General features: G+C 45.2%; 2 protein-coding genes and 2 pseudogenes across 2 annotated transcripts; all 4 read left to right on the top strand.

The window, feature by feature from the left end:
- The first annotated feature begins 24,703 nt into the window (after positions 1-24,703).
- LOC125555564 (sugar transport protein MST8) lies at positions 24,704-27,458 on the top strand. Its single transcript, XM_048718472.2, has 4 exons — positions 24,704-24,839; positions 24,930-25,252; positions 26,271-26,900; positions 26,997-27,458. Exons 1-4 carry the CDS (start codon positions 24,704-24,706, stop codon positions 27,456-27,458), a joined length of 1,551 nt encoding a protein of 516 aa, XP_048574429.2.
- Positions 27,459-41,144: 13,686 nt separating this feature from the next.
- LOC147967328 (uncharacterized) lies at positions 41,145-46,275 on the top strand. Its single transcript, XM_087525216.1, has 5 exons — positions 41,145-41,211; positions 42,214-42,464; positions 42,572-42,635; positions 43,989-44,104; positions 45,754-46,275. Exons 2-5 carry the CDS (start codon positions 42,237-42,239, stop codon positions 45,820-45,822), a joined length of 477 nt encoding a protein of 158 aa, XP_087381342.1. The 5' UTR covers positions 41,145-41,211; positions 42,214-42,236; the 3' UTR covers positions 45,823-46,275.
- On the top strand, positions 45,850-49,145 carry LOC147967327 (uncharacterized; annotated as a pseudogene).
- Positions 49,146-57,796: 8,651 nt separating this feature from the next.
- On the top strand, positions 57,797-63,325 carry LOC147967326 (uncharacterized; annotated as a pseudogene).
- Positions 63,326-71,849: the final 8,524 nt, after the last annotated feature.

Here is a 71,849-nt window from a genome sequence, read left to right as displayed (position 1 = left end):
CCTTGAGTATGTGGCAGGAGCCGGAGAGAACTTTGCTGACGGGGCGGCCGGAGACGCCAGGCTCCGACTCATCACCGCCGCCGAAGCACTCGAGGAGGACGCCGACGCGAGTGGCATGCATGACGTGGTCGTCGAAGAGGCTGGCGAGGCTTGGACGAAGGAGCCGATCAAGGAACGGCCGGGGCAGAGCACCTACAGCGGCGCGTGGACGAAGCTCGAGCCAGGCAGAACTTCCCAGCCATGGCGCTGCTCCCGGACGAGGAAGCCGAAAGGGAGGAGCATTGGTAGGCGCCCCCTAGCCAGCGGCAGAGAAGGAAGGACGGCTCGGTGGCAAGGGTGCGTCAGCACTTGCGCGCGGCGGTGCAAGAGGTCGCAATGCTCTCCAGGATCTGCATCACGACGATCTCCGGCAGCCTCACCAGCGAGAGTGCTGCGCTTGCTTGCATGCCACTACTATTTTTTCTCAAGAGTACGCCAATAGCGTATCATATTTTTATAGAAGGTAGAGAGTATAATTACAAGAGGCCATGCCACTACTATTACGCGTCTGTGTATGTCGTCGCTGGTACTAGCATCCGCACGCATGATTAGTTCCTTGCTAATTACCCTAAGCTACGTAGCCAATGGACCCTAGCTAAGAGATACATGCATATCATACAAAGTTAGCTACCAATCTAATTGGTATACTCAAGAAAAATATGTTAAATTCTTGCCTCCTAACCAAGAAATGTTAAGCAATCTAACTAGGACATGTTTCAATTTCTTTCGTCATTAATTTTCCTTCATTGGTTTATTTATATTTGTACTGAATTTTCTTTCTTCCTTGCAAAAATAAAAATTCTTTACTACTATCTATTTTTTGGTTATTACTACTATTAAATATTTGTACTACAATTTTATTGAATTTAACTTCTACCATTGTGTGCTAAAAAATTCCCGCAGCAACGCACGGGGTATCTAGTTTTGTATATTTTTAAACATTACAATGTTATGTAGAGCCGTAGAGAATGAGTATTCGATACCCACGTGACACCCCCTTCCCTCCCGGTCGCTCCCGCGAGCGGCCCGGGGGGCAACCCTAGCCTCCACCCAAACTCCCTCCCCTCCCCGTCACTCCTCCCCCGCCGCCGCCGGGCAAAGCCCGGCCGGCGTTGGTGGCAACGGGGCTCTCCTCTCCCATGCGCTCTTCCATGGTGGGTCGGAGCCTGACGGCTGGATCGGGCGCAGGCGCCGGCCTTGCGCGGGGGCGGCGGCGCGGCGGCGGGCGCGTCTTCTGGTGGTGCCCTGGCGGTCTGGGCGGTGGCTTGCGGCGTGGCGGCTGCGGGCTCTCGGGAGCTCGCGCTGGCCGACCCTTCAGGGGTGCGCGCGGGTGGGCTCCGGTCAGATCCGGCCGGATCTGCCTCCGGTGGCGCGGGCTGGGTGCAGCAGGGCCGCGGGCAGCTCGCGCCGCCGTGCATAGGGGTGGCGGTGGTGGTGGCGCGTGCGGGCTCCGAGGTACAGTTAGGCGACCTTCTCGGATGTGATCGGCAGCGCGCGGCGCAGGCGGGCTGTCCCTGATCCCTCCCTGGCAGCGGCGGCGGTGGATCTTCTCCCTCCTTCGTCGGACGAGCGGCCGTCGGTGGCCTCGCGTTGGGTTGTGCCAATAGCAGGGCCGGGGCGAAGCAGGTGCTTCAGGGGGGAAGCGTTGTTGGAGGGATGGGGCTTCAACGTGGTCGAGCCGCCGTCACTGGCACCGTGGGTGCCGGGAGTGGCCGAGTGGCGCACCTCCCCTTCCCCTTTCCCCAGCCTGATGCTTCATGGCTATTGTCCCATGCGATGTCCGAGGCGGGACGTTCATTGCCGGTTGTGGTGATGGTGGGAGTTGGCTCCGTCCAAAGCCATCTCCTTTGATGGTGCCGGGACGGTCTGGATGCTGGGCGGCGACCTTGGCGGTGGGAGGTGCGTGGATCTTGGGCAGATTGCGCAGTTCGGGTGTGGCCGAGCAGGCATGGCCGCGTGGGCAGCATGGATGTGGGTGGTTGGCGGAGCAGGGGATGCCAAAGGGTTGGTGCACCGGGGTACATCACTTGCCCAGTCCTCGTACTGGCCGACGGTGGCGGCGTCCGCGGTCGTCGTTTCCTCCCTGCAGGCTCTGTAATGGTGCTCCCTTTCCCTTCGGATTACTCCAGGTGAAAGCCTGATCTGCGTGATCGGACGGTGGCGGCAATGGCCGTGCCCTTGTTGGAGGCACCGTTTTGGAGTCCTTGCTCCTTCCTCGGTCGTCTCACCTCTCCTCGGTGGTTGCTCATGGTGATCTCCGTCGGCTCAAGGCGATGCCTCTTTGCTCATCTTTAGTGTGCTTTGTGGTTCGTTGGAGTGGTGTGTCGGTGCCCGGCACCCTTGTATCTCGCCCTGGGTGTGTGTTCTTGCCTTGGGTGCATGGCGTGTGTAGTGGTGGTGTGTGTTTGTATTGGCTCTCGGTTGTAATCGGTGATGGATGCTTTATAATATAGGGGGGAAACTCTTTTTCTTAATGAGTATTCAAGAGTTAAGAGGAAGTAAGAAGAGGTATCAACCTACACAAGTACCATGAAGCAAGACTTTTAGACACGTATATCAATGTTTAGCAATCTGACAATTACATTAATTTACATTGCAAACTAACTGGCTAATAGCATGCCAAGTAAGTGACACTAATCTGGCAAGTATCGACAATTATTTTGTCAAAACATGCAGAGAAGGGATATACCTTCTAAGATCTCACAATGAGAGAGTATAGTTGAAATTGAATCATCAATCAGGTTGACAGTTTAGGAAACAAATCTTTTTTAAAATTCAAATTTGAAAGAACCTTTAACCGATGTCATGTTTATGTGTCATTGTTGCATGCAAGAGAATGATGGAAGGGGGCCACTACATAGTGGTGTCCATCACTAAAAGGATTTTTCTGCCCCATCAACTTATGCAACATCTTATACAAGATTGCGTCCAAATTTCTTGTTAGCATGCAAAAGAACGTTTATTGATGAGATCATTTCTAAACATTAGAGAGCCTTTGTGTCTTCAGGTTGATAACCAATAATGCTTTGGTTGCTTATGATTTGCCTTCACGCTATCAGAAAGCAACAACCAAAAATACCTTAATTTGCTCCGATGATCGGCATGACCAAGGGCGTGTAACTCAGTAGAGTGTAGCTATCTTCACTGTTATCTTTCCAGACTTGCTTCTGCTGTTCCTTGCATTAATGATGATGTCATGACATGTGCGATGATGGTTAAGGAATCTCATAAAGAGGTCTGAGTGGTTTATAAAATTCCCATGTTTATCTCTATGAAATTCAAATCAAAGAAATAATTCCTCCATTTTATTTGTGACTCATTCCTTTGATTGAAATGACTGAATGATGTTACTATAGAAAAAAAATCTTATGTTTTTTCCTTCATCAAAATAGGCCCTAACGCTTTTGTGACGCCCGAATAATTAGGCTACAGTAATCCCACATTAATTATGCCATGACACCACGGTTAATGTTGTTAATCTTGCGTTAGTTCAAAAATAGATTCAAATTCAAATTTGAATTTAAGTCAAACACTAGAAGTTTTCAAACATTAAAACTAAAATGCACTAAGCGTGAAATATATCATAAGTAATTATGTTGGTGAAACCACACTTTTATAAAAGTGTTTAAATGCACTATAGTAAATAAAACAGCAGTAAAACTATTATTTAAATGATATTTACATAATGAACAATTACAAAACCGTTTTTAGTTTGGCAGTGGCATAGCTGGTAACATCAATTTAGGTGCCACTTTGGTATGTTAATGAAACTATTAGAAATAGGAATTAAAAGAAACAGAAATGAAATAAGATAAGGAAAATAAAAGTAAAAAAACAAAACAAACAAAGGAAACAAAAAAGAGCAGGACCCCCTGGCCTCTGGGTCGCTAGGCCAGCCCACGACCCACCCCACTCTCTCTGGCCTACAAGGCCACTCCCCCCGACCCCAAACCCTAACCGCACCCACTTCTCCCCCCTCCTGTTGGGGAACGTAGTAATTTCAAAAAAAATTCCTACGCACACGCAAGATCATGGTGATGCATAGCAACGAGAGGGGAGAGTGTTGTCCACGTACCCTCGTAGACCGAAAGCGGAAGCGTTAGCACAACACGGTTGATGTAGTCGTACGTCTTCACGATCCGACCGATCAAGTACCGAACGCACGACACCTCCAAGTTCAGCACACGTTCAACCCGATGACGTCCCTCGAACTCCGATCCAGCCGAGTGTTGAGGGAGAGTTTCGTCAGCACGACGGCATGGTGACGATGATGATGTTCTACCGATGCAATACTTCACCTAAGCACCACTACAGTATTATCGAGGTGGACTATGGTGGAGGGGGGCACCGCACACGGCGAAAAGATCAAACGATCAATTGTTGTGTCTCTAGGGTGCCCCCTGCCCCATATATAAAGGAGCAAGGGGGGAGGTGCGGCCGGCCTAGAGGGGGCGTGCCAGGAGGAGTCCTACTCCCACCGGGAGTAGGACTCCCCCCCTTTCCTAGTTGGATTAGGACTTGGGGGGAAAGAGGAGGGAGAGAGGAAGGAAGGGGGAGCCGCCTCCTCTCCTTGTCCTATTCGGACTAAGGGGGGAGGGGCGCGCGGCCCAGCCCTGTCCGCCTCTCCTCTTCTCCGCAAAGGCCCACTAAGGCCCATTAACCCCCGGTAAAATCCTGATTTCACCTGGAACACTTCCGATATCCAAACATAGGCTTCCAATATAAAATCCTGATATCAATCTTCATGTCTTGACCATTTCGAGACTCCTCGTCATGTCCGTGATCACATCCGGGACTCCGAACAACCTTCGATACATCAAAACATATAAACTCATAATATAACTGTCATCGAAACGTTAAGCGTGCGGACCCTACGGGTTCGAGAACTATGTAGACATGACCGAGACACGTCTCCGGTCAATAACCAATAGCGGAACCTGGATGCTCATATTGGCTCCCACATATTCTACGAAGATCTTTATCGGTCAGACCGCATAACAACATACGTTGTTCCCTTTGTCATCGGTATGTTACTTGCCCGAGATTCGATCGTAGGTATCTCAATACCTAGTTCAATCTCGTTACCGGCAAGTCTCTTTACTCGTTCCGTAATACATCATCCCGCAACTAACTCATTAGTTGCAATGCTTGCAAGGCTTAAGTGATGTGCATTACCGAGAGGGCCCACAGATACCTCTCCAACAATCGGAGTGACAAATCCTAATCTCGAAATACGCCAACCCAACAAATACCTTCGGAGACTCCTGTAGAGCACCTTTATAATCACCCAGTTACGTTGTGACGTTTGGTAGCACACAAAGTGTTCCTCCGGTAAACAGGAGTTGCATAATTTCATAGTCATAGGAACATGTATAAGTCATGATGAAAGCAATAGCAACATACTAAACAATCGTGTGCTAAGCTAACGGAATGGGTCATGTCAATCACATCATTCTCCTAATGATGTGATCCCGTTAATAAAATGACAACTCATGTCTATGGCTAGGAAACATAACCATCTTTGTTCAACGAGCTAGTCAAGTAGAGGCATACTAGTGACACTCTGTTTGTCTATGTATTCACACATGTATTATGTTTCCAGTTAATACAATTCTAGCATGAATAATAAACATTTATCATGATATAAGGAAATAAATAAGAACTTTATTATTGCCTCTAGGGCATATTTCCTTCAGTCTCCCACTTGCACTAGAGTCAATAATCTAGATTACATAGTAATGATCCTAACACCCATGGAGTCTTGGTGCTGATCATGTTTTGCTCGTGGAAGAGGCTTAGTCAACGGGTCTGCAACATTCAGATCCGTATGTATCTTGCAAATTTCTATGTCTCCAACCTGGACTAGATCCCGGATGGAATTGAAGCGTCTCTTGATGTGCTTGGTTCTCTTGTGAAATCTGGATTCCTTCGCCAAGGCAATTGCACCAGTGTTGTCACAAAAGATTTTCATCGGACCCGATGCACTAGGTATGACACCTAGATCGGATATGAATTTATTCATCCAGAATCCTTCATTTGCTGCTTCCGAAGCAGCTATGTACTCCGCTGCACACGTAGATCCCGCCACGACGCTTTGTTTAGAACTGCACCAACTGATAGCTCCACCGTTCAATGTAAACACGTATCCGGTTTGCGATTTAGAATTGTCCGGATCAGTGTCAAAGCTTACATCAACGTAACCGTTTACGATGATCTCTTTGTCACCTCCATAAACGAGAAACATATCCTTAGTCCTTTTTAGGTACTTCAGGATGTTCTTGACCGTTGTCCAGTGATCCACTCTTGGATTACTTTGGTACCTCCCTGCTAAACTTATAGCAAGGCACACATCAGGTCTGATACACAGCATTGCATACATGATAGAGCCTATGGCTGAAGCATAGGGAACATCTTTCATCTTCTCTCTATCTTCTGCAGTGGTCGGGCATTGAGTCTTACTCAAATTCACACCTTGTAACACAGGCAAGAACCCTTTATTTGGTTGATCCGTTTTGAACTTCTTCAAAACTTTTTCAAGGTATGTGCTTTGTGAAAGTCGAATTAAGCGCCTTGATCTATCTCTATAAATCTTGATGCCCAATATATAAGCAGCTTCACCGAGGTCTTTCACTGAAAAAATCTTATTCAAGTATCCCTTTATGCTATCCAGAAATTCTATATCATTTCCAATCAGCAATATGTCATCCACATATAATATCAGAAATGCTACAGAGCTCCCACTCACTTTCTTGTAAATACAGGCTTCTCCAAAAGTCTGTACAAAACAAAATGCTTTGATCACACTATCAAAGCGTTTATTCCAACTCCGAGAGGCTTGCACCAGTCCATAAATGGATCGCTGGAGCTTGCACACTTTGTTACCTCCCTTTCGATCGATAAAACCTTCTGGTTGCATCATATACAACTCTTCTTCCAGAAATCCATTCAGGAATGCAGTTTTGACATCCATCTGCCATATTTCATAATCATAAAATGCGGCAATTGCTAACATGATTCGGACAGACTTAAGCATCGCTACGGGTGAGAAAGTCTCATCGTAGTCAATCCCTTGAACTTGTCGAAAACCTTTCGCAACAAGTTGAGCTTTGTAGACAGTAACATTACCGTCAGCGTTGGTCTTCTTATTGAAGATCCATTTATTCTCAATTTCTTGCCGATCATCGGGCAAGTCAACCAAAGTCCACACTTTGTTCTCATACATGGATCCCATCTCAGATTTCATGGCCTCAAGCCATTTTGCGGAATCTGGGCTCACCATCGCTTCTTCATAGTTCGTAGGTTCACATGGTCTAGTAACATGACTTCCAGAACAGGATTACCGTACCACTCTAGTGCGGATCTTACTCTGGTTGATCTACGAGGTTCAGTAATAACTTGATCTGAAGTTTCAGGATCATCATCATTAACTTCCTCACTAGTTGGTATAGACGTCCCATGAACCGGTTTCTGTGATGAACTACTTTCCAATAAGGGAGCAGGTACAATTACCTCATCAAGTTCTACTTTCCTCCCACTCACTTCTTTCGAGAGAAACTCCTTCTCTAGAAAGGATCCATTCTTAGCAACGAATGTCTTGCCTTCGGATCTGTGATATAAGGTGTACCCAACAGTTTTCTTTGGGTATCCTATGAAGACACATTTCTCCGATTTGGGTTCGAGCTTATCAGGTTGAAGCTTTTTCACATAAGCATTGCAGCCCCAAACTTTAAGAAATGACAACTTTGGTTTCTTGCCAAACCATAGTTCATAAGGCGTTGACTCAACGGATTTTTGTGGTGCCCTATTTAACGTGAATGCGGTCGTCTCTAAATCATAACCCCAAAACAATAGCGGTAAATCAGTAAGAGACATCATAGATCGCACCATATCCAGTAAAGTACGATTACGATGTTTGGACACACCATTATGCTGTGGTGTTCCAGGTGGCGTGAGTTGCGAAACTATTCCTCATTGTTTCAAATGTAGACCAAACTTGTAACTCAAATATTCTCCTCCATGATTAGATCATAGAAACTTTATTTTCTTGTTACGATGATTTTCAACTTCACTCTGAAATTCTTTGAACTTTTCAAATGTTTCAGACTTATGTTTCATTAAGTAGATATACCCATATCTGATTAAATCATCTGTGAAGGTGAGAAAATAACGATATCCGCCGCGAGCCTCAACATTCATCGGACCACATACATCTGTATGTATGATCTCCAACAAATCTGTTGCTCTCTCCATAGTCCCGGAGAATGGCGTTTTAGTCATCTTGCCCATGAGGCACGATCCGCAAGTACCAAGTGATTCATAATCAAGAGGTTTCAAAAGTCCATCAGTATGGAGTTTCTTCATGCGCTTTATACCGATATGACCTAAATGGTAGTGCCACAAATAAGTTGCACTATCATTATCAACTCTGCATCTTTTGGCTTCAATATTATGAATATGTGTATCACTACTATCGAGGTTCATAAAAAATAGACCACTCTTCAAGGGTGCATGACCATAAAAGATATTACTCATATAAATAGAACAACCATTATTCTCTGATTTAAATGAATAACCATCTCGCATCAAACAAGATCCAGATATAATGTTCATGCTCAACGCTGGCACCAAATAACAATTATTTAGGTCTAATACTAATCCTGAAGGTAGATGTAGAGGTAGCATGCCGACGGCGATCACATCGACTTTGGAACCGTTTCCCACGCACATCGTCACCTCGTCCTTAGCCAGTGTCCGCTTAATCTGTAGTCCTTGTTTCGAGTTGCAAATATTAGCAACAGAACCAGTATCAAATACCCAGATGCTACTGCGAGCTCTGGTAAGGTACACATCAATAACATGTATATCACATATACCTTTGTTCACCTTGCCATCCTTCTTATCCGCCAAATACTTGGGGCAGTTCCGCTTTCAGTGACCAGTCTGCTTGCAGTAGAAGCACCCAGTTTCAGGCTTAGGTCCAGACTTGGGTTTCTTCTCGTGAGCAGCAACTTGTTTGCTGTTCTTTTTGAAGTTCCCCTTCTTCTTCCCTTTACCCCTTTTCTTGAAACTGGTGGTCTTATTGACCATCAACACTTGATGCTCCTTTTTGATTTCTACCTCCGTAGCCTTTAGCATTGCGAAGAGCTCGGGAATCGTCTTATCCATCCCTTGCATGTTATAGTTCATCACAAAGCTCTTGTAGCTTGGTGGCAGTGATTGGAGAATTCTGTCAATGACGCTATCATCTGGAAGATTAGCTCCCAATTGAATCAAGTGATTAGTATACCCAGACATTTTGAGTATATGCTCACTGACAGAACTATTCTCCTCCATCTTGCAGTTGTAGAACTTATTGGAGACTTCATATCTCTCAATCTGGGCATTTGCTTGAAATATTAACTTCAACTCCTGGAACATCTCATATGCTCCATGACGTTCAAAACGTCGTTGAAGTCCCGGTTCTAAGCCGTAAAGCATGGCACATTGAACTATCGAGTAGTCATCAGCTTTGCTCTGCCAGACGTTCTTAACATCGTCAGTTGCATCAGCAGCAGGCCTGGCACCCAGTGGTGCTTTCAGGACGTAATTCTTCTGTGCAGCAGTGAGGATAATCCTCAAGTTACGGACCCAGTGCATGTAATTGCTACCATAATCTTTCAACTTTGCTTTCTCAAGGAACGTATTAAAATTCAACGGAACAACAACACGTGCCATCTATCTACAATCAACATAGACAAGCAAGATACTATCGAGTACTAAGTTCATGATAAATTTAAGTTCAATTAATCATATTACTTAAGAACTCCCACTTAGATAGACATCCCTCTATTCTTCTAAATGATCACGTGATCCAAATCAACTAAACCATAACCGATCATCACGTGAAATGGAGTAGTTTTCAATGGTGAACATCAGTATGTTGATCATATCTACTATATGATTCACGCTCGACCTTTCGGTCTCAGTGTTCCGAGGCCATATCTGCATATGCTAGGCTCGTCAAGTTTAACCTAAGTATTCTGCGTGTGCAAAACTGGCTTGCACCCGTTGTAGATGGACGTAGAGCTTATCACACCCGATCATCACGTGGTGTCTGGGCACGACGAACTTTGGCAACGGTGCATACTCAAGGAGAACACTTTTATCTTGAAATTTAGTGAGAGATCTTCTTATAATGCTACCGTCAATCAAAGCAAGATAAGATGCATAAAAGATAAACGTCACATGCAATCAATATAAGTGATATGATATGGCCATCATCATCTTGTGCTTGTGATCTCCATCTCCGAAGCACCATCATGATCACCATCGTCACCGGTGCGACACCTTGATCTCCATCGTAGCATCGTTGTCGTCTCGCCAATCTTATGCTTCTACGACTATCGCTACCGCTTAGTGATAAAGTAAAGCATTACAGCGCGATTGCATTGCATACAATAAAGCGACAACCATATGGCTCCTGCCAGTTGCCGATAACTCGGTTACAAAACATGATCATCTCATACAATAAAATTTAGCATCATGTCTTGACCATATCACATCACAACATGCCCTGCAAAAACAAGTTAGACGTCCTCTACTTTGTTGTTGCAAATTTTACGTGGCTGCTACGGGCTTAGCAAGAACCGTTCTTACCTATGCATCAAAACCACAACGATAGTTTGTCAAGTTGATGCTTTTTTAACCTTCGCAAGGACCGGGCGTAGCCACACTTGGTTCAACTAAAGTTGGAGAAACTGACACCCGCCAGCCACCTATGTGCAAAGCACGTCAGTAGAACCAGTCTCGTGTAAGGGTACACATAATGTCGGTCCGGGCCGCTTCATCCAACAATAGTGCCGAACCAAAGTATGACATGCTGGTAAGCAGTATGACTTATATCGCCCACAACTCACTTGTGTTCTACTCGTGCATATGACATCTACGCATAAAACCTGGCTCGGATACCACTGTTGGGGAATGTAGTAATTTCAAAAAAATTCCTACGCACATGCAAGATCATGGTGATGCATAGCAACAAGAGGGGAGAGTGTTGTCCACGTACCCTCGTAGACCGAAAGCGGAAGCGTTAGCACAACGGGGTTGATGGAGTCGTACGTCTTCACGATCCGACCGATCAAGTACCGAACGTATGGCACCTCCGAGTTCAGCACACGTTCAGCCCGATGACGTCCCTCTAACTCCGATCCAGCTGAGTGTTGAGGGAGAGTTTCGTCAGCACAACGGCATGGTGACGATGATGATGTTCTACCGACGCAGGGCTTCGCCTCAGCACATCTACAGTATTATCGAGGTGGACTATGGCGGAGGGGGGGCACCGCACACGCCTAAAGGACCAAACGATCAATTATTGTGTCTCTAGGGTGCCCCCTGCCCCCGTATATAAAGGAGCAAGGGGGAGGTGCGGCTGGCCTAGAGGGGGCGCGCCAGGAGGAGTCCTACTCCCACCGGGAGTAGGACCCCCCCTTTCCTAGTTGGATTAGGACTTGGGGGGAAAGAGGAGGGAGAGAGGAAGGAAGGGGGCCGCCGCCCCCCTCTCCTTGTCCTATTCAGACTAGGGGGGAGGGGCACCGGCCCAGCCCTGGCCGCCTCTCCTCTTCTCCGCAAAGGCCCACTAAGGCCCATTAATCCCCGGGGGGTTTCGGTAACCCCTCCGGTACTCCGGTAAAATCCCGATTTCACCTGGAACACTTCCGATATCCAAACATAGGCTTCCAATATATCAATCGTCATGTCTCGACCATTTCGAGACTCCTCGTGATGTCCATGATCACATCCGGGTCTCCGAACAACCTTCGATACATCAAAACATATAAACTCATAATATAACTGTCATCGAAACGTTACGCGTGCGGACCCTACGGGTTCGAGAACTATGTAGACATGACCGAGACACGTCTCCGGTCAATAACCAATAGCGGAACCTGGATGCTCATATTGGCTCCCACATATTCTACGAAGATTGACGGTGTCCTGGACTAGGGGGTACTCACCACGTCGTCTCCCGATCTATTAGATTGGGGCGAGGACCCCCGTGGCCGTATACTCATGGGCTAGTTCGGACGGCTACCGCATACAAGGAAGATTCCACAAGACTTGACGATCAAGACAAGGACTTCCCCCCACCGGCGTATTCGGCTAGGACTCTTGTTATCCTAGGCCTCTGGTGCATTATATAAACCGAGGCCAGGCTAGTCGATAGATAGACAATACAATATACACAACAATCATACCCTAGGCTAGCTTCTAGGGTTTAGCCTCCTTGATCTCGTGATAGATCTACTCTTGTACTACCCATATCATCAATATTAATCAAGCAGGAGTAGGGTATTACCTCCATCAAGAGGGCCCGGACCTGGGTAAAAAACTTCGTGTCCCTTGTCTCCTGTTACCATCCGGCCTTGACGCACAGTTCGGGACCTCCTACCCGAGATCCGCCGGTTTTGACACCGACATTGGTGCTTTCATTGAGAGTTCCGCTGTGTGATCGACAAAAAGATCGATGGCTCGCCTACAGATCAACTGCGACTTCGGCGTCTTCGTCACCAGTTCGACCAAGAATTGCGCCCCGTGTTCGGATCACCATGTTCGGACGATGGCCTTCATCGAACATCAACTCCGATCTCTATCAAGATCACGGAGGAATTATCTATGGAGCTCGGGGGCTCAACGTCAACATTGCCCCCAAGCGACTGTGCTGTTTTTTTGGACAGCGAACTCGTATCTGCCGCCACCACCTCCTCGAGTATCGCTTTGACGATTGCTTTGGTGGGATTGTGCGGAATTGGGTCTACAACAATCCTGGAAAATTTCGTCGAGTTCCGATGGAGGAATCTCTGGCAATCCGCGATATACCGGAGCCCTGTCAAATCTGGACGGGAATCTGGACGAGTTTAGGGCGTGGTGTCCAGCTTCTAGCCCGGACGTCCTTTGGGAGATCCAACCGTTGATCGGCTGCGGAATTCCTATATCTACCACCTCTCAAAATTTCGGCTCGATCCGACCGTCCAAACTCCGGGAACCTTCCAATTAGTGCATCACTTTTCGGATTTATTTTCTGCGCGAAAACGAATCCGACCCAAGTTCATCTTTTTTATGAACGGGATTTCGGACATCCCTTTTGAAGGAAGTTTTGTATGGGGTATTGTGTTTTGTTTCTGAACACATCCCACTAAATTTAAAATCTTTTGAAGATGATCTTCCATATCATGCTGGTGTCAAATCAGTCCGGTAATATTGCTGCACGGCTGCCGACCTGCGCTAGACACGTCGTCACTTTATTGAGCGAGCTCAACTTCTTTGGATCATCACCTCGGCAAGCTGAACAACAGTTCGGCATCGCAAAGGATAAATCATCATCAACATCGCCGCCCCACGGATTATACGGAGCGGGCATACCGGCATCGCCGCACGGTTGCTTCATCAAGCCGGCATCGACCACGTGACGACCTGCATCGACAGGGCCGTACTATTGCTTCTTCAAGCTGGTGTCCATCACGCCGACCTACTTCGACTCATCGGCTGACGTCGAGGCTTCGACATCTCGGCTGGACCGGGGGCTTCGCCATCTCTTCATCAACCTACTCCGGACACTTCGGCGTCACTAGCCTACCAGCTCCGTCACGTTAGCTGGGTCGAGGGCTTTGCCTCGGCGAGTCAACCTTTACCAGCATTACCATGCCATCGTTTTATCGCCCATCAGGCAATGGGTGTGTGGAGCGAGTCCCAATTTTGGGAATCACCTTCCTTCGGATTGCTACAACAAATAAACCAGGTGCTATTAATCCCAGTATTTTTTGCTTGTTTGGGTTCATTTTTCCCAAGAAATTATTAATCTGGTTTGTCCATGATATGTACACAGGTCTATCAAATGGTGACCGCATTAACGACGGTCGCGTGGTGGTTCGATCAGTTTCCGTACATAGTCCGGCGAACGCCGCATCCGGAGCTCGGACCGACCTGGTAATTCAGGCTTTGCCACGCCTCTACTACATCACGCCGACGCCCTGCATCGACATTGACTTCGGCGCCAGGCCATATTTCTTCTATTCCTCACTTTGCATAAATTATTTATTATGCAACATTTTTTTAATTATCATTATTACTATTATCTCCGGTTTGCACTATTTTTTGTGCACAGGAAAATGATTCGGGGACTTCGGCGTCACTCTGCCAGTCTGCATTGACCGTGCTATGTCACCACTTCGGCGTGTCGAGCTCTCCGCTCCGCCACCTCGGGACCGGCTTGGGGGATGGAACCTTGTCCCGCATCAAGCTCGGACCGCGTCATCAATACCGAACACATTAACCAGCTAAGTCGCTTTCATGCTCAAAGCTTTAATTTCTAACTTGTGCTCGGTTCGACCAAGCATTATACTTTTTAGAAAAAAGTTGCTTGTAAAAAATTTTCTTGTCCAAACTTTGTTTGTGACGCATAAATTCAAATACCCCGTTTATTTGGGGGCTTCCTTTATGAAGCTTTTTCCTGTTGCATATGATTATACTTGTACGGCTTCGTTCCTTGTTCGTGTATTACGCCACAATATGCACCATATTGACTTAAGCGATTTGCAAACTGGGTTGCCTCGCTCCTGTGTTTACCCCTACGTTCCCAATTGTTCGGCTAGGGAGTAAAGGGAGCACCTCTGCGATTGTCACGATCGGGTCAACCGAGCCGAACCTCAGACTGGGTGAAGCCGAAAGCTAGCGCTCTTATAGTTTTCAATGATGGTCGGCACACAATGGAACTCATGAGTACAAAAAATCTATTGCACAAGTCTCATAATAACAATGAGCACCGAAGAAAGGTATCGGTGGGGATACTATTTTCTTCGAAGATGCTTCTTACACTTCACGGTAATATAGCATAAGTTCCCTGAGCGCGCTTTATCGGTTACAGCCTTATGGCCTGATTGTCTGGTTATTGGAAACACCATCGATATTCTCGACCGATGGAGTACATAACACTTTTCGGTCCTTGACCGAAGAGGGAGAAGCTGACGGTCGGTTAAGACGCATTTAAAGTTCGGTTGAACATATATATGATATAAGTACTTCGGTACATGCAATCATTCTTCTACCCAAGTCACTTGGGGGCTCTTAAGTTTATTTGAGCCGTTTTATAATAAGTGTTCTTCTTCTTAGTCGTTGCAAAGTTTTATTATTATTTATCACTCCTTTTTTCGACACGAGTGTGCGGTCACTAGCCGGGGAGCCTAATTTCTCTCTCAAAGCCGCTAGAGTTTAGTTTGCTAAACTGGCCTAATGAGAAGTACTCCGTCCTCGGGATAGGAGGTTGAAGCCGTAGGCTGACCCGCTCGAAGTCTTGAGATAGGATGTGTCATGTTAAAGGACGACAGAAGCACTTCTTTTTTCTAAGACCAATTTTCGGATTGGCACCGAACACTTGATCTTGTTCGGACGTCATGTTTTTACTGACGTTTCTTGGTTTTCCAAGCTTTTTGGCACTTTTAAACTATTTGTGCTTTTCCAGCATTAGTCTCGCAGTGCAACGTCGGACACCTTTAGGGATTCGGCAAAACATTCTCAGATATTGCTATATATGCATCGGTTTCGAATTGTGTCTTCAGTTAATAGTTGGGTTGCCCGGCTCCTGCACTTGCTTCCTACGTTCCGTTTTCTTCGGCTAGGCGTTCAAAGGGAGAACCACTGCGATTGTGCTTCCAGATCACATGGTTAAGCACCTTAGTGGAGAAAGCCGAAAACTGATTGTCAGAATAAGCGTAAACTGGTCAGCGATCCGATGACTATGACGGGCCATTCATAACATTGGCCGAAGTGTTTACGGCTTGACCTCGACTGTCGCCGAACACTACCGGGGGCTATTAACTGGCCTCCCAAACTAAATCCTCGATATTTTGCTCTTACATTCGAGCTGAGGTTTCATGATCATGCTTAGCATGACAACCCAAAGAAAGGAACCGATAGCGGGACTATTTTCTTTGGAATACATTTCTTCTATTAAACAGTAATATAACATATCTCTCTGCGTACCTTTGTTTATAAAACCGTGTGGCCAGATTGCCTTGTTTGTCGTAAATCTTTGCCCTCATAAAGGCTTTATAAAGTAGGACAAACACTCCTCGGCTACTGGCCAAGGAGGTGGAAGCCGATGGTCGGTCAACAAAGTTTTGTACAATGCGGATCCGAGCATTAATGACGTAAAGTACTTGGATACATAGAGTCATTACACATAATTTGTGATTTTACTATGGATATTGATCCTTAATTCGGCCACCCGTGCCCGCATCAAGGCTCGGGGGCTACTGGGCTTCGGCTTATTATTTACAAATATTAAAGGGGCACATCGAACCCCTGATCTGGTGTTGCCACCCGACCAGTGTCTCGGGGGCTACTGCATTGCTTGTCCAATGCAGAAAATTTTATGTGCAATATAGTTTCCGAGGAGATTTTGATCCTCAGGTTGGTTGGCCGCACCCAACCTGAGTCTTGAGGACTGAGCACGCCGCTTTTGTGTCCCGAAGTATTCTGCCGAGTTAGGACTTGATCCTCAGGCCGATTTTAGGCACGAACCGGGACCAATGACTGTGATCCAGGAGCGAGGCTCATTGGTCCTGGTTCGTGCCTAGAACCGGGATAAATGGGTCCACATAAACCGGGAAAATGCCTCCTGAGGCCCGGCCGGGCCCCTGGGCGCATGAACCGGGACGTATGCCCCCCATGGGTCCTGGTCCATGACTGAACCAGGACTAATGTGCTTGGCAGGCTCGAACCAAAGCCCTGTTTTCTACTAGTGCCTCTTCCATGGAGCAAGACACCATTTCTTGGCACCTAGAGCCAAATGGCGTGTGTCATGGTTCTAAGCCTGACAGTGATGTAGGGGGGTACGTATGGAGAGGTAGGATCTTAGCTGTGGAGAAGTTGTAAGCACACAAGGTTTACGAGTTCAGGCCCTTCTCGGAGGAGGTAATAGCCCTACGTCTCGGAGCCCGGAGGCGATCGACTGGATTATGCGTGTATGAGTTACAGAGGTGCGAACCCTTGTCTTGGAGGGGGGGTGGCTTATATAGAGTGCGCCAGGCCCCCGGCCAGCCCACGTTACCAAGGGTTCAATGTTCATTAAGGCGAGGCGTTACTGGTAACGCTAGTAATAAAGTGCTATGATGACCATAAAAAGCTATTTAATGACCGACCGTTAGCGTGCGGAGTGACTTTAGGTCTCCTGGCCGTCGAGTGGTTGGATCTTGGTCGAGTGATTGCTTCTTGGTCGAGTGTCTTCGAGTCTGTCGAGTGTCTTCGAGTACTGGACTGCAGTCTCTAGGTGGATCTTCTTGGACTGATGGCGAGTGGATGTGTTCCAAAAACACATTGCTGGGGATAGCTTCTCTCTTGGAGCCTATCTTTGCCAAATCATCAGCCGCTTGATTTTTCAGTCGGGGGATGTGATGAAGCTCTAACCCCTCGAATTTCTTCTCTAACTTTCTCACTGCATTGCAATAACCAGTCATAGCTAGACTTCCGACGTCCCACTCCTTCATCACCTGATTAACCACCAAATCTGAGTGGCCATAGACCATGAGGCGACGGACGCCGAGTGAAATGGCCATACGCAACCCATACAAAAGTGCTTCATATTCTGCTTCATTATTGGAGGAATTGAAGTGAATCTGGAGAACATATCTGAGCTTATCTCCTCAGGGGGAAACCAATACTATCCCAGCACCGGAACCATTCAGCATCTTAGATCCATCGAAGAACATGGTCCAGTGCTCCGAGTGAACTTGAGTCGGAAGTTGCTGTTCAATCCACTCGGCGACGAAATCTGCAATTGCTTGGGACTTGATAGCTTTCTTTGCCTCAAACTTGATATCTAGGGGAAGGAGTTCAATCGTCCATTTGGCCACTCGACCAGTTGCATCTCTATTGTGCAAGATCTCTGACAATGGAGCGTCGCTGACGACTGTAATGGAATGATCAGAGAAGTAGTGGACAACTTTCTTTGTAGTCATGTAAATCCCATATACGAGCTTCTGATAATGAGGGTATCTTTGCTTCGATGGGGTCAAGACTTCAGAAATATAATATACTGGGCGCTGAACTTTGAAGGCCTTTCCTTCTTCTTCCCGCTCGACCGTAAGTACTGTACTGACAACTTGTCATGTGGCTGCAATGTAAAGCAGTAAAGGCTCCTTGCTGATTGGGGCAGCAAGCACCGGCTGGGTGGAGAGCAGACTTTGAGCTCTGCAAATGCTGCATGTGCTTCCGGAGTCCACTCGAACTTGTCAGACTTCTTCATCAGTCGGTAAAGAGGCAATGCCTTTTCACCGAGACGAGAGATGAATCGACTCAAAGCGGCCAAGCAACCTGTAAGCTTCTGGACGTCATGCACACGCACAGGACGCTTCATCCGGAGTATAGTACCAATTTTTTCAGGATTGGCGTCGATTCCCCGTTCGGAAATGAGAAAACCGAGTAGCTTTCCGCCTAGAACTCCGAATGTGCACTTTGATGGATTGAGATTGATATCATACCTCCTGAGGTTGGCAAAGGTTTCAGCAAGGTCAGTCAGCAGGTCGGAACCCTTCCGTGACTTAACCACAATATCATCCATGTATGCCTCCACATTCCGAGTGATTTGGGTGAGTAAACACTTCCGAATCATCCTCATGAACGTGGCTCCGGCATTCTTGAGGCCGAATGGCATGGTAACATAGCAGAAGCACCCGAATGGGGTGATGAAAGCTGTTTTAATCTCATCAGGTCCATATAGACGGATCTGATGGTACCCGGAATAGGCGTCTAGAAAAGACAGTCGCTCACATCCCGCAGTCGAGTCGACTATCTGGTCGATGCGGGGGAGAGGAAAATGATCTTTCGGGCAGGCCCGATTGATATGTTTAAAGTCAATGCACATGCGAAGTGACTTATCCTTCTTGGGAACCATGACAACATTGGCGAGCCACTCAGAGTGGTAGATTTCTCGGATAAACTCCGCCGCTAAAAGCCGAGCTACCCCTTCGCCAATAGCCTTTCTCTTCTGGACAGCGGACCGTCGGAGATGTTCCTTGACAGGTTTTACTTTTGAGTCGACTCTTAGGCGGTGCTCAGCCAGCTCCCTGGGAACACTCGGCATGTCAGAGGGCTTCCATGCAAAGATGTCCCAGTTCTCACGGAGGAACTGGATGAGCGCTTCTTCCTATTTGGAGTCGAGCGTCGTTGAGACGTGAGTCGGAGCAGCATTGGGATCGGTCGGGTGAATCTGAACTGGCTTCATTTCACCGGACGACTGAAAAGCTGATTCTGAAGCAGGCTTCTTGGCTCGTAGTAACTCACTCGGATCAGCAGTCTTCTGGTACTCTTGCAGCTCGACCACTGCCATCTGAGCATCAGCAATCTTTGAGCCTTTCTGAAAACACTCTTCTGCTTTCTTCCGATTGCCTGTAATGGTGATCACACCTTTGGGACCAGGCATCTTCAATTTGAGATACACATAACACGGTCGGGCCATGAAGCGTGCATAAGCCGGCCTGCCCAAAATAGCGTGATAGGCACTCTGGAAGTCTACAACTTCAAATGTCAACTTCTCTTTCCGGTAATTCTTGGAATCACCAAAAACCACATCAAGGGCAATCTGGCCGAGTGATTCAGCCTTCTTCCCAGGAATGACTCCATGGAAACTCATGTTGCTGGCGCTGAGTCTGGACATCGGAATGCCCATCCCTTTCAATGTCTCTGCATACAATATGTTCAAACCACTGCCACCATCCATTAGGACTTTGGTCAGTCGAGTGCCTTCAACCACTGGGTCGACCACCAGAGCTTGCCTCCCAGGGGTGGCAATATGCGTTGGGTGATCGGACTGGTCGAACGTGATGGCAGTTTGGGACCATTTCAGATAATTTGGTGTCGCTGGAGCAACCATATTCACCTCTCGATTGATGACTTTCAGTCGACTTTTGCTCTCAACATCAGCAAAAATCACCAAGGTGGAATTGACTTGAGGGTATCCGTCGTCACTATCCTCTTTGTCCTCGACTCTATCCGACTCCTTTTCCTTACCCTTGGGTTGCTTACCCTGGAACTGTTGGATCAAGAGTCGACACTGTCGAGTGGTATGTTTCGGGTAAATGAAATTACCCTCTTCATCTTTCTTCGTGTGGACGAGACATGGCAAGTCCAACACATCATTTCCATCCTGGTCTTTAACCTTTTTGGGGTTCCAAGGCCCTTTAGGTTTCCCTTTAAACTTTCCCTGAGTTACGGCCAAGGCTTCCCCGGGAGCAGCTGGCTCGGCTTTCCGCTTCTGTTTCCGATTGGAATTCCCTCTGGTTTCTTGGGCGACTGACTTCAGCTTGGCGCTCCGGAGTCGATCCTCATCTTCACCATTAGCGTACTTGGTGGCAATCTCCATCATCCGATTCAGGGACATCTCTCCGGTTCGACCGAATTTCAAGCTCAGTTCTCTGTACTTGACGCCCTCCTTGAAAGCACAAACCGCTTGGTGGTCAGGCACATTCTCCATCGAGTGATGTAACGTGATCCACCTCTGGATGTAATCCCTCAAAATTTCATTTGGTTTCTGTACACAAGACCGCAGTTCCGTCAGCCCTGCTGGTCGCTTGCACGTGCCTTCGAATGTGGTGACGAACACTCGAGAGATATCCTCCCAAGTGTAAATGCTGCTAGGCGCCAACTGGTTCAGCCACGCTCTGGCCGAGCCCTCTAACATGAGAGGCAGGTGCTTCATGGCCACTTCATCATTGCCGCCGCCGATCTGGATGGTCACTCGGTAATCTTCAAGCCAAGTATCGGGCTTGGACTCGCCAGTGAACTTACTGACTCCAGTCGCCAACCTGAAGTTGGGAGGAATCACAGCGGCCCTGATGGCTCGACTAAAGCACTCTGGCCCCGATACATGCACTCTGCTGTTGGTAGGGGCATCTCTGCCATGACCTTCTCGGTGAGCCTTGTTCCGGTCGACCAAACCTTGGACGAGAATGGATCTCGCGTCAAAGCCTGGCCCTCTGGGGTTGACTGAAACCCTTCGCCCACCACTATGAGTGCGCCTGTCATCCTGTTGGCGAGGCACATACGACCCGCTCCTCGGGGGAGGCGTGGGCACTCGACGCCGACCGTCATGACCGACTCGATGTTCATACTGTTCATGGTTCCCATACTGGTCACGCCGGTCCCCTCGTCCCTCACGCTTCGGGGGCGATCTCGGGCTGTGAGCCGACTGGACTGTGTCCGCGGCAACGGATCTGCTGTGAATCCTGTTCCGCGACTGAGAAACAGCGGAATTCTGATCTCCTGCTGCCCGGAGCAATGCTCTGATCTGCAGCAAGCCTCTGCCAGCCTCCGACTGGGAAGGCTGAATCGACTCTGCTATGCGGGCTGCAGCTGCTAAATTCTGAATCGGAGTTCGATATACCTGCGGGGGCGAGAAAAGCTGACGTCGACTGGATTTGGGAACCCGTTGTCGCGCCCGCTCGTCGAGTGCTCGCTGGAGGTTTTCCAATCGAGCACGCTCGGCCAAATTTGCCAGGCGCGCGTCCTCCAAGGCGCGAGCCTCGGGGGTTTCTCCAATGATAGGAGTGTGCAGTGCATCCATGTTCCGGCGGCGAAGTTCTTTCCTCTGCAGCGACGTGAGAGGCTCAGGAAGATATTCCTCATGGGGACGCGACGGGTCGCCTCCGCCCGTGCCTCCGTCGGTGCGGGGAAAACCGGGAGGACTGGGTGGTCCATCGGCCATCAGAACCTCCGCCGCCGAATCGCTGCTGCCGCACTCGGATGCGGTCTCTGCGGAGCCAGTCGACAGATCGGACAGGCGGTAGAGGGATTCGTCGGGCTCGATCGCCGCGACTTGAGGGATGGCCGACTGACGGGCCACCGCGTGTCTCACCCACCGCTGAAGTCTCGACCGATCGGAGCGCTTGCGCCGGCGGGAAACGGGGAGGGAGGACAGCACAGGAGCCTACTAGTAAGGGGTCGACGGTTGCCGCAGGAGAATGCCGCGGACGCACGCGCGAAAGTGCGTTGCCCCGCGGACAGGGAGTGCGTCCACGTCGAGTGGAGCCTCCTGAAGCCAGGCGGAGTCGTCGGCGATGAACGTGAGCGTGCCGAGACGGATCTCGCGGCCCTCCACCAAAACTCCATTGAAAACCATGATGATTCGGGTCGGAAAAGATCGCAACTCCTCCAACAAAACGCTAAAACACCGGCCCCAAGGTGGGCACCAACTGTCGTGGTTCTAAGCCTGACAGTGATGTAGGGGGGTACGTATGGAGAGGCGGGATCTTAGCTGTGGAGAAGTTGTAAGCACGCAAGGTTTACGAGTTCAGGCCCTTCTCGAGGAAGTAATAGCCCTACGTCTCGGAGCCCGGAGGCGGTCGACTGGATTATGCGTGTATGAGTTAGAGAGGTGCGAACCCTTGTCTCGGAGGGGGGTGGCTTATATAGAGTGCGCCAGGCCCCCGGCCAGCCCATGTTACCAAGGGTTCAATGTTCATTAAGGCGAGGCGTTACTGGTAACGCTAGTAATAAAGTGCTATCATGACCATAAAAAACTATTTAATGACCGACCGTTAGCGTGCGGAGTGACTTTAGGTCTCCTGGTCGTCGAGTGGTTGGATCTTGGTCGAGTGATTGCTTCTTGGTCGAGTGTCTTCGAGTTTGTCGAGTGTCTTCGAGTCTGTCGAGTGGAACACCTTCAAGTCGATTGAAAGGTGATTTCTTCTAGAGATGTCCTCGGATAGGGTAGGTAGGACAGGTCCATGACCCTACCCTAGGTACATAGCTTCATCAGCGTGTTTTCAATGAAATCCCTATATCAGGCGATTTTGGTCACTCCCAGACCGGAGGAACTAAACTTATTGTGGGAGATCAAACTGCCGCTGAAGATTCGTATCTTACTTTGGAAATGGGTTCGTGGCCGCCTACCTTTGGGTACGAAAGTGCTTAAACACAACGGCCCTAGTGATGGGCTATGCCCCTTATGCGACGTACCAGAGGACTTCAACCACATATTCTTCTTATGCCCAGCAGCTATTTTCCTGTGGAGTTGTTTTCGGGATGTGGTGGGAGGCATTTGGTGCCATGACAATCTCCCGGAGATGTTCCGGGAGGTACTTAGCTTCACATGCGCGATGCGCCCTTTCCTTTGGGTAGCGATGGGGGCCCTTGCATGGACCTTATAGAATGTTCGCAATAAACTTGTGATTGAGCTTGTGATTCCATTACGTGCGACTGATGCAATCTACAAAATTTGTGGCTTCTTGCAGCTATGAAGACTGCTTAACAAGCGGCACGGTCGAAACAACATCGACTTGATCATCGCAGGCCTTCGTTCCACTGCTGGATCCATCGCTCCACCGCCTCCTCCTCCCCCATCCGGATTAGTTAGCATCCTTTTATTCAGGGGCGTTGTGTTGTTCCCCAGCAAGACTTATTTTGAACCTGTTGATCTTCTTCTTTTTCTTTCTTTGCTGTTGAACCTTGAACCTGGAACTTTTCTTGTGGATGGATGTTGGTGCAGTTGTTTTTATAATATAAAGTGAGGGAAACCCATTTTCGTCAAATTGCGGCAAGTCAAAATATATTGCCATGGAAACTTAAAATATGTCGCCATGTGAACTCAAATTTTGTTTCCATGGCAAATTAAATTATTTATTGCCATTGCAAAGAACATACAATATTTTGCCATGGTGACTTCAAATATGTTGCCAAGTTAAGTCAATTTCTCTTGCCATGTCAAATTAAATTATGTCGCTCCATGGAAAAAACCATAATGTGTTGCCATGGTAGCTCCATAATTTTGGAACAACAACATGCCCATTTTTTTTTTTGCAAAATCTTATTATATGCCATGGTAGCGGACCATTGCAATTTTATTTTTTCTGTAGGTACTTTGGTTTTTGTAGTGGATCATGTGACAAACAAAATAGCACAGAGATAAGGGTTCGCGCTGGGAAGCGTTCGTTCTGGGAACCCTTCAAATCTGACGTTCGCTCGGTACAGGTTCCCAGATCGAACGCTTTAGTTCGATCGATGGATCGCTCCCAGGAACGACGTTCGGTCTGCATGCAATGCAAGCCTCCTGATAAAATTTGTAGCAAAGTTCTTTCATATTTCTGACGAAGTGCAGACCCATTATTCAGAAATTTCTTCACTATTGCAAAAACAAATGTGTTTCTAAAGTATCCAAGACTGGTCTTGTTCTAAAAGGCTTGACGCCATGAGTTCAAATATGTAAAAAGTTTCAAAAACGCAATTTTGGTTTTAAAAATATGAACCATCTAAATTGTCAAAAGAAAATGAAAATGTGTTTAGATCGGCATGCAGCCTGCTCGTGTACGGGTATATCCTCCCGATCAGGCCACACCCAACGGTGCGGTTTAGTGGCCGTTTCTCATTGAATATATCCCCCCGATCGCCACGTACTGCTGTTGAGCCGATGCAGTTTTTTTTCCATACCATGCGTGCGTGCGTATATCCGTCCACCGTCTGATTTAATCCTCATCTTATCTACCGTCAAAAAGATAATCCTCATCTTATCCATTGAGATTAGTATCCAAGGACTCCTAACTATATATATATATATACACGAGCCAAACCAGCCTGCCCTTCAATAAACGACGTGCGACTTGATTACCACTGATCTGAAGCTAGGTTCTAGAGAGAAGTTATGGCCATCAGCGGGGCTATGCCGAAATCCGACGGCGACAAAAATTACCCCGGAAATATGACGGTGTTCGTCTTCCTCGCGTGCCTCGTTGCCTCGTCCGGCGGTCTCATCTTCGGCTACGATATCGGCATTTCGGGTAAGTCAATTCCACTCCACTATCCATCCGTCAGTCACATGTCACGGGCGTATAGATTAACCTAAGTTCAATCTTTTGATCGTGTGCTAGGCGGCGTGACGTCTATGGATCCATTTTTGATCCGCTTCTTCCCGTCGGTGTACGCCAAGGAGCAGGAGGTGGTGGACACGAACCAGTACTGCAAATTCGACAGCGTGCTGCTCACCCTCTTCACCTCGTCGCTCTACCTCGCGGCCCTCGTCGCCTCCCTCTTCGCGTCCATCATCACCCGGAAGCTCGGCCGCAGAGCCACCATGCTCGGCGGCGGCGTCGTCTTCCTCGTCGGCGCCGTCCTTAACGGCTTCGCCATGAACATAGCCATGCTCATCATCGGTCGGATCCTCCTCGGCATCGGCGTCGGGTTCAGCAACCAGGTACGTGCGTGCTTGATCTGTTGTTGAGGTAATGTTGCTTCGTTAGTCCGTTATAGGTAGACTAGTCCGTGCATCCGTGGGTGCGTGATCGATTCAAGTTAGAATGGTTCGTCGATTGATTCATAGGTCGACGGATTGTACAGTTTACTACTAGCTAGCTAGACCGATCGAACTGATTTATTTCTTCCGGCGACTCGATCGGCGCGTACGTTACGTGCGTAGCGCTAGATACGCGTGCATGCATGCATGCATGCATGCGTGCAGATTGGCCCGAGTAATTTGCAAGCCAAGTCGATAGTTTCTTTTATTAACGGACTAGTTTTATTTTGAGTCCTGCTAGTTCGTTTGCATATATCTCTCATCTGATAGTTGGTTGCCCGATTGAATTTTTTTTCTTTAGAAAATAATAAAGAGGATTGCATTAGATGCGTAATATGTTGATCGAGATGATAATAGTAGCCAGAGGATTGCATGCATGCGTGGGTCGATCGGATCGGAAGGAATTTATTTATCTTGCAGGTAGATTAGATCGGATAGATTTGGACGTGCATGCTGGCCGGATACTCGCTACTTAGTTTGTTAGTAAGTTGGTGTGCATGGATCTAGTTTGTTGAACAGAAATCCTATTCTTAATAACTCCATGCCTGCCCAATGAGATAATCCTATTCTTGGTTTGCTAGTATTTTGTCCCATTTTTACGCATTTGCGGCCGCTGGCCGGTCGGTGTTTTTTTTTATGTATGCATGGTTTTGGAATCTTTGGCGGTCCATTGTTTAGATTTCTACGATCACGCGTAAAAATTCAAGCGGAACTATCTTCGTTATGTTGTGGAGCATTATTATTCTTCAAGAGGAACTATGTTTATATAATATTGTAAAAAAAAGTGTCATTATTACATTACATAGTATAAATCTCTGTTATACGTATATGTGGACACCGGTAGATTTTGTCATGGCTGTCGTTATACTACATGTTGTTCACATGCATGCATGTTTGTCTGTTGTTGATGGATGTGCAGGCTGTTCCACTATACCTATCTGAGATGGCGCCGGCCAAGATGCGGGGCATGCTCAACATCAGCTTCCAGCTCATGATCACTGTCGGGATCCTCGCCGCCAACCTCATCAACTACTTCACCGCCAAGATCTCCGGCGGCTGGGGCTGGCGCATCAGCCTGGGCCTCGCCGCCGTGCCCGCCATCATCATGGCCGGCGGCTCCCTCTTCCTCCCCGACACGCCCAACTCCCTAGTCGCCCGCGGCAAGGAGGAGGAAGCGCGTGCCATGCTCCGACGCATCCGGGGCACCCACGACATCGGCCTCGAGTATGACGACCTCGTGGCCGCCAGCAAGGCTTCCAAGGCCATCGAGAACCCGTGGAAGACGCTCCTCGAGCGCCGGTACCGGCCGCAGCTCGCCATGGCAATCCTCATCCCCACGCTGCAGCAGCTCACCGGCATCAACGTCGTCATGTTCTATGCCCCTGTGCTGTTCAAGACCATCGGCTTCGGCGGCACCGCCTCGCTCATGTCCTCCGTCATCAGCGGTGGCGTCAACATGCTCGCCACCTTCGTCTCCATTGCCACAGTTGACCGCCTTGGCCGCCGCAAGCTACTCCTCGAAGGCGGCTGCCAGATGATCCTTGCCCAGGTACACTCACTTATACACAAGTAGCGTACATACACGTAGCTACAATTCATTGATGAACTTGACATGACACAATTTAATTATATGAATGACTTGCAGTTTGTGCTCGGGACGCTGATCTGGATCAAGTTCGGCACAGACGGCGTGGCCACCATCTCGAGGTCCTACGCCATCGGCGTCGTGTTCTGCATCTGCGTCTTCGTGTCGGCCTTCGCGTGGTCGTGGGGCCCGCTGGGGTGGCTGGTGCCGAGTGAGATCTTCCCGTTGGAGATCCGGTCGGCGGCGCAGAGCATGGTGGTGGTCTGCAACATGGCCTTCACCTTCATCATCGCGCAGATCTTCCTCATGATGCTCTGCCGCCTCAAGTTCGGCCTCTTCTACTTCTTCGGCGCCTGCGAGCTCCTCATGACCTCCTTCGTCTACTTCTTCCTCCCCGAGACCAAGGGCATCCCCATCGAGGAGATGGACCGGATCTGGGCCACACATTGGTACTGGAAGCGCTTCGTCGAGGGCAATGGCGGACGCCGCAATGTCCAGTTGTCATCATCCAACGCCGTATGACCAACATCGATCGACTAGCTTGGTCCCATCATAGTTTTGGTTTATCTCCTTTAGCTAGCTAGAGCCCTCTTGGCTAGAGAGTAGAGACTGTTATTTATCATAGAGTTAATTAATTAGTTTTGGGAAAACTCAGTTAATTACGTGGATTAGTGCTGATGCGTAGCTGGAGAGATGACTCGACATTGTACTACTGCTGCCCTCATTCACATTGAGATTGAAGAGCATCGATTTAGCACGTACAAATCCATGCAGCAAAATTGTTCCATCGGACGCAGGAAATTATATGACCTTCTCTTTTTTTTTTCAAGTACATGCAAGAGCATTGCATGTCTTTTCCATTAAGAAGAATAAGGAGGAGGTTTTAGTGCAAGGATCATTATAGGGAAAAAAAATTACATGAGACCAGGTCTCACGGTTAATAGGTGAGACCCATCCTGATGGATGACACGTTGCATTCATAAATCACAAAGCATCTAATCTTTCTCCCCCCCTGATTTTAAGTGGGGGATGGGGGATGCTTTGTGATTTGTAAATGTCATATGTCATCCATCAAGATGGGTCTCGCGTGAGACCTATTCTCGTAGAATTATTTTCCTCATTACAGAGGCGAAGCCACCATGTAGGAGCGTAGCTCGCGGCGCATTTTGGTGGATTTGAAAGGGTAAAGACATGCTAGTGACGTCTGAAGTTACAGTTTGGAGAAGAGGACATGTTACAGTGTTTCTTTCATGTTTCTTACAGTAGCACACAGAACGATGTACAGTAGTAGTTCTCTAGCAGAAACACACCACACCAATCAAGATCAAATCAAAAAGTCGAAAAGCACTGAACAGAAACAGTACGCCAGCAGTTTCTTTGTAGCACACCACACCAATCAAGATGAAAGAACAGAAAAATAGTGAACTGAAACACGCGTGTACTACGATTTAAACATCACCAGTGGCGTTGTTAGGCGTGGCAGCGGCGGGTGCGGCCTCTGGCCGGCTGACGACCCCGAGGTGGGTGAGCAACGCCCACAGCAGCGTTATCAGCTCGCCGCCCCGCGCAATGGCCTCGGCATGAGCGTCGACGTTGTCCGAAGGGGCGGCGTAGAGGATCATCTCAGACCAGAAGTCAGTGAGGACCTCCCAGGCCGCCTCTTCGCCTTCCACCGCCGCCAGCTCCACCAGCTTCTTGCCGAGCTCCGCGCCATTCTTGAGCACGTAGTGCGCCTCTTCAGACTCGGCGTTCAGCGCCTGGACCAGCGCTTCGGGATTCGACGCCGCCGCCCTTGCGCCGCCGGCTGCCGCTATTGCGCGCTTGCCTTTCTTCTGGACGGCCTTGTACAAGCTCTTGCACCACTCGTTGTCGTCGGGGAGTAGCTCGGGGGTGTAGATCACCAAGTAAGCGCAATAGCACGACAAGTGCGTGGCAACGATTTTATGAGCAGAGTCAGCCTGCTGCGGCGGCTCTGATCTCCTCACTTCCATGATGCTTGTTGCAATGTGGGCCACGAGCATGGTATCAGCTACACCTTTGACGCCATTGGATGCCGATAGGGGGTTGTTGCTGCCGGTCTGCAGATATAGCCTTGTGCACAGGGATGCCACGCCATTGCTTCGGTTCTTCCAATTGGGGTTCTTCAGTGGCTTGAGGACTGCGGTCTTCACCGCTGTTGGCACCTTCTTCCTGTCAAGCAGTGGGACGAGGCGTCGGAGAAGAGCCACTGGAGTTGTGGTTGGGTAGAGCGCCAATACTGAGCATTGGTTCATTTTGCCCACCCAATGATTTAGCAGCTTGCATTTTCTGCGCAGCACAAGACCAAGTAACTTTTTCTTCCAAGGTGATTGCTGCCAAGAAGAAGCATGCCTAACATAGCGGCAGATCAGGGATACTTTAGTCCAGTTAGAACAGATGTAACAAGCAATCTCCCGCACCTCAGCAAGCACAACTAGCGCCGAGAGTAAAAACAGAGGTACACAATATCGAAGAAAAGACTTCCATATTCTATCCGGTTTGAAGAACTGAAGAAAATACTTGCATATTCTTTCTGGTACGAAGGATGGCAATTCATGTAACAGTGCATCTGCCCCTGACGTGGACATCCATACCGCAAAATCAGAGAAGTTATCGACGCGTTTGGTTGGGTGGAAAAGTCGCGGCTTCCCAAACCAGCGCTTTCTGAAACGGCATCCAGCGTTTGGTACGCATACTACGTATTAGGTATCCGTGTCTTCCGATACATCAATTCACAAAACCGAAAACGGCCGGAGCGAAGGTGATTCGAAAAACGGGGTCGGATGCTCGAACCAAACTAGACGTGTATTCGGTAGAAAACCATTGAAAACCAGGGCTTTCCGATAGCAGAACGAATCCGTTACCTGAGTGCAAACCAAACACGTCGTATGCTCAATAGATATAATAAGCTCCAACCCATGGTTAGGAGTGAAATAGATAAGCTCAAAATGGGCAGCCAACAGCTTGAATATGAGGTCGGGAGAGATGAATAATAATAATCATGAAGGAAAGAAAGCTCATGTGCAATCATCCCAAGTGCTCTTTCATCGCCAACATCTTGGAGCAACACGTGTGGCAATAAGTTATGGGAGTTGGTGAAACCGATCTCAGCAATTGGATGCCTTGTAAATCGACATCTTTGTTAGGAATTAATCATGTTTAATTAATGGGATAATCTCCTTCTGTAACAAACGTGCGGTTAGTACTCCTTCCGTTTTTATTTAGTTCGCATATTAGCTTTGATCAAAGTCAAGCTTTACAAACTTTGACCAAGTTTATATACAAAAATATTAAAATATGCAATAACAAATCAACAATATTAGATTTATTATTAAATGTACTTTCACATCGTATAGATTTATTATGATAAATGTCTATATTATTTTCTATAAACTTGGTCAAACTTTATAAAAGTTTGACTTCAGTCAACTCTAATATACAGAGTAAATAAAATGGGAGGGAGTACGTGCTAACCGTCGCGTCCCTCTCTCCCGCCTGTTGCAAGGAACACGTCGTTCCGGATGCATCCCTTCGGGGCATATAAATTGCAAGGACATCATCATCAGTAATAGAGAGATGGTTACTATTCATTCGTTTTGTTTTCTATCACGTCGCTCTCCGCTGAGAAAAACAACGCCGCAACAACAGATGGACCAAGGGGAAACACAAAGCATGTGTGTCCGACGACGGCGGCGCGGCAAGACGCTAGGCGCCATTGAGGACTGCAGGCCGCGAGGCAACAGGCCAAGCCACTGCCGACTGCGGGCGCGGACAGCGCGGCTGCTCGAAAGCGCTCACGTCGACAACACGGCCTCGGCATCATGGCGACGAGGCGTGGGACAGTGGCGTGCCCCGACACACACCGGCGTGTGTCCCGGCGACGACTCTCCGAGTCAAGGCGCTGGCGACTGTGAATAGACGGCACTAAGCGCGGCTTCCTGTGGCAAGGCCAAGCCCGGCGAAAGGCGCGGCACCAGGCGCGCGTCCGGAGGCAAACGGACGAGATTCTGAAAGGGCCTCCGGCGTGGCATCGACCTCTCGTCGGCTGCAGTTGCAGAAAATCAGGAACAGGGGAACCGCACAGGATGAAAGGGAAGGAAAGCGAACCTTATCTCTTTGGAGATTCTCAGTTCAGCCCTCATATTATATGCTAATATAATCCTGTATGAGTTTATGGTGTCTTTTCGATCGTCCACAGGTCAATGGATATCTGCAGTTTAGCAATTTGGCTTGCCGCATTTCACAATGAAGCCATCAGGCTCATACGATATGTTTCTGTAGCCTTCATACTTTTTTTTTTGAAAAATCAACCCGGGGGGGGGGGGGGGGGGGGGAGCTCCCCACCTGAATATATTTCTCATTTTGTAACCCAACACTTGTCTGATTACAAAGGTGAATTACATAAGTACGTATAATCGTGAAAAGAAGTAGGAACGCCATGAGAGGGCGGCCTGTTTATAATCCGGTTTTCTCATCCGGTGCGTCCAAAGCATCAAGTCATCCAGGATTCGCTTCAAGGTGGAGATACTGTGGTGGTTTTGTTGCTTGAATGTCATAGCATTTCTTGCATCCCAGATCTTCCATAAGATAATGAGGAGGACGGAGTGCCATATCGTTGCATCCACCTGGGCGGGTAGACGGCAATCCCATAGATCATCAATGGAAGTGGAGGGTGAGAGTCCAATCCTTTGCCAAATTCGCTGAGCGAGCGGGCAGTCGATGAAGATGTGTGAGCTGGTCTCGCCGTCGAAACCACATCGTGGACAAAGGGAGTCTATGACGGTGTGCTTTCGGAGGAGGTTGCTTTTGGAGTTAAGACGTCCACGGAACAGGAGCCATGCAAAGATCTTTACGCGGTTGGGGACGCATGAAGACCAAATGGCAATTGCATGCGTATCATCCTCATTTTCGCCCATGATCAGCTGGTAGGCGGCCCGCGTGGAGAAGCGCGTGCCACCGTTAAGGAAGCGCTGGTCCGGCCCTGGCGATACCTGGAAATCCTGCAAGAGAGACAACAACGAGCACATCTCGGAAGCAGCATTATTTGTTAGGCGGTTCCGTAGGATTGATTCTAAATCGTTGTTCAAAACAGCGGCCACACGAGCGAGAGGCGAGGTGGTATGCGAATATAGGCAGGGAAATAGAGTAGCAAGCAATTGTTGGTGAAGCCAGGTGTCTAGCCAAAAGTAGGTGTTGGTGCCCGAGTTTGTAAGAACAAAGGTTATTGCGTGCAGAGCTGGGAGTTGCTGGTTTATTGTGTGGCAGAGGAAAGAGTGGCTGTTATGTGGAGCGACGAGGGCATTTGGGTGTTGCATGCTGATCCATTCTAACCAAGGGTTTTGTTCTGGGAGTAGTGCTTTGACAGCAAATTTCATTAGTAGACAGTTATTCTGAACATGCAGATTTTTGAGGCCCAAGCCACCAAACTTTTTTGGTTTACAAACATTTTTCCAGGCAACTAAGCATTGAGCACCGGTGCACGTTTCTTCCGCAGCCCAAAAGAAAGCCCGACAGATAGAGTCTAGGGTTTTTAGAACACTTTTGGGAATGAGGAAGACGGACATGAAGTATACCAGGATGGAATCTAGGACGACAGACAACAAAATGAGTCTGTCTCCCTTGGAGAGAAGTTTAGCTCGCCAGCCCGTCAGAAATTTTCGGCATCGTTCAATAATGGGTAGAAAGGCGTTAGGCGGGAGGCGTGTAGGGGCCAGGGGTAGACCTAGGTAGATTTGGGGGAAGGTTGAGGTGGTGCATAGTAGAGTCGCGGCAATTGAGTCCGCAAGTGTGGGGCAAACATGCATCGGCACGAATGTGGTTTTTGTGAAGTTTATCGTGAGGCCAGTAGCCAAGGCAAAGTTGTGGAGAATGCTTTTGAGTTGTAGGGCTGCGTCATTGGATGCCTTTGCGATAATAAGTGTGTCATCAGCATATTGTAGGACTATCGGTGGTAGATGTGTGAACAGGGGATGTGTGAGGTGTAGAGGGTCGCAGTCCTGATTGATCATTTGTTGGAGGAGGTCAGCCACGATGATGAAAAGATAGGGTGATATAGGGTCTCCTTGTCTAAGTCCGTTCTTGCAGTTTATCCAGTTTCCCGGGATACCATTTAGCATGACGGCCGTTTTTCCATATGAAAGAAGATCCTGAATCCAGGCTATAAATTTTGGTGGGAATCCATGGCAGCGTAGGATGGTGAGAATTGATTCCCAAGATAGTGAGTCAAAAGCTTTGGAGAAGTCAAGTTTAATGACCATGGTTGGGGCTTTTCGTGAATGGCAAGCACCAACGAGGTCCGCGGCGAAGACGAAATTGTCAGCGATGCATTGTCCCGGGATAAAGCCAGTCTGGTTTCCGTGGACAAGTAGAGGGACAAACGGTTTGAGTCTGTTGGTGAGTACTTTTGCGACTGCTTTGATGGGGCAATTCTGAAGAGAGATCGGTCGGTAGGCGTCAGGTGTATTTGAGAGTTCTTTTTTTTGGCAGCAAGATTAGGTGGGCTCTATTCAAGCATTCGGTTTGGGCAGAGAGGTTCTGGAAATCGGTCATAAAAGAGAAGATGTGGGTTTTAACTAGATTCCAGTATTTTTTTATAGAACTTGGGACCGAAGCCATCCGGACCAGGGCTAGCGAGGGAGTTCATTTGCATAAAAGCCTCTTTGATTTCTTCGATCGTAAAGGGAGTGTCTAGGTTGAGGAGTTGGGGTAGCGGGTGGGGGTAGTAATGTTGTGGTTGTAATGGGCATGTGTTGGTTGGAGGTGAGCCAAGGATGGAAGTGAAATGATCCCGAAGAATAGTTGCTTTTTGGTCATGTGAGTGGAACTCCGTCCCGTTAACGAGGGGAGAAGTTATGGTGTTTTTTCGTAGGCGCTGGGAGGCGGCAGCATGGAAGTATTGTGTGTTTTCCTCGCCGTGGATTGCGGCGCGAACTTTGCCACGTTGTTTCCAGAAGTTCATTTTTTCAGCTACAGCTAAATGAAGAGCCTCTGTGACGACACATCTCAGTCTGAATTCGGCCTTTGAGAGGGGCCTAGCTTCTTCTTTTAGATCAAGTAAATTTATAATATTTTTTGAAGCCTCTTCGCGGGAGTGGGCTGGGGATCGTGTTGAAGCCCAGTGCTTGAGAGAGCATCGAGTTTTTTTCAGGGCGTTTGACAGGGTTGCAGCTGAGTTTGATCGTTGTGCTGTGTGAGGTTTGGGGGCCCAACATTTTTGGACAATTTGATGACAGGCAGTGGCTTGTGTCCAGGAGGACTCGAAACGAAAATGGCGTGGCTTAGGCACATGGGTCTGGATGCGTAGGATTAGTGGGACGTGATCGGATGCGATGCGCGGTAGCGAGGCCAGGATTGTGTTGGGGAAACAGGTGTTCCAAAAAAGGTTAAAGAAGGCTCTGTCTAGTCGTTCTAAGGTTGGCGTCGATCGTTTGTTGGACCATGTAAACCTTCTATCTAGCAGGGGTAATTCGATAAGCGCTAGCTCGTTGATCGTGTTGTTGAAAGCATCGGCCTCTCGTTGGTGGAAATTTGGATTGTTTTTTTCGTGAGAGAACCGGAGAAGGTTGAAGTCTCCAACTATTAGCTAAGGTGTGTTGTCATCTTCCTTAATTGATTTTAGTTCGTCAAGAAAGGCTTGTTTGAGGTTATGGCATGCGGGTGCGTATATGTTAGTAAGGATGAAGGGGTGTGGGTGGGCGAGAGATGTGAGTTTAATAGAGGTGGCAAAGTTATAGCACTTTAATCATCTTGGTTAGCCCTCAGATTTGCAGTTGACAGCACTTTGATCATCTCAGTATCATGATTGGCTGATTGGGATGACGACGAAGCGGATCGAGAGGATGCTCAATGTGAATTATGGGTGGCAACTGGAACTGTCCACCCGCCCTGTTGATCGGACGAACGTAGCGTCTCAAATCTGCTAAGCCACGACTGTTGGGTGGGCTGGACCGAAAGCGTACGGGTAAGAAACAAAAAGAATAAAAACAAGAGAGAGAGAAAAAAAAGAGTGGGTGACGCCACTGATTTGGCCTGTTCGTTTTCTGGCCTAGGACCATTATTTTCTCTTGTTTTTCTTTTCTGTTTTAGCTTCTAGCTATTTTACAGTAATATCTTGCATGTTACTGTATTTTAAAGCACATTTGTATATCAGCATATCTGATTAGGCAATTTGATGGTTGCTACATGTTGATGATACTTGCAAATTAATTGTGCATGATGATTTCATGCGGGATATGTTGGGAAATATCCAATAGAGAATTTTGCTGAGTTTGCCGTTGATGGTATCAATCATCGAATCTGGCCGATGTAAAGATTAACTTGACGGCCTGGGATCTCAGTTCCCACAGAACCACACCCGCTCAGGGGCTCCAGCTATAGTCGCTATAGCAAAGTATGTTGCATTGCACTTTACTGCACCATGATCTATAAAAATAGAGTATCTCGTACTCTAGAGCTCTTTTGAAGAGGAATATGATCAATATGTGGTGATTATGATGCTTGAAGTGCGTAGGAAATGGACGCTTGTCCGACTCCATGAGTTGGAGTCTATGGTAGCATACAACTCTTATGTGCATCAAATCAAATAGTAGTTGAGATTCTGCAATATTGCAGTTCTGGATGTTGATCTCATCATGTAATGCTCTTTACTTTCAATCCTTCTATGAGGATTTGCGCTGAACAATATCGTTAGCGGTAAATGAAATTTGAGTTGTGATGAGAGTCAAAGTAAGAGTGGATCTGAAAAAGGGCAAAAGCCATTTCAAGGAGAATGACAAGGCCAACAACTCTGATGGTTGCTATAGGTGTGGCTGTATAACTCATTCGATTGCAAGAAAATGTGATACCTCCAAGCATTTGGTGGATAAATACATGCAATGAATTACAAGGGCAAAAGGCTCATGGGAACCAGTGTGAAGCTTGCTTCACTGGACATAGCAATAATTTCCCGATGGTTGAAAGTTCCTAGACGTACCTCGGGATGTGGGAACCAAGAGCATGCTCAGCAAAAGGAAGTTCCACTACTTAATATCGATGACATGCTAGTGGACTTCGCTACCAGTGATATACAATGTATATGTATTTCTATATGAGTTCAATCATATCTTGAAATTGGTTTCTTTCTCTATAGAAGCCTATTGGAATAATCCAATTGAGAAGAAAATGTGTTAGTAGAAACTGGGCCTACTAACATGATACTAAGGGAGATTAAGTATTTCCAGACTCTCGAGAAGAGTAGTGGAAACATCATGACAATTGTTGGTCGTGATGGGGTAATTATTGGTTCTGGTCAAGCCATAATTGCACTCCGCAGGGGTACTATATGATAATCATGGACGCATTCATGCATCAAGATTCTACTCGTACCTTGTTGAGTTTTAAGGATATTCGCAATGGTTTCTATGTTAAAACTCATATAATGAGTGAGGTTGGAAGCCTACTCATGACTCAACAAAAAGGATTTGAATGAAATCCTAGAGTAAATGCTTCTCTATATTGTGGATTGTATTATACATACATTAAATTGGATACGCATTGGCGTATAAGATAATTTTATAGAATCTTGAGAAGTTCAAGATACGGCATGATTGCCTTGGTCATCCTGGTATTGGAAGGATGAGAAAATTATTGATGGTTCAATTGGACACAATCTAACAGTGTGAATTATCCAAATTGATTGAATTATGTATGCACGATGTGTGCAAACTAGGAAACTGATCGCAAGGCCATCTTATCTCATGAAAGAGGATGAGCCACTAGATTTCCTTGGATAGGATATATATATATATATATATATATATATATATATATAGGGTCGCGCTATTCGTCATTCTGAGTGAGGAATAGTTATTCTTCATCCTTCCTTATTTTACTATCAATGCATCGTAATTTTACGTTCCGTAAGTTTATATCTTATTTCCGACGCAAAAAAAGACCGTAAGAAAATATATAATCACCGTAAAAAATATTTTATGTTATGTAAAATTACAAACGTAAAAACATAGTCTAAAATACACATAAACTGCAAATTTTCTTGTCTTATGACCTATATTTTTATATTTTATGTCAAATTTTACGTAATTAATCAATAAGAATGTAACTATTTGAATTCGAAACGTAATTTAATTATGAAATGATCGTAAGATTACCTCGAGTGAAGAATAACTTATTCTGCATCCTGGATGATGAATAGTAACACTATATATATATATATATAGGGTCGCGCTATTCGTCACCCTGGGTGAGGAATAGTTATTATTCATCCTCCTCTATTTTACGATCAATGCACCGTAATTTTACGTTCCGTAAGTTTTGTCTTATTTCCGACATAAAAAGGGACCATAAGAAAATTTGTATATCACCGTAAAAAATATTTTATGTTATGTAAAATTACAAACGTAAAAACATAGTCTAAAATACACATAAACTGCAAATTTTCTTGTCTTATGACCTATATTTTTATTTTTTTATGTCAAATTTTATGTAATTAATCAATAGGAATGTAACTATTTGAATTCGAAACGTAATTTAGTTATGAAATGATCGTAAGATTACCTCAGATAAGAATAACTTATTCTGCACCCTGGGTGATGAATAGTAACACTATATATATATATATAGGAAAATGGTTGTGTACTCCTGGGAATACGTATTCCCGCTTCTCATATATCACATAGATGAATCTTTTATACCACTTTATTATTATTAATATACTTCATTAGTAATTATTAGATACCCCAAAATGAGTTCCATGAAAAAATTCATGTGAGTCTACATATTTTTAAATGTTTACGTATATACTGATATGTTTGTACGTGAAAAAGGTATATTATAAAAAGTACATCACATATGATATTTTTTTCAACAAAACTCGTATTGGAGTATCTTAGAATATTTAATGAAGTATATTGAGAATAATAAAGAGGTATAATTAATGCGTATATGAGGTATATTGAGAATGTGAGTACAGAGTACAGAAAAGGAGTCTTTTATATATATATATATATATATATATATATATATATATATATATATATATAGGGTCGCGCTATTTGTCACCCCGGGTGAGGAATAATAGTTATTCTTCACCCCCTCTCTATTTTGACGTCAATGCACCGTATTTTTACGTTTCGTAAATTTTTTCTTATTTCATACATAAAAAGAGAACGTAAGAAAATATGTACTCGTCGTAAAAATATTTTATGTTACCTAAAATTACGAACGTAAAAACATAGTGTAAAACATACATAAAATGCGATATTTCTGTTTTTATAACCTATTTTTTTATTTTCCTATACAAAATTTTACGTAGTGAATCAATATGAATATAACTATTTGTATTCCAAACGTAATTTATTTATGAAGCGATTGTAATATTAGCTCGGATGAAGAATAATGTATTATGCACACTGGGTGAAGAATTATTGCTATGTCCAGTGAAGCAAGCTTCACACTGGTTCCCATGAGCCTTTTGCCCTTGTAATTCATTGCATGCATTTATCCACCAAATGCTTAGCTTCACACTGGTTCCGGCATTAGGGGGAGATAATAACCACATTGAATGCCAGGAAATAGAATGAGATGTGAATAGACATCTTGTCCTTAGGTTCACGTATGAATGAGTCTGAACTGGAGGTTCAGAAGATTATCAATTTGCAAATTATCGCAAATAATCTGTCAGTTGCATTTACTAAGTATATAGGTGTCACAAAGTAAAATGTTCCCATAGTGAATGTGTCAGAGAGAGTGGATGTGACCCATAGGTCCACTCGGCCACCGATGAGGGGGAGGAATCTGGACACAAGAGGACAAGGCTTCATGAAAGCGTCCAAGGGGAATGAGGAATCCTCAAACAGTAAATGCATGTCAACTTCATGTTGATATTCAACCAAGGGTTGAAGGACACCTGAAGGATGTTGGACACATCCAAGACCCAGCATGAGTGTGCACACAAATATTGGTGCTGGGACATCGGAAGACCTTGACTCAATTGTTGTGGGAAATCACGAAGAGTCAAAAAGGTAATCATGAAATATCCACTATCTATATGGATTTGGAAGAATCATATAATAAAGACTACATTATGTCAACATTTATTTCTCCTCGAGAATTGCAAAAGACCTTAAATTGGATCTACAACTTAAGTCCATGCATGGCTGAGTGTCTTGGGCGCTCTGATTGGTCCAAGGGAAGGCATCAATTGAGGAGGCACTCGCTCTAAAGAAGAGGGGGTATTGACCTGATCAGTAATACACACTCCTCTGAATTTGTTCTCTGAGGGAGCAAATGGGTTTTGTTCATGTAAGGAACGAAAACAATGAGGTGGTGAGACATGAAGCGGGGCTTGTAGCACAGGTGTTTGCGCAGAAACCCGTCATCGTTTATGATGAACCATATTCTCCTGTTATGAGTGGATTAACGTTCCGATATTTTATATCACTGGCAGTGAATAACGAATTTGTATATCCTACCGATGGATGTTGTGACTGCATAGTTGTATGAGTCACTTAATTCGGATATCTATGATAGTTCCTAAGGGAATGGAGATTCCGAGTTTAATCACAACATGTGTTGCGTAAAGCTTCAAAAATCATTTATGGCTTGATGTAGTCGGTAATGATGTGGTAGAACCGACTAAGTGAGTTCCTTTATTAGAAGGTTACTCAAACATTGATGATTGTTCATCTATGTTCATCAAGAAATCCAAAGAGGGATTTTGTACAATTTCTGTATAAATTCATGATCTGAGTATCATTGGAGCTACATGAGAGATACATGATACAATCATATCATCTTAAGACGGAGTGTAAGATGCAAGATTTGGTTGAGACCAAACATTGCTTGAGTTTGGAACTTGAGTGTATTCCTTTGGGAATACTTGTTCATTAGTCCACATTTATCCAAAAGGATGTTGAAAGTTCAACATGGATAAGTCATATCCATCAAAGAACTATGGTTTTGAGATCTCTGAATTACTAGAGATAAGGACCCATTAAGCCCTAACGAAAGTGATGAAGAGATATTCGGACGTGAGTTTCCATATCACGGTGCAATGAGAGCACTGGTGTATCTAGCAAACTGCATCAGGCCTGGTATGTCATTAGCAGTGACTTTATTGGCTAGATACAATGCATCACTGATTTAAAAGGCATTGGGCTGGTGTGAAGAATGTTTTTAGATATCTTCTGGACACCATAGATCTTGGTTTGTTCTATAAGAAAAATCAAGATATGACCATGGTTGGATATAGTGATGTTGGGTATATATTTCATCCCCATAATCCTAGATCACAGACTGGTTTTTGTCTCCTTGAATGAAGGTGCGAACTTCTCTTGGAAGTCGAGAAGAAAAACTTTAGTGGCTGCATCCACTAATCATTCTGAATGTATGAAGCAACGTCTGAATCTGTTTAGCTTCACAGAATGATGAACTTTGTTGAAAGTTCGGGCAGGTTTGATTGATAGGGCTCACCCACCATTATCCATGAAGATAATGTTGTTTGTATTACATAGATGCAGACAGGTTATAAAGAGCAATATTGCAAAGTATATTACTCCGAAAGTATTTTCTTCCTCATGAGTTGAAAAGTGGGAAGATAAATATTTTGGAAGCAAAGTCATATGTGATCTTTGTGATATGTTCACAAAGTCTTTACCAAGTTGTTCATTCCATAAATATGTTAATGGAATTGGTATGCGATGACTATGTTATTTTCAAGGTTCAGGGGGAGTGCACTCCTGAACGCTAACGTGTTCGAGATTTTCGGATCTTCTGTATTGCACTCTTTTCCTTTATGAGTTTTTCCTGAATGGTTTCTCATGAAAGGTTTTTAATGAGGCAATAATAATACAAACATTTTAATATATCATTTTCTCCTTATTTTCCTACTGGATTTTTGGAAGGAGTTTTTGATGGCATATTATGTATACCTTCTCATATTTTTCTCACAGAGTTTTTGGAGGAGCATTTTTCAAGATGTTGATTCTATATAGTCAATGCGGAGATTAGGAGGAGTGTTAGGAATTAATCATATTAAATTAATGGGATAATCTCCTTCTGTAACAAACGTGCGGTTAGTACGTGCTAACCGTCGCGTCCCTCTCTCCCGCCTGTTGCAAGGAACACGTCGTTCCGGATGCATCCCTTCGGGGCATATAAATTGTAAGGACATCATCATCAATAATAGAGAGATGGTTACTATTCATTCATTTTGTTTTCTATCAATCTTAGCAGCTTGAACAACGCAAACGACAAGCATACTGTTAGTGATGTTTTTTGGCCTTTTGTATTCAGTCTCTTGGCATTCTCCTGTAGCCTTTTGGCATCCTCATGTATGTGTATATATGGTTGGCTTTGGCCTCATAAATAATACAAGTTGCTATTCTCCACATAATATTAGAGCTTTAGGTATTTTTTCGCACGCGCAACTCGTGCTCTCCCGATCCAATCTCCTACATGCCCGCTGTTGCTTTGTTTTCCGTCGGCCCGTGATTCTGTTGTTGCCTGCATTCATCTCCAGCTAAAGGAGCTTCACATCCAGCTGCTGTGTGGAATCCAGTGTTTTCAGCGCTGTGTGTTAGATCCCATCGGACTTGGTCCCGATCGATCCAGCCGCTCGTTCCTCCTCCAAGGTCGTCTCCTGTTGCTCGCCCCATCAGCACCGCTGCCCTTCCGGCCGCACGTCGCTCCTCCGTCCGCGGCCGCCTGACGCCCTCCCGCTTCGGCCGCCCGGCGCCCCTTCGTCCGCGGCCGCCGGCGCCCCTCCAGCTTCAGCCGCCCGGCGCCCCCGTCCGCGGCCACCCGACGTCCCTCTGACTCCGGCTGCTACCCACCACCGGCCCCTTCCGCTCGTCAATGCCGGCAGCCCGTCTTGCCTCGCTCGTGGCTCCCTGCCGAGCTGGTGGTCCTGACGCGGGTCACCGTCTCCACCCACCAGTCGCGAAGCCCGGCTGATTGAGGTCCCCTGCTGCTCGAGGTTCGACCTCTGCCGTGGGCCTTTTGTCTCCTGGTCGGATCGCTGCCACTGTTTTCTGCGTGATTGACTTTCGTCTGCGTGAATTGATTATATACCAAAAAATGTCAGAAGAGGAGCATCATGTCTTCGACATCATTGGGCTATGTCGCCGTTCCACGCTATCCAGTGATCTTTGACACTTTAGCTACATTTCAGTCAGTTGACTTTTTAATTTAGGTTCAGTCGATTTTCTGGTCGTTGGATGTTGCTTTTAGATTTGTGATGTTTTATGCATTTTCTGTTTCGCAGTTGGGCCTGGTGGAATCGACTGAATGTTGTTTTGGGTCAATCGAAACTGCTCTTGGGCTCGTTATCCCTCGCGGGCGCCCGTTATCTTTGGCCCGTTTACACAGGCTGGCAGCCCAGACTGGCGGGGGATGCCGAGCGTCGGCTCTGCTGTCTTGTCTCCTCGCTTCTCGCAACCTGTCAGCCACTTTCCCCTCGCCGCTTCAGTCTCTCGTCTCCGTCAGTGTCCTCTGCTCTTCCTCCATAGAGCTAGGGTACCTCCTCTATTGTCTCTTCATCTTAGCTCATGTTAGATCTGCTCTGGTTTCTGAACAGTCTAAGGTGCTTCTTTTTTATATTTCTCTTGCTGTTGTGTTTTCAGGATTTGCATCTTGAAGATTTCCATGGTTCAGGGATCTGCTGTTGGTGTATCTGCTCTTTCCCAGGTATTTTTCTTTTTCTTGAATCTTCTTTCTGTATTGTATTTTGTTGCTAGTAAGAGTAGTATGGTTTGGGTTTGTTGTAGTGTGTTTCTCTGTTCTTCAGATTTGCTCCAATGTTTGCAAGGTTAGGTTCTTTTGTTTTTGTTGTAGAATGAGTAGATGGTTAAGGTTCTTGTTTATCATTACTCGGCCATGGTTTTTGTATTCTTCAGATTTGCCCTATTTTTTGTCTGGTTAGGGTTTATTCAGATTAGTGTGTTTAGGGTTCTTTGTCTATCATGCTTCGATTAGGCTGTTTTTGTAGTGTTTAGATTTGCTCTAATCTTTGACTGGTTAGGGCTTCTTCCGATTTGCTCTAATTTGTGTTTGTTAAGGGTTATTTGGTTTATCTTTTGGTAGAAAGGTCAAATCTTTTGTGTGTATATTGCTAATCTAATGCTATTTTCTAGGTTATGTGATATTAGGTTTTTAACTATCCTTATTTCTTAGCTTTTTAGTATGCCGATGCTTTGTAGTTTTGGTTTCTGTATATAAAGGTATGTTTGTTCAGACTTCTTGTTAGTATACCGATGATTGTATAGCATGTCTGTATTTGTAGTATTTTTGTTCTTTTCATAGTCTGATGTATGCTGTTAAACTCCCCTTTTATATTTGCTTTAGTCTGCTTCAGTAATTTACGTAGACTTTTTAGGTTTATAGTTTTATCTGCTTTAGTACTGTGTGTGCAAATTTAATATAACAGATATACAGTTAAGTGTATGCCTAATACTGCATTAGTACTGTTTTTCAAGTTCTTTAGTGGTGCATTTTTTGTTACTTGAACATTTGCAGTAATCACTATGCTATTGAGATTGATATGTACATAACAAATGCCTCTGATTTTTATAGTTAAGTGATAATGCTTAGTGATGCATGAGTTCAGTATTCAAGCTTTTTAGCGATGTACGTTTTTGTTTCTTGAATCTTTGCAGTAATAGCATGCTGATGTGCTATTATAAGATATGAATTTTTTGTTTATCTGTATGGTATAATTCCACTTTTACTATTGAGTAATGTATGCAAGTTTAGTTTCATGATTATGCAATTTCTATAGGAAGTTTAGTTTCATGATTATGCAAGTTTAGTTTCATGATCATGAATTATAGGAAGTTTCTTGACTTTTTTGAAGATATATGGATGTAGTAGGAATTAATTCTTGATTTTTCTTTTTCATGTCCATTATAGTCTGTACTATAATTAAAATGTTTTTTTTATGTTTTATAGTTACTCTAGGTTGTTCAATTTTTCTTATCCCCTGTTGGCTAATTAGATAAATTTCCCTTTTTATTTTAGCTTTTTATTTTTTTTCCTGTGTAGCTATGGTTTGCCCCGTATGTCGTTCTCCGGGTGCTCCGTGCCCCCCATTTGTGGTCCCTGAAGTAGTCCCCGAAGTGTTTGATGTTGTGCTTGATGAGGATTGCTTCAGGTGGATGGTAAGTTCTATTAATCATTTATTTATACCTTTATTTTCTTGTAGATATCAATCTATCTGTGTGTGCTTACTTAGCCACTGCATTTCTTTTGTGTAATCAAGGCTATTATGAAGCTTTGTGTATTTTAGGGCTTGGTCCCAATCTCATGTCTACTTTGTCTTTTGTTTCTAGTTGTATTAATCATTTTTTTATAGGTTGACTTTCTTGCATGATCTAAAATAGTTGATATAGATCAATTCATGCATTTTTTGAGTGATATTGATGAATGTAATGAGGTTCTTTGTATTCCATATAGCTTGAATTCTTTTGTAGATATAAATGTATCTGCTTCCCATAAGAACACAAAAAATTCATGTATGTATCACTATGGTTATAATAAAAGTTGCATTTGAAAAATGTGTGCAAGTTTAGTATTTTCAACATGCAATTTTTTATACTTATTGTAGCATGTTGCTATTTTGCAACAAGTGCAAGTCTAGTTCTATGGATGTGCAAATTTAGTTTCTATGTTTTTGTTTTTTTGAAATCTGCATTTATGGTGGGTGTTCTGCCATTGACAGTAGTTTAACAAATTATAGTACCAGCAGGGGGAACATGCATGTTATGCTTATGTTTTTTTGTAAATATGCATGCATGCTTGTTCTATAGTTCTTTTTGATGTTGCTATTCGACAGAGCAAGTACACGCTTAGACCATTGATTTATGCAAATTTATTTCATTCATGCAGTAGGTCTATTTATGAATTCCGCCTTTAGGGAGGTGTTCTGCCTTTAGCTGTAGTACAAATTCAAGTTGTACATGTCACATCATGAAACATCATGTAAACAACTAAATGTTCATGACATGACAAGAATAATTTTGCGACAATTTTTGCAGTATTTAAATTACATCCTGAACAAAATTGCACTCATGGCATTTAGAGTAAACAACTTCTACTAGTACATCCTGAATTATTTTTTGTCTGTCCCTACGTTTCCATGCTAGTAGTACTTGCTTTTGAACAAGGAATGCTAGTATATTTCTCTGACTTTGCAAATTTAGTTCCTATATTGATCTCTAAAATTCTGCTTCCAGGGAAGTGTTCTGCTTGTAATTCTACTTTAACAATTTTAGTAGAACCAGCTTTAAATGGTGTGGTTATCTCTCTGCAAGTATGCATGAATGCTAATTCCACAGTACTACAGTTCTAGCATGTTGCTATTTGGCTACAAGTGCAAGTCCAGTTGTATGAATATGCAAATTAAGTTTCTATGTTATTTTTTTAATCTTCTTTTAGGGCGGTGTTCTGCCATTGACTATACTTGAACAAATCATAGTACCAACAATTACAAGCCAAGATGTAGTAGAAGCTTAGACCTTTGTAATATGGACATTTTTTCATTCATGCAGTAGTTTTTTCTGGACTCTGCCTTTAGGTAGGTGTTCTTCCATTACCTGTAGTACAAATTCAGACATGAAAATTATTGACATGAAAAATATACTATGATATTGAAGTTGTACATCATACATCATGACACAAAGATGACAAAATGGCAGGACGCCACTAATCCTGTAGTTTCCTTCCTTTTTTTCCTTTTGCTTTTCCTTTAGATATTTCTGAGCTTTGGATTGGATCTGAAACTTCATCCATTTGTGTGCTGGTGTTGTAGAATTTTGGGGGATCGGAGGAGAAAGAGGTAGGAAGGAAGAAGATCTATGGAGACATCACAAGTACATGAGCGCATCTGATCTTTCTTGTTCCATTCATGGCGGCGGCTGTGTTGCTGATCGGGAAAGGAGGAGGAAGGAAGAAGACCAGTTGTTTTGAGTGTTGTGGGTTTGGTTTCTTAGAGGGTTCAGGCCCGTTTCAGTTTCGGGCTGGAAAAAAGGCAGCAGGCTCTAACAGAAGTTTTTCCACCGATGGATCTGTTTCTCGGTTTCCTGGGCTGATCGACTGACCCTAGTTTTGGGTCAGTCAATTTTCTGCTTTGTTCTTTTGTTTTCTTCTTTGGAACTAATCGACTGACCACATTGTACGCTCAGTCGATTGACCTGTAGCCGCTCCCGATCTTTGATGGTGCTAACTATGCTGAGTTTGCTACCTTTATGCGCATTCACATGCATGGCCTTCGTTTATGGGGAGTTCTTTCCGGCGAGGTTCCTTGTCCTCAGCGTCCAGTTCCTTCTGTGGCTCCTATTCCACCGCCACCTCCACCGGATCTTGGCGCAGATGCTTCTGATGATGATATGGCTGCAGCTCGGGTTGCTGCTGATGATGCGGTCGCTGCTTATGACCAGCAGGTCGCGGTTTATTCGGATGCTCTTTCCATTTATCGTGACGATCTGACTGCTTATACTCAGTGGTGTGATGATGATGCTCGTGCTGCGGCTGTCCTTACTTCCAGTGTTTTACCACAGTTTGCATTTGAGTTTATGGGCCTCAGTACTGTGTTTGAGATGTGGACTCGTCTTCGTCAGCGCTATCAGCCCTCTGGTGATGCTCTCTACTTGTCTGTGGTACGTCAGGAGCATGCTCTTCAGCAGGGAGACTCCACTATTGATGAGTTCTACACTCAAAGTTCTGCTATATGGCGCCAGCTTGACAACCTTCACACTGCTGTTTGTGGCACTTATGCGTGTTGCCAGACTGTGAGGTCCGACTTGGAGTTTCAGCGTGTCTATGAGTTTCTGTCACGGCTCCGTGGAGAGTTTGAGCCTTGATACGTATAATTTTTGATTGCTCCATGCTACTTTATCTACTGTTTTGGACTATATTGGGCTTTATTTTCCAATTTTATATTATTTTTGGGACTAACCTATTAACCGGAGGCCCAGCCCAGAATTGCTGTTTTTTTGCCTATTTCAGTATTTCGAGGAAACAGAATATCAAACGGAGTCCAAACGGAATGAAACCTTCGGGAACGTGATCTTCTCACCGAACGTGATCCAGGAGACTTGGACCCTACTCCAAGAAGTTTCCGGGGAGGTCACGAGGGTGGAGGGCGCGCCCCCCCTGCCTCGTGGGCCCTCGGAGCTCCACCGGCGTGCTCCTTCCTCCTATATATACCTACGTACCCCCATTAGACCAAAGACGGAGCCAAAAACCTAATTTCACCGCCGCAACTTCCTATATCCACGAGATCCCATCTTAGGGCCTGTTCCGGTGCTCTGCCGGAGAGGGCATCCATCACGGAGGGCTTCTACATCAACACCATAGCCCTTCCGATGAAGTGTGAGTAGTTTACTTCAGACCTTCGGGTCCATAGCTAGTAGCTAGATGGCTTCTTCTCACTTTTTGGATCTCAATACAATGTTCTCCCCCTCTCTCATGGAGATCTATTCGATGTAATCTTCTTTTTGCGGTGTGTTTGTTGAGACCGATGAATTGTGGGTTTATGATCCGACTTATCTATGAATAATATTTGAATCTTCTCCGAATTCTTTTATGTATGATTGAGTTATCTTTGCAAGTCTCTTTGAATTATCCGTTTGGTTTGGCCAACTAGATTGGTAGTTCTTGCAATGGGAGAAGTGCTTAGCTTTGGGTTCAATCTTGTGGTGTCCTTACTCAGTGACAGAAAGAGTTGCAAGGCACGTATTGTATTGTTGCCATCGAGGATGACAAGATGGGGTATTTATCATATTGCATGAATTTATTCCTCTACATCATGTCATCTTGCTTAAGGCGTTACTCTGTTTTTAACTTAATACTCTAGATGCATGCTGGATAGCGGTCGATGAGTGGAGTAATAATAGTAGATGCAGGCAGGAGTCGGTCTACTTGTCATGGACGTGATGCCTATATACATGATCATACCTAGATAACCTCATAACTATGCTAAATTCTATCAATTGCTCAACAGTAATTTGTTCACCCACCGTAGAATCTCTATGCTCTTGAGAGAAGCCACTAGTGAAACCTATGGCCCCCGGGTCTATTCTCATCATATCAATCTCCATTACTTTATTTTACTTGTTTTGCTTTTACTTTTCACTTTGCGTCTTTATACCAAAAATACCAAAAATATTATCTCTATCAGATCTCACTCTCGTAAGTGACCGTGAAGGGATTGACAACCCCTAAGCGTTGGTTGCGAGTTGCTACCGTTTTGTGCAGGTACGAGGGACTCCCGCGTGACCTCCTACTGGATTGATACCTTGGTTCTCAAAAACTGAGGGAAATACTTACGCTACTGTGCTGCATCACCCCCTCCTCTTCGGGGAAAACCAACGCTAGCTCGAGAGGTAGCAAGCCTCGACGTGCTCAGTTGTTTGCTCGCGGTCGTGTTCCTATTTCTGAGGTACTTGCTGAGCTTTGTGCTGATGAGACTCGGCTCGGTGGTGCTGGGTTGCTTCAGGTTCCCTCTGTGTTTGCTACTCGAACTGCTGCTCCATCCGTGATTTCTCGCACCAATGCCCCATCGCTACTGCCCACTCCTAGTAGTGAGGGTCACTCTCATGAGGGTCGCTCTCGTCCTCGTACTCATTGCAGCTACTGCAACAGGGATGGTCACCCCGAGTCTGATTGCTTCAAGAAGAAGCGTGATATGCGTAACAGGGAGCGCAATTCTTCTTCTGAGACTCGTGCTTCTTCATTGACGTCATCTACTGTCTCCTTGACTGAGCAGGATATTGTGAAGCTTAAGCGTGTACTTGCTGCTTCAGGTTCTTCGACGGGTACTGCAGGCTCTGTGATTGGTGCTTCCAGTGCTGAGCGGACACCATCTACACAGTTAGGTACATCCCAATGGGTTCTGGATTCTGGAGCTTCATTTCATATGTCTTCCGATTCTTCTATCTTGTCCTCTCTTAGATCTCTTGATCTTCCTATTAATGTTCTTACAGCAGATGGTACTTCTCTTCTTGTGGCTAGTCGAGGGACTCTTTCCACTTCTTCCTTTTATGTTCCAGATGTTTCTCATGTTCCTCGCCTTACCATGAATCTATTTTCCGCGAGTCAGCTTACTGATTCTGGTTGTCGTGTCATTCTTGATGTTGATTCTTGCACAATCCAGGATCGTCACACGAAGGCTGTGGTTGGAGCTGGCCCTCGCCGCCGTGATTCTCAGGGACTTTGGGAGTTAGACTGGCTTCATGTTCCTTCCACTGCCACCACACCCGCCAGTACATCTGCCTTCGCCGTTTCAGCTGTCAGCTCCTTCCAGCAGTGGCATCATCGACTTGGTCACCTTTGTGGTTCTCGACTATCATCTTTAGTTCGTCGTGGTCTTCTGGGGGCCTGTCTCAGGAGATGTCTCCTTACACTGTCAGGGTTGTAGGTTGGGTAAACAGATTCAGTTACCTTATCCTACTAGTGAGTCGGTGTCTCAGCGCCCTTTTGATTTAGTACATTCAGATGTATGGGGCCCGGCTCCCTTCGCTTTCAAAGGGGGTCATCAATACTATATTATTTTTATAGATGATTTCTCCCGCTACACTTGGCTTTACTTTATGTCTTCTCGTAGTGAGGTTCTCACTATTTATAAGCATTTTGCTGCCATGGTTCACACTCAGTTCTCTACACATATCCGTGTGTTCCGTGCTGATTCTGCTGGAGAGCATATCTCTAAAATGTTGCGTGGTTTTCTTGCCGAGCAGGGTACTATTGCTCAGTTCTCTTGTCCTGGTGCTCACGCTCAGAATGGCGTGGCTGAGCGCAAACATGGTCACCTTCTTGAGACAGCTCGTGCGATGATGATTGCCGCCTCTCTTCCGCCTCATTTTTGGGCTGAGGCTGTCTCTACTGCCACATATCTCATAAACATTCAACCTTCATCTGCTCTGCAGGGTGGCATTCCTTTTGATCATCTTTTTGATCATTCTCCGGATTATTCGGCACTTAGGTTGTTTGGTTGTGTTTGCTATGTTCTCTTGGCCCCATGAGAATGCACCAAACTGACCGCTCAGTCAGTCGAGTGTGTTTTTCTAGACTATAGTGATGAGCATAAGGGTTACCACTATTGGGATCCAGTTGGTCGTTGGATGCGTATTTCTCGGGACGTGACTTTTGACGAGTCTCGTTCATTCTACCCGCGACCATACTCCTCGACTTTTTCAGTAGAGGATATCTCTTTTCTCACGTTTCCTAAAAAACCTCCCTCTGTGCCTAGTATTCCTATTCATTGTCATGCTGTTGCAGATCCTACGCCATCCTCTCCTACAATTTCCTCTCCTCCCTCATCGCATGACTCTCCACCTTCATCACCGATATCTTCTCCTTCTCCACCTTCATCACCGATACCTTCCCCTTCTCCACCTTCATCATTGATACATTCCTCGTCCCAACCTCCAGTGATTCCACCTCTTCCCTCCTTTCCTTTCCATTATACTCGTCGTCCACGTGGTGTGGATAAATCTATTGACGTGCCATCTACTACTGGTGTGTCGTCCTCCTCATCCCAGCCAACTTAGGGTCTTCGGGCTCGGCCTCGCCCTCCCCCTGACTGCTATTCTCCTAGTCGATATGGTCTTTCAGCTATACTTGAGCCTACCTCTTATCGCGATGCTATTGTTCATCCTAAATGGCAGTTTGCGATGGCAGAGGAGCTTGCTGCTCTTGAGCGCACAGGCACGTGGGATCTTGTTTCTCTTCCTTCCGGTGTTCGTCCCATCACTTGTAAGTGGGTCTAAAAAGTTAAGACTCGCTCCGATGGTTCTCTTGAGCGTTACAAAGCTCGTCTTGTGGCTCGTGGCTTTCAGCAGGAGCATGGTCGTGATTACGGTGAGACTTTTGCTCCTGTAGCCCATATGACCACTATCCGCACACTTCCTGTTGTGGCTTCTATTCGCCATTGGTCTGTCTCTCAGCTTGATGTTAAGAATGCCTTTCTTAATGGTGAGTTGCGTGAGGAGGTTTATATGCAGCCACCACCCGGGTATTCTGTTCCTAATGGCATGGTATGCCGTCTTCGACGCTCTCTCTATGGCCTTAAGCAAGCCCCTCATGCCTGGTTTGAGCGTTTTGCCTCTGTGGTGACCGCCGCTAGTTTTTCAGCGAGTGCTCATGATCCAGCGTTGTTTGTTCACCTTTCAGCTCGTGGTCGGACTCTTCTTCTTTTATATGTTGATGACATGATCATCACTGGCGATGACCCTGAGTACATTGCCTTTGTCAAGGCCCGTCTCAGTGAGCAGTTTCTTATGTCCGATCTTGGTCCTCTTCGTTACTTTCTTGGGATTTAGCTTTCCTCCACCCCTGATGGCTTTTTTATTTCCCAAGAAAAGTATATTCAGGATCTTCTTACTCGTGCGGCTCTTAGTGATGAGCGCATTGTTGAGACTCCTATGGAGCTCAATGTTCACCTTCGCGCTTCTGATGGTGAGCCCTTGTCTGATCCGACACGTTATCGTCATCTTGTTGGGAGTCTTGTCTATCTCGCCGTCACTCGTCTAGATATCTCCTATCCTGTTCATATCTTGAGTCAGTTTGTTTCTTCTCCCACTTCGGTACACTATAGTCACCTTCTTCGTGTTCTACGATATCTTCGTGACACGATCTCTCACCGTCTATTCTTTCCCCGCTCCAGCTCGTTACAGCTCCAGGCCTATTCAGATGCTACGTGGGCTAGTGATCCTACGGATCGCCGTTCACTTTCTGCTTACTGTGTTTTTCTTGGTGGTTCTCTCATTGCCTAGAAGACAAAGAAACAGACTGCAGTTTCCCGTTCGAGTGCAGAGGCTGAGTTGCGAGCTATGTCTCTTCTGACGGCAGAGGTGACTTGGTTAAGATGGTTACTGGAGGATTTTGGTGTTTCTGTTACTACACCTACCACCATCTTGTCAGATAGTACTGGTGCTATCAGTATTGCACGGGATCCCGTGAAGCATGAGCTTACCAAGCATATTGGCGTTGATACTTCTTATGTGCGCGCTGCTGTGCAGGATCATGTTATTGCTCTTCAGTATGTGCCTTCTGAGTTACAGCTAGCAGACTTCTTCACGAAGGTCCGGACTAGAGCGCAACATGGATTTCACCTTTCCAAACTCAGTGTTGTGGATCCACCGTGAGTTTGAGGGGGGGTGTTAGTGATGTCTTTTGGCCTTTTATATTCAGTCTCTTGGCATTCTCCTGTAGCCTTTTGGCATCCTCATGCATGTGTATATATGGTTGGCTTTGGCCTCCTAAATAATACAAGTTGCTATTCTCAACACATACATCTTTTAGGTGCTTGGTTGAATACCTCGGAAATATGTCATCCTCCAACCTCCAAACTTTATCAATGATCACTAAGTTGTTGTTATCCATCCTTGTCCCATCAGCTTGGTTGGACAAAAATTTGAGACTATAACCATGAGGCTCCTTCTGTACCAATGTTGTGTCCTCTCCTGTAACTATGAGTGGAGGGAGGGAATGCTCGCTTGCTAGCTCGGCTTTTACTTGCTCCATGTATGCAACAATGAGATGAGGATTGTGCCCAAATGCTAATGACCCTCTTGCCCCGTACCAGGCATAATATTTGACAAGTAGCTTGGCAACGAGAAGAGCAAACAATGGAAGAAGCAGTAATACAAATGGAAGGTCCAAATTTTTTAGGGACCATTGTTCCGTTGTATAATATCCTCCCCTTCCTAGGATGTTAACGGCAGGAGGAGCAATGTTTCGGCTTTTCTTGTTGTCATCACAAGCAACTGTTGCAGTGGTGTTGACGCCAGCAATCTGAACAAGACTAGCCCATATGAAGGTAAATGAGATGTGACCTTTTGTTTGACACCACCCTGATATTATGTGTGCATCAGATAAAACAGCGACCGCACCTTGATTACTACCGATGGTAGAAACAACATAGGAGAGGATGGGCAGGAACAAGGTGGTGGCACCAAGGAAGAGGAAGCTGGTCAGTGGGTGGTGACGGTAGCGCTGACCATAGGCACCGATCCCAACCATAACTCCTATCACGACGGTGCTTGCCACCAGCAGAGCGTTCACTCACATCAACTGCCCGTCTATGTGCTTAGAGAAGTCACTGATTGCTTGGTCGGAGCAGTTTCCGGCACCCATGATATGTTTAACACGCATGCCAAATTTAAACATCAGTACAAGTTGAAGATGTTTTTTTTTTTTTTGAAATTTCACCGGGGGGAGGGCTCCCCCAGCTGAATCTTATCATTCAAAAAGGGGCCAAAAATGCCAAGTGTCACATTTTTACAGTGAGGGAGAGAGCGGGGGTGCAGCTCTCGGATGCAAGTTGAAGATGTTGACAAACATGCAAGAAGAACACTACCATAGTACCATTCAAGGCTTCAAGCAATGATGCTATGCTGCAATCATAAGTATTCATTGATTCACTGATAGAAGAACGTTAAGAGCAAACTAGGTCATGGATTGTTGTACTACTTTACCAGAATTAGATTTAGGAGTAAATAAAGGAAATTACCTTACACAAGGTTGGTAATCGGACAGCTTGAGACGTCAATTCGGACTGCTGGAGTCCCAGAATATTGTTTGATTGAGCGCCGGTTTGCAAGCATGCCTGCTACGACGTCATGGAAACGTGTGTTAAGCATTACTACTAGCAGTCTACTAGCATATTTGCAAATGCAGCGTACCCCTGCAGCCTTACCATGCAAGAGATCATTAATACATGTCTTTTCCTTTTTTTTTATCTTTTCCGCTTTTCCTTTGGTCCCTTTATTCCTTGGATCTGGATGCTAGGCGTGTTCTTTTTTCCCTGGTTCGTTGTAAAAAATACACAAGGAATAAAAAAGCTCTGGTACGCATTCATTCATCTCTTTTTTTACGGGGTACACATTCATTCATCTTACTTGCACATTTTTCTATGAATTAGTGCTTGTTCAAATATGCTGCACATCTTTCACAATAACTTGTGTTAAGTGAATTGGTTGGTTCATACAGTTTAATATGGTATGCACCGTAAAAAAAATGTAATATGGCACCGAGCGATGAGGTCCCAAGTTTTTTGAGGTGGAAACCACTGAAGCTTGGTGCATGCAATTTTTTTAGGACGTCGATAACTGTCACACGTGTGGCATGCCGCCCACACATTTTTTACACTAAAGTCGCCATCCGAAAAAAAAAAATCTAAAAAAAATAAAGCTTGTCATCAAAACAGAAAGTTGCCATGCTTCACAACTAAAGTTATCATCCTCTCATAACTAAAGTTGCCATTAAAAAACACTAGTCGTCAACTCGTGTGTTCGCACGGGCTAGCCTACAAAAGTTTCCGGTAATTCCATTTGTATGCCCTAAGCAATTTAATTTCATCTAGTAACCTAGTTGAAACTGTTGATTTTTTATAGTTATTTTTTAGATATTTAAATGAAATGATTTAGTTGTCTCCAGAATATAACAACTTTTATGTCAACACTTCGTTATTGTACTCTCTCATCTCAGCAGTAGCACATTTTGTAGAAAAAATGTGTACAATAATCATTGTCTTACACTTTCTTTGTAAAATTGTGCTCACATTAATAAAAAGATACTACACATTCCTTGAACAAATTAGGATTAACAAATTGAAGCCAAGGATATTCTTGTTTTTTTTGGAAATAACTCACGTTGATTGATTGGATTGTATATATGCTAAATCATCCATTTTTTGAAATAACTCACGTTGAGGGAGCGACCATATGTAGGAGTCCACCGAAATTTTAACCGGATGAATATTTTACTGATGGAGTCTTATTTTTATTTTTATTTGACAAACAATCAGCCATATCATAGGAGTTTTTAACCGGGACTTTTCTTCTTTGTTTTTCTTTTTTTTATTGACAATCCCGACGGAGTTTTTAACGGGGACTTTCCTTCTTTCTTTTCTTTTTTATTGAAAATCCCGGGGGCTTTCTATCTTAATTTGTGGGAACGGGAGAAGGCTTTCCTTCTTAATTACGTGAGATTTTCCTTGTTTTTTCTTTTAACGTGAGAATTTCCTTGTTTTTTCCTTTTTACATGATAACTTCCTTGTTTTTTCTTGCGTGTGGGGATTTACATGTTTTTTATTTTATTTTGATGTGATATTTTTTTCTGCTGGACGTGATAATCTGCGGTAGGCAAGTTTCTTCAATCCTGATCTTAAATTTTACGTGAGACGATCTAACTGACTAACTAATTTTTGTTTTTTATATGTGTATTAATTAGTTTTGATGAGGTGGATTAATGAGATGTCATGAAATTTCGGGAGCTTTCCTTATTAATTTGTGGGAATGGGTGGAGACTTGCCTTGTTTTTGTTGATTGTAGAGACTTACCTTTATTTTGTACATCAGGATTTCCTTGTTTGTTACTTCGTATGTCAGGCTACGAGTCAGGTGGATTTTTCTATAGGACTTGGTTTTTTACGTGAGGTTTCCTTTTTGTTTTGTGCGTGAGGCTTTCCTCGTTTTTTTCAACTAATGTTAGACTTAGACGTGTCAGGTGCATCTTTTCTAAAGGACGGCATCATCTGCGTTACACAACTTTTCTTTTTATCCTAATCGTAAATTTTACGATCTAACGGTTTAATTAATTTTGATGACGTGGATTAATGAGAGGTTAAGAAAGGTGCCTCCAATTAGTAAATATAAGATAAGATGTGGGCGGAATTGCTTTGTGCCACACGTGTGAACGTTATCATTTAGGAAATTTTAAAAGAAAAATGGTGCATGCTGTTAAATATGGCTTAATAAGGTGATTGATGCTTACTACTGTTAAGTATTTAAAATCAGAATGTAGCCTCACTTAATACACCTTCCATGGAAGCTTTTGCCTCACGTGACAAATAAAATGAAATGTACAATAAAGAAACTACTAACACTAAAAAAACTACTACTCCTTTTTTTATGTGAAAAGATCAAATCTCTTATAAAAGTTTGCCGGAACTACAAAACATCTCAAACATAATAAAATCATGTCGAAATTTAAATTCCAAAACCACCGAACGACCACTACTACCACCAGAACAAGCCGCTGACGCGCTCTTGTCACCGTTCCTCTATCGGAGACGGCTTGACCTTGTTGATGACAGCCAAGAAGTCTCGTGCACGTGCCTTTAAGAACCAGCGCCCTCGAGCCACAGTCGTCGGCGTTGAACCTTTGCATAGATCCGACACATCCGACACCAAATCTCGCCACATGACGAGTAAGTCTAACCTTATCTCCCCAACGAGACAGCAGAAATTCAAAATAAACTTGATTTTAAATAAGCTTGCTTTTTTAGGTTTGACCATGTTTTCAAAAGGATGTATGAACATGAATAAGATTGAATAAAGAGATTGCAAGGACATATTTAATGAACATTTGGTGTTGTAAATGTTGGTCATGTTGCCACAAGCAATGTCAAGTTTAGGCAAGTTTCGCTTAGGACAAACTTGGAATGACAATTGTTTTGAAACGAGCGGGAATAACAAACAGTGCCGGTGGCCTATTTCACAATCTAATTTGAATGAATTAGCCCCTATTTACGACATGATTTGTCCTTCTTTGTTTGTTCCTCCAGGTGTAAATCAACTTTGCGTTTGAAGTTTTGTAGAGTGCTACATACATATCTGTGACGTGAGCATCTTTAAAAGGAATTCAAGATTCCTGACAACCTCGCTAGGCTTGCTTAGCACATCAATTGGAATGCCTCCGGACGCTGGCAAGATGCTCCGCTTCTCGTTTGCCTACTGTTGATATACCTAGCTTGATGCCCGCGACTGTGAGTGTGTCTGCCATGTGCGAATTGCAAATAACACACAGATAAATTTGAGAGAGCAATGGCCTTCTTCATTCTAATCAGGTCGCGTGTGCCCGGCTGGAGGTTAACAAGCTAAGCAAATTTATGGTAGCTTTTAGAAAAGAAAAGAAAAAGCAATATTGTGACAGACAGAAGGAGAAGCATGCATGTGCGTTTCAAAGTGTGTACAATACAATACAGTCTTTTGGCACTTTGGCGGCTCTTTATTTGATGCTGCCTCCCTGGCTCACTCGTCTGATCGAGGGACCAATTAATTATGCTCCAAATCTCTTTTTGATATAGCTTCCGCATGGATGGAAGCATCAGCCTGCCTGCAAGGAGGATCATACCATGCCGTTCAACTTCAACTTATCGTTTTCGTTTCCCATTTATTAAAGATGAAAACTACAGTAGTAAAATCAATTTTTATAGGGTCAGAAGCTCTCTTCGACGGCCACTGCGGCGCTCCTGGTTTTTTATCGTGTAGAGTGATCGCACGGCAAATCAGTGCTGTAAGAGATTTGGAGAGGAGAGAATTGCGCTAACCGATGTGTGTATTATTGGGCATGTGGGCGAGTATATATAAAGTACATGACCTGGGGGAAAAGAAACATCTCCTAGAGATAAGGTAGGAACCATATAGGAGAGCTTACAATCAATCTTAACAAATCCTAACCTACCATGCATAACCTATACTCTAAAATCCCCCTCAATCACAGCGTAGCGTGGTGAATAACATGAGCGTCGCGAACGGTTAGGCCGGTGAGAAACCGAAGGCGGAAACCAGATGGTTGACTTCCCTCCACGGTCGTAGCGGGAGCATCATGGGCGGTGTCACATCGCGGACGCCTTGACTATAGAGGAAGCTAGAGAGGTGCTCAAGCAAAGTGATAGCCCTTTGTATCGATGTCAAGATAGTCGAGAGCATAGGGTGGTGAAGCCGTGCTCGAGGTAGCCATGTAATTGGACCATATGGCCGATGTTGAGGTTGGGGTTTCCGCTGTCGAGGTAGCCGCACAAGAAGCCTTGAGCGCAAGGAAGCCCCAAGAAGTTGGGGATGCACGATGCGCCTCGAAGAAGATGGGGACGCGATTAAGGTAGCCATCGAGGAGGGTTTCGATGCCGAAAACGATGTTCTCGAAGTCGTCATAGATGAGGTGTCAAATCAGGTTTGCAATACCTAGGGACATGTCGGGACAAAGGCATGCATCGGTGTTTTCAGTACTGAGTGTGCATAGTTTGGGATCCTCACGAATTGTACTCCATGTCAGAGGGACTAGCAGGGGAATGCTCCATGTTGCAGCGCAAAACAACATGAAATAGAAGGTCTCGATGTTGCCCACGGTTGCTAGAGTAGATGAAGTGGCCGGGGAAGATACAATGACGTGGGCGATGAGTGTGTGCTGGATGAAGAAGGTGTGGTCGACGAAATCAGAGGTAACCTGAAGGGGCCACATCGGTGCATGTAGAAGCACGGCAGTGGTTCTCGAAGTAGACGATGAAGATCCGAATGGCATGACAAATACCATGAGTGGACGGTGGCGATCCTTCTCCTAGGGAGGCGGGACAATGAATGCCATGGTAGACGTCAACACAGAGATGACTACATAGAACGCGTGCGACCAAACTATGGTCCATGGGAGCGATGTAGTTGTGACTCATTATTCGGTGCAATGGCAGGGGGCACCGACAACGTACGAGCCACGAAAGGCACTTCAATAGCTGGCTGCGAGGATCATGGGACGGTGACACCATGGCCCGAAGGGTGACGCAGTGGCAGCACGTTGCTCGGTCGGTGGAGATGCTCACATACTTGATAATGATATTCAGGGGATCCTACGGAGGTGCCCACAGATGGAACATGAGACCGGTCGCGCGGTGAGGAGTGTAGATGCAAGTGTGGGCGCTGGGCGCCTCCTGTGCGCCACGTAACGGCACCACAGTCGCAGAAGTGGCCGGTGCTGCCGATATCGATGTCAGAGTAGAGGCACGCGAAGTGAAACTAGTGATGAGTGACATAGTCTGATCTATGATAGATGAACAAAAAGGACATGCCGGTCAAGTGACCGGCGGAGAGAAAAAATAACCAATGATCGAAAAAATACTCTTCATGGTTGTCGGTCAAGTTTATCGGCAAACGAACCCTAGCTACATGTTGCACGGCCCATGGTAGAGATCATGGAGATTGACCTCCCCGAGGATGGTGCGGCACGAAAGCTGTGGTGGAGCTAGGTCTACGAACTTGATATAAACTGAACCTTGATGGTGAGATCCAATTTGTTGTGGCGGCCTGACCTTTCACAACACTACTCCACTAGTAGTAGTAACCTCCAGCGCACGCGATGTACGCAAATTAGATGGGTGAAGCTCATGATTCAGCACAAGAAACCAATCTCGATGACGGTACTCACATGCAAAAACAATTTCCTCACAAAAATCACAACACAGAGGTTTTTTAAAGATTCCTTCAAAACTTGATACAGGAGTCTACCCTGAAAAATACATTGTGTCTATTTTATAAAATAGCCTGCCTTTACAATGTCGGTACCATGACTATTTATATTAAATGACCTCCTAAACTTGGTTGTTAAGCAAGCAAACTCACGCCATGTATAAAAAAGGAAACAAAGGTTAAAACAATCTGGTCTCTGTTTTTTAGGGTACTAGTAAATGTGTACGTGCAATGCACGTTGATATTAGGTAATATATTAATTACACATAAATATTAGGCAGAATATTATTTGCGTATTAATTATGTGATTAGTATTGGCATTAATATTTGGTAAGATACTAGATGACCCGTTGCGCCAATGGCGCAAAGGGCGAGAGCAAGCCGAGCTTTGAAGCTATGCGAGTTAGAATATTTAGACACCGATATTCTTCAAACATAAGAAAAAAGTTCATAACAAGCGCTATATATTGCATTTACAAGTACGGTGTTTTTCGAGCAATGATGTCGCTGGATTTGGCTCTGATTTTTGTAGAGATCTCGCTTCCATGTTTCATTTGTTGTGGAGGGCGCCATGTGCATAGCAGAGATAGAGAATGACAGATTATTGTGGATTGACGCTTCTCTTCAAGTTTAACATACCGCTTCATTTACCAACTTTGACAGGAGAAAATTGGATCAGTGCACCCACCGCATAGAGCTCCAGGAAGACGGCAATCCAACAATACATGGCATAAGTAGTGTGTGATTGCTGCTTAGAAAGTTAGCAACACATAAATAAACACGGGCCACAATATTGCAGCTCCTGACGAAATGAAATGCCTAGTGGAAAGTCAGAGAGGTACATTTATTCTTGTCATTAAGCACACACTCAATGTTGTTTCAGATGGAATGCATTCAGCATACATGGTGGAAGAGAGCTGCCCCTAGGGCCCCACTACTGAACCACCATGACCACATCACCATCTCGTGGTGACACGCACCGGCAAACCCCCGCTCCTTCACCTTTTCTCCTACTCTACACTGCTACTTCCCTCCTCACTTCATTTCCTTCCTAGATCTCCTTTCTTTTCCAGCTCGCCGGGGGCACCAGTCGCTGTTGCAACGCTAGCCGCATGAATCGGCGGGGTACACAAGCCCTCAGTCCGGATCTTTGATGGTGCTAACTATGCTGAGTTTGCTACCTTTATGCGCATTCACATGCATGGCCTTCGTTTATGGGGAGTTCTTTCCGGCGAGGTTCCTTGTCCTCAGCGTCCAGTTCCTTCTGTGGCTCCTATTCCACCGCCACCTCCACCGGATCTTGGCGCAGATGCTTCTGATGATGATATGGCTGCAGCTCGGGTTGCTGCTGATGATGCGGTCGCTGCTTATGACCAGCAGGTCGCGGTTTATTCGGATGCTCTTTCCATTTATCGTGACGATCTGACTGCTTATACTCAGTGGTGTGATGATGATGCTCGTGCTGCGGCTGTCCTTACTTCCAGTGTTTTACCACAGTTTGCATTTGAGTTTATGGGCCTCAGTACTGTGTTTGAGATGTGGACTCGTCTTCGTCAGCGCTATCAGCCCTCTGGTGATGCTCTCTACTTGTCTGTGGTACGTCAGGAGCATGCTCTTCAGCAGGGAGACTCCACTATTGATGAGTTCTACACTCAAAGTTCTGCTATATGGCGCCAGCTTGACAACCTTCACACTGCTGTTTGTGGCACTTATGCGTGTTGCCAGACTGTGAGGTCCGACTTGGAGTTTCAGCGTGTCTATGAGTTTCTGTCACGGCTCCGTGGAGAGTTTGAGCCTTGATACGTATAATTTTTGATTGCTCCATGCTACTTTATCTACTGTTTTGGACTATATTGGGCTTTATTTTCCAATTTTATATTATTTTTGGGACTAACCTATTAACCGGAGGCCCAGCCCAGAATTGCTGTTTTTTTGCCTATTTCAGTATTTCGAGGAAACAGAATATCAAACGGAGTCCAAACGGAATGAAACCTTCGGGAACGTGATCTTCTCACCGAACGTGATCCAGGAGACTTGGACCCTACTCCAAGAAGTTTCCGGGGAGGTCACGAGGGTGGAGGGCGCGCCCCCCCTGCCTCGTGGGCCCTCGGAGCTCCACCGGCGTGCTCCTTCCTCCTATATATACCTACGTACCCCCATTAGACCAAAGACGGAGCCAAAAACCTAATTTCACCGCCGCAACTTCCTATATCCACGAGATCCCATCTTAGGGCCTGTTCCGGTGCTCTGCCGGAGAGGGCATCCATCACGGAGGGCTTCTACATCAACACCATAGCCCTTCCGATGAAGTGTGAGTAGTTTACTTCAGACCTTCGGGTCCATAGCTAGTAGCTAGATGGCTTCTTCTCACTTTTTGGATCTCAATACAATGTTCTCCCCCTCTCTCATGGAGATCTATTCGATGTAATCTTCTTTTTGCGGTGTGTTTGTTGAGACCGATGAATTGTGGGTTTATGATCCGACTTATCTATGAATAATATTTGAATCTTCTCCGAATTCTTTTATGTATGATTGAGTTATCTTTGCAAGTCTCTTTGAATTATCCGTTTGGTTTGGCCAACTAGATTGGTAGTTCTTGCAATGGGAGAAGTGCTTAGCTTTGGGTTCAATCTTGTGGTGTCCTTACTCAGTGACAGAAAGAGTTGCAAGGCACGTATTGTATTGTTGCCATCGAGGATGACAAGATGGGGTATTTATCATATTGCATGAATTTATTCCTCTACATCATGTCATCTTGCTTAAGGCGTTACTCTGTTTTTAACTTAATACTCTAGATGCATGCTGGATAGCGGTCGATGAGTGGAGTAATAATAGTAGATGCAGGCAGGAGTCGGTCTACTTGTCATGGACGTGATGCCTATATACATGATCATACCTAGATAACCTCATAACTATGCTAAATTCTATCAATTGCTCAACAGTAATTTGTTCACCCACCGTAGAATCTCTATGCTCTTGAGAGAAGCCACTAGTGAAACCTATGGCCCCCGGGTCTATTCTCATCATATCAATCTCCATTACTTTATTTTACTTGTTTTGCTTTTACTTTTCACTTTGCGTCTTTATACCAAAAATACCAAAAATATTATCTCTATCAGATCTCACTCTCGTAAGTGACCGTGAAGGGATTGACAACCCCTAAGCGTTGGTTGCGAGTTGCTACCGTTTTGTGCAGGTACGAGGGACTCCCGCGTGACCTCCTACTGGATTGATACCTTGGTTCTCAAAAACTGAGGGAAATACTTACGCTACTGTGCTGCATCACCCCCTCCTCTTCGGGGAAAACCAACGCTAGCTCGAGAGGTAGCAAGCCTCGACGTGCTCAGTTGTTTGCTCGCGGTCGTGTTCCTATTTCTGAGGTACTTGCTGAGCTTTGTGCTGATGAGACTCGGCTCGGTGGTGCTGGGTTGCTTCAGGTTCCCTCTGTGTTTGCTACTCGAACTGCTGCTCCATCCGTGATTTCTCGCACCAATGCCCCATCGCTACTGCCCACTCCTAGTAGTGAGGGTCACTCTCATGAGGGTCGCTCTCGTCCTCGTACTCATTGCAGCTACTGCAACAGGGATGGTCACCCCGAGTCTGATTGCTTCAAGAAGAAGCGTGATATGCGTAACAGGGAGCGCAATTCTTCTTCTGAGACTCGTGCTTCTTCATTGACGTCATCTACTGTCTCCTTGACTGAGCAGGATATTGTGAAGCTTAAGCGTGTACTTGCTGCTTCAGGTTCTTCGACGGGTACTGCAGGCTCTGTGATTGGTGCTTCCAGTGCTGAGCGGACACCATCTACACAGTTAGGTACATCCCAATGGGTTCTGGATTCTGGAGCTTCATTTCATATGTCTTCCGATTCTTCTATCTTGTCCTCTCTTAGATCTCTTGATCTTCCTATTAATGTTCTTACAGCAGATGGTACTTCTCTTCTTGTGGCTAGTCGAGGGACTCTTTCCACTTCTTCCTTTTATGTTCCAGATGTTTCTCATGTTCCTCGCCTTACCATGAATCTATTTTCCGCGAGTCAGCTTACTGATTCTGGTTGTCGTGTCATTCTTGATGTTGATTCTTGCACAATCCAGGATCGTCACACGAAGGCTGTGGTTGGAGCTGGCCCTCGCCGCCGTGATTCTCAGGGACTTTGGGAGTTAGACTGGCTTCATGTTCCTTCCACTGCCACCACACCCGCCAGTACATCTGCCTTCGCCGTTTCAGCTGTCAGCTCCTTCCAGCAGTGGCATCATCGACTTGGTCACCTTTGTGGTTCTCGACTATCATCTTTAGTTCGTCGTGGTCTTCTGGGGGCCTGTCTCAGGAGATGTCTCCTTACACTGTCAGGGTTGTAGGTTGGGTAAACAGATTCAGTTACCTTATCCTACTAGTGAGTCGGTGTCTCAGCGCCCTTTTGATTTAGTACATTCAGATGTATGGGGCCCGGCTCCCTTCGCTTTCAAAGGGGGTCATCAATACTATATTATTTTTATAGATGATTTCTCCCGCTACACTTGGCTTTACTTTATGTCTTCTCGTAGTGAGGTTCTCACTATTTATAAGCATTTTGCTGCCATGGTTCACACTCAGTTCTCTACACATATCCGTGTGTTCCGTGCTGATTCTGCTGGAGAGCATATCTCTAAAATGTTGCGTGGTTTTCTTGCCGAGCAGGGTACTATTGCTCAGTTCTCTTGTCCTGGTGCTCACGCTCAGAATGGCGTGGCTGAGCGCAAACATGGTCACCTTCTTGAGACAGCTCGTGCGATGATGATTGCCGCCTCTCTTCCGCCTCATTTTTGGGCTGAGGCTGTCTCTACTGCCACATATCTCATAAACATTCAACCTTCATCTGCTCTGCAGGGTGGCATTCCTTTTGATCATCTTTTTGATCATTCTCCGGATTATTCGGCACTTAGGTTGTTTGGTTGTGTTTGCTATGTTCTCTTGGCCCCATGAGAATGCACCAAACTGACCGCTCAGTCAGTCAAGTGTGTTTTTCTAGACTATAGTGATGAGCATAAGGGTTACCACTATTGGGATCCAGTTGGTCGTTGGATGCGTATTTCTCGGGACGTGACTTTTGACGAGTCTCGTTCATTCTACCCGCGACCATACTCCTCGACTTTTTCAGTAGAGGATATCTCTTTTCTCACGTTTCCTAAAAAACCTCCCTCTGTGCCTAGTATTCCTATTCATTGTCATGCTGTTGCAGATCCTACGCCATCCTCTCCTACAATTTCCTCTCCTCCCTCATCGCATGACTCTCCACCTTCATCACCGATATCTTCTCCTTCTCCACCTTCATCACCGATACCTTCCCCTTCTCCACCTTCATCATTGATACATTCCTCGTCCCAACCTCCAGTGATTCCACCTCTTCCCTCCTTTCCTTTCCATTATACTCGTCGTCCACGTGGTGTGGATAAATCTATTGACGTGCCATCTACTACTGGTGTGTCGTCCTCCTCATCCCAGCCAACTTAGGGTCTTCGGGCTCGGCCTCGCCCTCCCCCTGACTGCTATTCTCCTAGTCGATATGGTCTTTCAGCTATACTTGAGCCTACCTCTTATCGCGATGCTATTGTTCATCCTAAATGGCAGTTTGCGATGGCAGAGGAGCTTGCTGCTCTTGAGCGCACAGGCACGTGGGATCTTGTTTCTCTTCCTTCCGGTGTTCGTCCCATCACTTGTAAGTGGGTCTAAAAAGTTAAGACTCGCTCCGATGGTTCTCTTGAGCGTTACAAAGCTCGTCTTGTGGCTCGTGGCTTTCAGCAGGAGCATGGTCGTGATTACGGTGAGACTTTTGCTCCTGTAGCCCATATGACCACTATCCGCACACTTCCTGTTGTGGCTTCTATTCGCCATTGGTCTGTCTCTCAGCTTGATGTTAAGAATGCCTTTCTTAATGGTGAGTTGCGTGAGGAGGTTTATATGCAGCCACCACCCGGGTATTCTGTTCCTAATGGCATGGTATGCCGTCTTCGACGCTCTCTCTATGGCCTTAAGCAAGCCCCTCATGCCTGGTTTGAGCGTTTTGCCTCTGTGGTGACCGCCGCTAGTTTTTCAGCGAGTGCTCATGATCCAGCGTTGTTTGTTCACCTTTCAGCTCGTGGTCGGACTCTTCTTCTTTTATATGTTGATGACATGATCATCACTGGCGATGACCCTGAGTACATTGCCTTTGTCAAGGCCCGTCTCAGTGAGCAGTTTCTTATGTCCGATCTTGGTCCTCTTCGTTACTTTCTTGGGATTTAGCTTTCCTCCACCCCTGATGGCTTTTTTATTTCCCAAGAAAAGTATATTCAGGATCTTCTTACTCGTGCGGCTCTTAGTGATGAGCGCATTGTTGAGACTCCTATGGAGCTCAATGTTCACCTTCGCGCTTCTGATGGTGAGCCCTTGTCTGATCCGACACGTTATCGTCATCTTGTTGGGAGTCTTGTCTATCTCGCCGTCACTCGTCTAGATATCTCCTATCCTGTTCATATCTTGAGTCAGTTTGTTTCTTCTCCCACTTCGGTACACTATAGTCACCTTCTTCGTGTTCTACGATATCTTCGTGACACGATCTCTCACCGTCTATTCTTTCCCCGCTCCAGCTCGTTACAGCTCCAGGCCTATTCAGATGCTACGTGGGCTAGTGATCCTACGGATCGCCGTTCACTTTCTGCTTACTGTGTTTTTCTTGGTGGTTCTCTCATTGCCTAGAAGACAAAGAAACAGACTGCAGTTTCCCGTTCGAGTGCAGAGGCTGAGTTGCGAGCTATGTCTCTTCTGACGGCAGAGGTGACTTGGTTAAGATGGTTACTGGAGGATTTTGGTGTTTCTGTTACTACACCTACCACCATCTTGTCAGATAGTACTGGTGCTATCAGTATTGCACGGGATCCCGTGAAGCATGAGCTTACCAAGCATATTGGCGTTGATACTTCTTATGTGCGCGCTGCTGTGCAGGATCATGTTATTGCTCTTCAGTATGTGCCTTCTGAGTTACAGCTAGCAGACTTCTTCACGAAGGTCCGGACTAGAGCGCAACATGGATTTCACCTTTCCAAACTCAGTGTTGTGGATCCACCGTGAGTTTGAGGGGGGGGTGTTAGTGATGTCTTTTGGCCTTTTATATTCAGTCTCTTGGCATTCTCCTGTAGCCTTTTGGCATCCTCATGCATGTGTATATATGGTTGGCTTTGGCCTCCTAAATAATACAAGTTGCTATTCTCAACACATACATCTTTTAGGTGCTTGGTTGAATACCTCGGAAATATGTCATCCTCCAACCTCCAAACTTTATCAATGATCACTAAGTTGTTGTTATCCATCCTTGTCCCATCAGCTTGGTTGGACAAAAATTTGAGACTATAACCATGAGGCTCCTTCTGTACCAATGTTGTGTCCTCTCCTGTAACTATGAGTGGAGGGAGGGAATGCTCGCTTGCTAGCTCGGCTTTTACTTGCTCCATGTATGCAACAATGAGATGAGGATTGTGCCCAAATGCTAATGACCCTCTTGCCCCGTACCAGGCATAATATTTGACAAGTAGCTTGGCAACGAGAAGAGCAAACAATGGAAGAAGCAGTAATACAAATGGAAGGTCCAAATTTTTTAGGGACCATTGTTCCGTTGTATAATATCCTCCCCTTCCTAGGATGTTAACGGCAGGAGGAGCAATGTTTCGGCTTTTCTTGTTGTCATCACAAGCAACTGTTGCAGTGGTGTTGACGCCAGCAATCTGAACAAGACTAGCCCATATGAAGGTAAATGAGATGTGACCTTTTGTTTGACACCACCCTGATATTATGTGTGCATCAGATAAAACAGCGACCGCACCTTGATTACTACCGATGGTAGAAACAACATAGGAGAGGATGGGCAGGAACAAGGTGGTGGCACCAAGGAAGAGGAAGCTGGTCAGTGGGTGGTGACGGTAGCGCTGACCATAGGCACCGATCCCAACCATAACTCCTATCACGACGGTGCTTGCCACCAGCAGAGCGTTCACTCACATCAACTGCCCGTCTATGTGCTTAGAGAAGTCACTGATTGCTTGGTCGGAGCAGTTTCCGGCACCCATGATATGTTTAACACGCATGCCAAATTTAAACATCAGTACAAGTTGAAGATGTTTTTTTTTTTTTTGAAATTTCACCGGGGGGAGGGCTCCCCCAGCTGAATCTTATCATTCAAAAAGGGGCCAAAAATGCCAAGTGTCACATTTTTACAGTGAGGGAGAGAGCGGGGGTGCAGCTCTCGGATGCAAGTTGAAGATGTTGACAAACATGCAAGAAGAACACTACCATAGTACCATTCAAGGCTTCAAGCAATGATGCTATGCTGCAATCATAAGTATTCATTGATTCACTGATAGAAGAACGTTAAGAGCAAACTAGGTCATGGATTGTTGTACTACTTTACCAGAATTAGATTTAGGAGTAAATAAAGGAAATTACCTTACACAAGGTTGGTAATCGGACAGCTTGAGACGTCAATTCGGACTGCTGGAGTCCCAGAATATTGTTTGATTGAGCGCCGGTTTGCAAGCATGCCTGCTACGACGTCATGGAAACGTGTGTTAAGCATTACTACTAGCAGTCTACTAGCATATTTGCAAATGCAGCGTACCCCTGCAGCCTTACCATGCAAGAGATCATTAATACATGTCTTTTCCTTTTTTTTTATCTTTTCCGCTTTTCCTTTGGTCCCTTTATTCCTTGGATCTGGATGCTAGGCGTGTTCTTTTTTCCCTGGTTCGTTGTAAAAAATACACAAGGAATAAAAAAGCTCTGGTACGCATTCATTCATCTCTTTTTTTACGGGGTACACATTCATTCATCTTACTTGCACATTTTTCTATGAATTAGTGCTTGTTCAAATATGCTGCACATCTTTCACAATAACTTGTGTTAAGTGAATTGGTTGGTTCATACAGTTTAATATGGTATGCACCGTAAAAAAAATGTAATATGGCACCGAGCGATGAGGTCCCAAGTTTTTTGAGGTGGAAACCACTGAAGCTTGGTGCATGCAATTTTTTTAGGACGTCGATAACTGTCACACGTGTGGCATGCCGCCCACACATTTTTTACACTAAAGTCGCCATCCGAAAAAAAAAAATCTAAAAAAAATAAAGCTTGTCATCAAAACAGAAAGTTGCCATGCTTCACAACTAAAGTTATCATCCTCTCATAACTAAAGTTGCCATTAAAAAACACTAGTCGTCAACTCGTGTGTTCGCACGGGCTAGCCTACAAAAGTTTCCGGTAATTCCATTTGTATGCCCTAAGCAATTTAATTTCATCTAGTAACCTAGTTGAAACTGTTGATTTTTTATAGTTATTTTTTAGATATTTAAATGAAATGATTTAGTTGTCTCCAGAATATAACAACTTTTATGTCAACACTTCGTTATTGTACTCTCTCATCTCAGCAGTAGCACATTTTGTAGAAAAAATGTGTACAATAATCATTGTCTTACACTTTCTTTGTAAAATTGTGCTCACATTAATAAAAAGATACTACACATTCCTTGAACAAATTAGGATTAACAAATTGAAGCCAAGGATATTCTTGTTTTTTTTGGAAATAACTCACGTTGATTGATTGGATTGTATATATGCTAAATCATCCATTTTTTGAAATAACTCACGTTGAGGGAGCGACCATATGTAGGAGTCCACCGAAATTTTAACCGGATGAATATTTTACTGATGGAGTCTTATTTTTATTTTTATTTGACAAACAATCAGCCATATCATAGGAGTTTTTAACCGGGACTTTTCTTCTTTGTTTTTCTTTTTTTTATTGACAATCCCGACGGAGTTTTTAACGGGGACTTTCCTTCTTTCTTTTCTTTTTTATTGAAAATCCCAGGGGCTTTCTATCTTAATTTGTGGGAACGGGAGAAGGCTTTCCTTCTTAATTACGTGAGATTTTCCTTGTTTTTTCTTTTAACGTGAGAATTTCCTTGTTTTTTCCTTTTTACATGATAACTTCCTTGTTTTTTCTTGCGTGTGGGGATTTACATGTTTTTTATTTTATTTTGATGTGATATTTTTTTCTGCTGGACGTGATAATCTGCGGTAGGCAAGTTTCTTCAATCCTGATCTTAAATTTTACGTGAGACGATCTAACTGACTAACTAATTTTTGTTTTTTATATGTGTATTAATTAGTTTTGATGAGGTGGATTAATGAGATGTCATGAAATTTCGGGAGCTTTCCTTATTAATTTGTGGGAATGGGTGGAGACTTGCCTTGTTTTTGTTGATTGTAGAGACTTACCTTTATTTTGTACATCAGGATTTCCTTGTTTGTTACTTCGTATGTCAGGCTACGAGTCAGGTGGATTTTTCTATAGGACTTGGTTTTTTACGTGAGGTTTCCTTTTTGTTTTGTGCGTGAGGCTTTCCTCGTTTTTTTCAACTAATGTTAGACTTAGACGTGTCAGGTGCATCTTTTCTAAAGGACGGCATCATCTGCGTTACACAACTTTTCTTTTTATCCTAATCGTAAATTTTACGATCTAACGGTTTAATTAATTTTGATGACGTGGATTAATGAGAGGTTAAGAAAGGTGCCTCCAATTAGTAAATATAAGATAAGATGTGGGCGGAATTGCTTTGTGCCACACGTGTGAACGTTATCATTTAGGAAATTTTAAAAGAAAAATGGTGCATGCTGTTAAATATGGCTTAATAAGGTGATTGATGCTTACTACTGTTAAGTATTTAAAATCAGAATGTAGCCTCACTTAATACACCTTCCATGGAAGCTTTTGCCTCACGTGACAAATAAAATGAAATGTACAATAAAGAAACTACTAACACTAAAAAAACTACTACTCCTTTTTTTATGTGAAAAGATCAAATCTCTTATAAAAGTTTGCCGGAACTACAAAACATCTCAAACATAATAAAATCATGTCGAAATTTAAATTCCAAAACCACCGAACGACCACTACTACCACCAGAACAAGCCGCTGACGCGCTCTTGTCACCGTTCCTCTATCGGAGACGGCTTGACCTTGTTGATGACAGCCAAGAAGTCTCGTGCACGTGCCTTTAAGAACCAGCGCCCTCGAGCCACAGTCGTCGGCGTTGAACCTTTGCATAGATCCGACACATCCGACACCAAATCTCGCCACATGACGAGTAAGTCTAACCTTATCTCCCCAACGAGACAGCAGAAATTCAAAATAAACTTGATTTTAAATAAGCTTGCTTTTTTAGGTTTGACCATGTTTTCAAAAGGATGTATGAACATGAATAAGATTGAATAAAGAGATTGCAAGGACATATTTAATGAACATTTGGTGTTGTAAATGTTGGTCATGTTGCCACAAGCAATGTCAAGTTTAGGCAAGTTTCGCTTAGGACAAACTTGGAATGACAATTGTTTTGAAACGAGCGGGAATAACAAACAGTGCCGGTGGCCTATTTCACAATCTAATTTGAATGAATTAGCCCCTATTTACGACATGATTTGTCCTTCTTTGTTTGTTCCTCCAGGTGTAAATCAACTTTGCGTTTGAAGTTTTGTAGAGTGCTACATACATATCTGTGACGTGAGCATCTTTAAAAGGAATTCAAGATTCCTGACAACCTCGCTAGGCTTGCTTAGCACATCAATTGGAATGCCTCCGGACGCTGGCAAGATGCTCCGCTTCTCGTTTGCCTACTGTTGATATACCTAGCTTGATGCCCGCGACTGTGAGTGTGTCTGCCATGTGCGAATTGCAAATAACACACAGATAAATTTGAGAGAGCAATGGCCTTCTTCATTCTAATCAGGTCGCGTGTGCCCGGCTGGAGGTTAACAAGCTAAGCAAATTTATGGTAGCTTTTAGAAAAGAAAAGAAAAAGCAATATTGTGACAGACAGAAGGAGAAGCATGCATGTGCGTTTCAAAGTGTGTACAATACAATACAGTCTTTTGGCACTTTGGCGGCTCTTTATTTGATGCTGCCTCCCTGGCTCACTCGTCTGATCGAGGGACCAATTAATTATGCTCCAAATCTCTTTTTGATATAGCTTCCGCATGGATGGAAGCATCAGCCTGCCTGCAAGGAGGATCATACCATGCCGTTCAACTTCAACTTATCGTTTTCGTTTCCCATTTATTAAAGATGAAAACTACAGTAGTAAAATCAATTTTTATAGGGTCAGAAGCTCTCTTCGACGGCCACTGCGGCGCTCCTGGTTTTTTATCGTGTAGAGTGATCGCACGGCAAATCAGTGCTGTAAGAGATTTGGAGAGGAGAGAATTGCGCTAACCGATGTGTGTATTATTGGGCATGTGGGCGAGTATATATAAAGTACATGACCTGGGGGAAAAGAAACATCTCCTAGAGATAAGGTAGGAACCATATAGGAGAGCTTACAATCAATCTTAACAAATCCTAACCTACCATGCATAACCTATACTCTAAAATCCCCCTCAATCACAGCGTAGCGTGGTGAATAACATGAGCGTCGCGAACGGTTAGGCCGGTGAGAAACCGAAGGCGGAAACCAGATGGTTGACTTCCCTCCACGGTCGTAGCGGGAGCATCATGGGCGGTGTCACATCGCGGACGCCTTGACTATAGAGGAAGCTAGAGAGGTGCTCAAGCAAAGTGATAGCCCTTTGTATCGATGTCAAGATAGTCGAGAGCATAGGGTGGT

Source organism: Triticum urartu, chromosome 5A (genome assembly GCF_056163025.1).
Source record: "Triticum urartu cultivar PI428250 chromosome 5A, HENAU_Tu73, whole genome shotgun sequence".
Lineage (NCBI taxonomy): Eukaryota > Viridiplantae > Streptophyta > Magnoliopsida > Poales > Poaceae > Triticum > Triticum urartu.
Note: the sequence above shows the minus strand (reverse complement) of the source record. Positions and strands in the feature narration are given on the sequence as shown.

Bases quoted from the DNA above. Each gene is read 5' to 3' on its own strand.
- LOC125555564 (XM_048718472.2), top strand. From the start codon at position 24,704: ATGGCCATCAGCGGGGCTATGCCGAAATCCGACGGCGACAAAAATTAC. The intron at 24,840-24,929 runs GTAAGTCAATTC...ATCGTGTGCTAG, and splicing joins CTACGATATCGGCATTTCGG to GCGGCGTGACGTCTATGGAT. The intron at 26,901-26,996 runs GTACACTCACTT...AATGACTTGCAG, and splicing joins GCCAGATGATCCTTGCCCAG to TTTGTGCTCGGGACGCTGAT.
- LOC147967328 (XM_087525216.1), top strand. From the start codon at position 42,237: ATGTTGTTTTGGGTCAATCGAAACTGCTCTTGGGCTCGTTATCCCTCG. The intron at 42,465-42,571 runs GTACCTCCTCTA...TTGTGTTTTCAG, and splicing joins TCTTCCTCCATAGAGCTAGG to GATTTGCATCTTGAAGATTT. The intron at 42,636-43,988 runs GTATTTTTCTTT...TTTCCTGTGTAG, and splicing joins GTGTATCTGCTCTTTCCCAG to CTATGGTTTGCCCCGTATGT.